Source organism: Amblyomma mixtum, chromosome 2 (genome assembly GCF_055824585.1).
Source record: "Amblyomma mixtum isolate Tamu chromosome 2, ASM5582458v1, whole genome shotgun sequence".
Taxonomy (NCBI): domain Eukaryota; kingdom Metazoa; phylum Arthropoda; class Arachnida; order Ixodida; family Ixodidae; genus Amblyomma; species Amblyomma mixtum.
This window is the reverse complement of record NC_143013.1, coordinates 127,812,333-127,882,559: the sequence shown is the minus strand read 5'-3', so window position 1 is coordinate 127,882,559 and position 70,227 is coordinate 127,812,333. Positions and strand designations below refer to the sequence as shown.

Sequence of the window (70,227 nt, the reverse complement as noted above, 5' to 3'; positions counted from 1 at the left end):
GTCGCGGCGGTCGAATTTCTATTTAGGCGAAATTCTAGAGGCCCGTGTACTGTGCGATGTCAGTGCACATTAGAACCCCAGGTGGTCGAAATTTTACTGAACCCTTCACTACTCTCATAGCCAGAGTAGCTTTGGGGTCTTAAACCCCATTAACCATAAACCAAACAGTAAAAGCTTCCATCGCAAAACTTGTCTATAATCAGAACAGGAGTAGATATTGGTTGAACACACATTTTTGAATGACAGATAGGAAATTGAGAAAACTGTTTTGTGACACGGATGGCAAGAAAGCACAATGAAAGTGGCGGACATAAATAGGTGACAGCTTTTGCATGGGCTTATACAAAGCCGAAAAAATACTTACATAATGAGACAACCAATTTGAAGCCGCCGCAGCAGCAGCACGCGCTCTACCTGAACTTCGCCGAGACATTTAAGCGAACCCAGCGTACATCCTAGCGAACCAGTCACAACGCTTGCATCAATCCATATGTGTACGGCAATGGTTTGAGAACATTTTGTGACCTATGAAGTGATTCGTGATCAGCCAGCAGCCGCCTGTAGTGCACATATTCATATCAGCAGCCGAGTGCGAAAAGTATTTAAAAAGCGAAAACTGGGCTTGATTAGCTGACGCTCCTGCAGCTGTCATAGCAGCAGTTTTTTTTTTTCAAATTTATGCCAATCGTGCACTTATCTAGCATCTAAACTAGTTTTAAAGTTTATGGCTTATGGGGTTTTAATATCCCTTTATTGTAGAACTCTCGAAAAATAAAACAAAATAAAAAAAATGTGAGAGGACGCCCGCACCCCACCAGAGGTTATTGTAGGCGAACCAATTGAAAATTAAAGAAAAGGGCCAACGCCCAAGAGAATATTTAAGAAACACCAATTATAAGAGAAAAAAAAACAAAACAGCCCAAATGATGGCCGCGAAAAAGTGATTTTTACGGCAAGACGCCCCTGAAGGAATAAGAATTAAGAAGGACCAAATGAAAATGAAACATCGATGGGTCCAGCGTGCCCAGATTCTTCAGACAGGCTCGTAGGAGGCCAGGAGAAGGAAAGGTGCCGGGATCTGTAGGAAGGAGAAGAGACAAGAAAACAAAGCGAGGAAAAAGAAAAACAAAACAGGACATGATGGGCTTCAGACAGCAGAAGGGGTACACAAAAAAGGGGAAATAGAAAAGTGAATCAAGATAAATGGCAAAAGGCAGGTAAAGAAGCAAGGAAAGAGAACGAGAGAAATTAAAAATAAACAAACAAGTAAAAATGTAAACATAACAGCTAGAAGAAAGAGAAGAAAAAGTAAAAAAATGGAAACAAACAAAAATCATGAAAAGAAACATGAAAAACGAGAAGGAAACAAAACCAAACAAAGACTACGTGTGCACGCAAGGCGACCAATTCGAAGATCCACATGCCATCCACATGCCCGTGAGACAGGGGCAGGGCCGCGGGCCACCAAAATTGGCCATACGGTGCCCCCTACCACATGAGATATTGGGAGGCGCAGAAATGGCAGGGAGGTCTACATGCCATCCTGGCGGAAATAAATACGAGAGACAGGTAGAAGAAGGGAAGAAACGCGAGCAGCAACGCGAATAAGCAAAGCACGAGGCCGAGGCGCACCTAACAAAGATGGGAAGTCATGCCGGGCAAGAAAGTGCGGATAGCCGGGAACCCGTGCTGTTATGTCCGCGGTGAGTGGGCAGGCACGCAGGTAGTAGACAACATCCCCCACATCTTCCCCGCATGGAGATGAAGGCGAAGGAAGGAGGGCAAAACGATGGAAGTACGAGGGAAAACGACCATGGCCAGTTAGGAGGGGGACAAGAGATCAGGGGGGGGGGGGGGGGGGGCGGTCGAGGGAAAAAGTGCGGGAGACGGTTAATAGAGGGGACAAAACCAGTCCGGAGGGTCTAGGTGTCTGACCAAAGCCTGAGTACGGTGGTATGCATGCGGGTGCGCACTGACAAGGGTGACAGCTCCGACGGCCGCAGGAGGCCGCGCGCCGACGCCAGTGAGGCGGCCCAGTCAGCGAGCTCGTTATCCCAGACACCACAATGGGCGGGGACATGATAAAGGAAGACAGGACGTTGAAGAGAAATGGCGGCAAGGGCTTGATGTCTCGGACGCGTAAGTCGTTTGTGGAAAGAGAGTGGAGAAGCTGAAGGAGAGAAACGCAATCAGAGTAGACGTGCAAAGGTAAAGGAGGGGGCGCACCGGGCATAACAACAAGCCTTGTGAAATGAAACAGCCCCTGCGCGTCTGCCTAAAATTTTCTGACGCAGCTGGGATCGAACCCGCGACTTTCAGGTCAGCAGCCGAGCGCCATAACCACTGACCGACCCCGGCGGCTTATTTAAGTTTAATTTCGGTTTTACTCATGCAAGCTGTCACAAAGTTCGGCGCATGTATGAAAAAAAAACAGTGGCGGCAAAAGTAAATCCACATTCTTCTTATTCTCCTAGGTCTCCAGTCGTTATCTCTCCTAACTCAACGTGTTTCCTTAACATCGAACAAGATCATGAAATCATCTTCCAGTGGGTACCCGGCCATAGCGGCATTGTTCGTAACGCCTTAGCTGACGATGATGCTCGACCGGCTCACGATACAACCATCACTGTCCGCATACAACTCACAAGAGCTGACGCAGCAAGGCACCTTCAACTGCTCGCCCGAAACGTGACTGTACAGTCGTGGTCTGCCCCTGGAGGTTGGACACCCCGCTCGCACCACTTCGACCTCCTGCTTCAACATCAGGTACCATTCGGCCTCCCCCGCGGTGATGCTACGCTGTTGTGCCGCCTGTGGCTGGGAGCGGCGTTCACAAACGCCTATTCCCATCTCATCGCAATGGCAGACTCTCCAGCGTGTGACCAGTGCGGTTGTGATGAAACGATCGGACACCTCCTCTGTGACTGCCCTCGTTTTGAGCGAGAGCGCGGTTTCCTGATTGCTACTCTGTACCGTTTGGACTCGCGTCCTCTAACAGAGTCCAACGTTCTGGGGCCTTGGACACAAGCTTCCTCACAAAGGAAAGCGGTGAAAACGCTCCTGAGATTCTTAAGGGAATCGAGGTTGTATTCCCGTCTATAATCTCTAAGTTTTCAGTGCGCGCCCTATGTCCCCGTGACATAGTGGTCGCTGGACACTTAAAAAACTCATTTCATTGCCGCTCTTTTTCCTTTTTTCCCCTTTGTTCCCCTCCCCAACAGTAGGGTAGCCAAATGGGCATGGCCTGGTTAACCTCTCTGCCTTTCCGTCCATTTCTATCTCTCTCTTACCATTGTCGATGGTTTGTTGCGGCCCCAAAATTTATTCAAAGAATTTCAAATTACAGCCAAAGCCATCGGAAAATCAAAAAATCGCTCCTAACTCCGTATAGTCAAACGAACTGATGAATCGAGCATAAGAATTTATTTAAGAGTTGGGGTTTGAAACGATTTTTTAGACCTAGTAACAAACTGAATCATTGCCAAAGTGTCAGAATTCCCGCGCGTTGTATCTCACCTATTAAGTATGCTACCACAAAATGTTTGCCTTTTTATATGTTTCCACTCAGATGTTTCAATTAGTGGGCGCCACCAAGAGGCACAACTTTAGTAGGCAGTGCGAGCGCTCCACCCCGCGGCACCGTCCGCTCATAGTCGTCTTCTACGTAGCACAAATGCGTGCTTTTACACTGATTCGAATGTAGTATAGTAAACATTCTCTGTTGTTTTTATTTGTGCTGTCTTGAAAATCGGAGCACAACTTCACCAAAAGGAATAATTTTCAAAGACCTGTGATAAGAATCCCACTCTGCAACAGAGGATTTTTAATATAGTTAACCTCGTTGTAAATAAAGTCGTGCACACTGCAAGGTCCAGAGCAGTGAACATTGTTATATTTATTTACGTTAGTGATATTAGACATTTCCTAAGGCCACAAAAATGCCTATATTTGTGTGTGACAACTACTACGTTTCCTTTCGTGATAAATCACTGTTCTTCAGTTCAGTGTAAGCACTTATTTAATTTGTGTCCAAAATAACTGCACGTGACAAATTGCAGTTAATGCAAGATCAAGTGCTTACATTGTATATAGGGCGGAAGGCAGAGGTGCATAACGAAAGCTTGTAATTAGACACCAAAACCAAAAGACAAAGATTCGAAATGAAGAAAATTTATTCAAAGTTGGATTTCATGAACATGTTGTGCACAGGGCGTAATTTAGGTGAGTGGATGATTTCGTGGAGTGGAGACGTGTGAAAGACAATGTTAGACGTGTTTAGGGTAAGGATACAATTTTCTTTGAAGTACATTGCCGCGGCCGGCAACACTCTTTTGCTTCACTTTTTATTTTTTATTTTTTAAATAAACCACTACCACCACCACAGAGCAAAACACCATAAAGGGCACAAAGGTTAGCTGCCTGTCGTGGCCAACTTAATTGCAGCCGATCTGAACACCTGTCAGGCTGTTTAACTATAATACTTTTCTTGCAAATATTCTTGGGGAACCGCAGACAGAGCTTGCAAAGTATTACACTCAACTTTATGGTCAGTGTACGAACGGCAGTGGCTGTAGCAAGCTTTCATAGCAGAAGAACATGTACTAAAGCGGTCTTCTCAGAATACTTCTATTCCACCGTTTCACCCACATTCTCAAACTCTGTTTGCTTTAAAAAAACATACGTTTAGAATTTAAGAGCGCACCTAGGGCGCAATTGGCTTCGCTTCGTCCTTCTGTCAGAATGAAGCATGGTTCCCATCCACGGGTATATGTGTGGATCTGTTGCTGTTGCTCACTTTTCTCCGTATCCCATTGGAAGAAAATGTGGCCCACTCTCTTTCACCATCTTTCTCTGTTCATGTCTTCTGACTTTATATATATATATATATATATATATATATATATATATATATATATATATATATATATATATATATATATATATATATATATCAGTGTTCTCGTTACCATTTCGGAACTGTAACGGGTAACGTACTTGCGTTAACATTTTCCGGTAACGTGAGTTGTCACGTTGCTAGTTACGTTTTATTTGAATTGTCCCCCTCCGCCTCTTTTTCAGAAAAAAAAACGACGAAAATGATGTTGCAAATAAACAAAACATACGGGTGCTCTCGACGACCCTTGTTGGGGCTCGCATGCATGCCAGAAAACACCTACCCTTCACGCACTCAACTAAAAAAAAAAAAGCACGAACACGCATTCACATACTTGTCTTCATCCCCAAACCACTCACACACACAACTCTTTAAAGATATGACGCTTGCCGAGCCAGCAATGGACAATTTGCAGAAATCTGTAAGTCAGTTTCTCCGTAAGTTTGTTTTCCAGCCAAAAGGTCTCGTTGCCACGCGACACTCTCGCATTCTTTGTGGAAGCAGTTCCATCTTCTGAGTAAACTCAGGAATGTCGCCAGTTTACTTCAAGATGGCCCCAAGAGAGCCGTCGATAGAGTACGATGGTACAGCACAGAAAAGGGGATTGCAGTCAACTGGCTGTAGCACCGAAGTAGAGGAATAAAGAAATGGGCCTTTGTTAATTCCTGTGCGGCGCGGTAGTAAGCTACCTCACAAAAAACTTTCTAAGAATTTTCTGCTGAACAACACAGTCGCTCCGACTTTCTCCCGTCATAGTCATACGCCCTTAGCCAGAACAAGGCACAACGCACTCCCCACAACACTGTGACGAAGGACGGCCTCCCTCCTTTTCCCGCCTAGACTCTGTTGCAAGCAGAGTGCGACCATGGGGAGTTTCCATTCGCTTGAAGAATATGAGCGTGTCGTGGGTTTGAGATCTTTTGGTTGGAAAACAAGCTTTGCAGAGAAGACGAGTTATAGATTACAGTTACAGCGAAGACGCACTGATTAAAATTTATGGCCATGGAGTAACGGCAAAGTAACGTGCGATACTTTTTTTCGGTAACTGCAATGGTAACGCGTTACCTTTTTTTTTGTAGGTAACGTAGGGCGGTAACGCGTTCTTTTTTTCTTAGCGTAACGAGTAACATATTTAGCTACTTTTTTTCGGTAACGCCTACAACACTGATATATATATATATATATATATATATATATATATGAAAGAAGCCAACAGCCACAGAAACCAAGGGGCACAGGGGATATTTAATTTTTTTTTTTTATATATATATATATATATATATATATATATATATATATATATATATATATATATATATATATATATATATATACATGGTCTGTTCTGAAAGTAGTAGGACTCATCTTTTTAAACAAAATTTATTCAAGAGAATAGTACAAACGATTACAATTTTTCAAGGTAGCACCCTTCCGCACCTACTCACTGCTGCTAATGAGTTTTACAATTTTCGTACGCCTCCAGGAACGCCTGGACCGGAATGCTGTTTAGCTCCCTCGTCACGGCCTGTTGAACCACCTCTACCGATCCGTGATGTTTCCCCTCGAGCGTCGATTTTATTCTCGGGAATAGAAAAAAGTCTGGCAGTGCCAAGTCAAGGCTGTAGGGGGGCTGAGAGAGCGTTGCCGCCTTGTGCGGGACAAAAAATCGGGGTCCTCATTCAGATGACGAAGAAGATCCTACCGGTGGGCCTTTTCCTCCTCTGACAACACTCCCGGCACCAACTTCGCGCACGCTTTCCTCATGGGTAAGTTTTCTGTCACGATCCCAAAAACTTGGGTTTGAGGAATGCTCAAGTCATCAGCAATCATTCTGATAGGTCACTGTTAAGTAAATGTTTCCCTCGCTACACATTTTCGTTGGTCTTGATGGTCGAAGGGCGTCTGAAGCGGTCGTCTTCCTCTACTCTTTCCTTACCTTCTCGGAAAAGCTTGTGCCTATCAAAAACACCTGATCTACCCATGGAAGCGTCACCGTAGGCCTCCTTAATCATGTTGTGAGTCTCTTTGCCTGTTTTACTAAGATTTACTCAAAATTTGATCGCGTATCGCTGATGCAGTAAACGCTCGACGATTCTGCGTGACGAGACGTTTCGACAGGGGTTCACAGTACAAGCGACCTCCTCTTTTTAACGGCCGAGAGCCGACTGCCGATTTTCCCCAGCATTCCCAGTATCCCCCTTTAACGATCCTGCACGCGCAGACCACCTGTCGTCCGCCCGTTCGCCCAGGAAAAAACCAGTCCTACTACTTTCAGAACAGACCATGTATATATATATATATATATATATATATATATATATATATATATATATATATATATATATATATATATATATATATATATATATATATATATATATTTGTGTGTGTGTGTGTGTCAAAGTGCTTTCTTGGCAACTGATATGTCAATATAAGATAAAACAAACAGAAATTGAAAAAGTAACAAGATCTAATTGACGTTTCGGCTTCAGGACCAGCCTTTTTCGAGTGCACTGCAGCATTCGAAACACGCAGTTTTTAAAGTATGCGCGAGATACAGGAATAACGTAAAGCACCAGTGCGAACTACGGAGGAGGGACGATGAAAATTACGAGAAACGAGAAAGATAGAAAGGAAGAGAGAGAGAAAAGAGGAAAAAGTGTAAGAGAGATTAGGAACTTGTTATTTTTGCTGATATCCTATTCTGTATTCTTTTCTGCTGCCACCACCCTTCTGTGTGTGGCATTTTGCAAAGACATATGCAATAGCGTTTTTTTTTACCCCTTTTTTTTGAACCCCTCGTTGGCATTCCTGCTCACCGTCATCCCTACTAGTTTCTCTTTAAATGTTGCCTGCACGTTATGGAGGCTCAAGGGCTTCGCGCGTGGTATTGAAATGCGGTAATAAGCGACACCTCGAAAGTAACTCCCCTGTATTTCAAAGAAAGCCATGATTTAGTAGCAAAGGATTTTCCTTCCCCTCATTTTTCATTTTCGGTGGTTCCCTCTTTCCGAACACCTCCATCCACGTTAGGCGATCGCATTTTGTCTTTTTCCTTTCTCCTCTTTTTTCATCCCCCCCCCCTTTGTTTGCATTGGTGCTTTACGCGATTCCTGCATCTGCGCGTGCTTTAAAAGTTGCGTGTTACTAACGCTGTAGTACACTCGAGAAAGGCTTGTCCTCCACCTGAAACTTCGTTATTTAAATCCGGTTATGTTTTTGAGTTTCTGGTGACTTTATGTTTCATGTGTGTGCGTGCGCGTGCGCGCCCCTATGCACTCAGTTGATAGCTCTAATGAGGTCAGGGGTTAGCAAAATGCGTTTTGATTACTTTTGCATTCTCTCCTTACTTCTACATTTAGGACCAATTTTGTTTTGTGCAATGAAGAGTGGATTGGAAGTGGTTTGCTAGACTTTCCAGTTGTGGGGGTTAGCAACCTTACACATGTGTGGTACCGTTAATTTTCCACTCTGCGGCAGTCACTCCCTTAACTGGTAGAGAGAAAGAATAACGTGAAGGTAGAGGAAGATACAACATTTTATTATGATACACTTCTTTGACGTTTGCGGCGCAGACCCAACCAGACGGTGCCTTCAAAGTGAAGACATCCATATTTTTTCCATGCCCCACATACGCGAAGTGGAGCTCATGTTTTGTTCCGTGACCTGGTCTCGCAACCGCCGCTAATTAATTTTGCTTCAATCAGCCGTCGGCCAGGAACACTCTCAAAACAGTATTCAGCCCCCTTGCTTTCCGTGTGTATTCGCGCGGTAAAAATATGGGCATGGCTCGCAAGCCCTCAATATTCTTAAAGTGGCGCAAGGATAAATATGACCGCAGCAGCTTAGTACACAGGACCAGCTGCCATCACGTTGAATGCTGAATGCTCTACAAAAGCGGCTCCGGAAATTTATACTTTGCATTTGCTTCAGGTTCCTGCCCACCCAAATTACAGATGTGTTGTCCATTGAACACTTGCGCCCTCACATTCTAAGGTGGTGCTTCGATCGTGACAGTGAATGGCATCGTAACGTCCCCACAGATGTCTTTTTATTTGCGCGAAGAGCACCAGACATGATGAGGTATTATTTTATTTTTTCACTTATTTATTGGGGGTTAAATACTTCCAATAGTATCTTTTCTTTCAAACCATGAAATATTTGGGCTATGCCAGTGCAGATGAGCTAGCGACGTAGCGTTCCTTGTACCGTGTTCCTCAGGCCTGTGCACTCGGAAGGCCTCACTCGCGCTGTTTTTAAACAAGGAGTGCAAAAACCGCGAGGCAGCCTATATTCGTCTAGTTTGTACGGGTTGTTTCGAATAGTCCGATAGCAGTTTTTCTTTTCAATGCCATCCAGTTACATCGGCTGTATCAGTGCAGGAAGGATGTGCGTAAATGTGGATAATGTTTGTTTCAGAAAGTGCGATAACTGACGATAAACTTGATTACACTTGTGTAATCACTTGCTGATAGTTGGTGATAGGGCGCAAGTTATAAAACTAAATTGAAAGCCGGCAACATCGAAGGCGACCTCAATTTAAAAGTGTCACATTCAGTAATGTAATTCGCGATATAATGCACGTTAAAACTACTTTCAGAAATCATAGGGTGCACTTTCTGAGGTTCAACAATGATTTAAGGGTTTTGCGGTGCAGCATATACAGATTCACTACACCTATTTTTGTCACTTAGAAGATGTTGATGTTGTTTCTGTGATGCGAATGCGTGCGGTGAACCCATTTCAAAAATATAGTAGATGAAAACATCCATATAAAGTCGCGCCCATTTTGAAACCCGAAAAGCAGCCAACAAGCTGGGAATCCTCCAAGCCCTTAGGCCAACTACGTAGTACGGATAAATTACAAGAATATTTGATGGAAAAAAATTAAAGCTGTCCTCTCAAAGACGAATTGGCATTCTCAAGTGACACCTACATGTTCCGATAAAACAGGCCATCGACTGACAACTTCGTTACGGCTGTCTCATCGCGGTAAGACGTCCTGTGTGTTCTGTACAAAGTGACTCTTGTTTATGCCCAACTAAGGGCCACCTTACACTATGGATTTAACAGAATGTGCTCACCGCATCGGAAACTCTTAAATTCGAAGGGAAGGTCTGCAGAAGGATTGGGAACTATTCGGATGCAAGAAAAAATTGTCGAGCGCCACAAATGGCCCAACGTCTTTGAGCACTCTCTGCCACTACTTCGTATTTCGAATCGTGCTGTACGCTGCGCTTGTAGCTGCAGATGCTTACTGCAAGCTACACAAGCTAAAGCGTCCTGCTGTTTACATGAAAGACTTGGGCTATGAGTGTGATCACGCATATTCACAGTTTCTTGAAAACACTTAAATAACTTGGTGCTATTGAAAAAATTTCTTTCAATTTTAGTTTATATTTAAAACCAATGTAAAATTTTTTTCCTAAGTGGTTAACTTTCTTTTCGCCTGGAAACTATACAAAATTTATATGCTCCTAATCAACGTACTTTTAGAAATGAAGAAAGCAATCCGTCGCAAAAACGCTCAAAACAGAACCTTAATATGCTCACAAGGTGTTGAAAAACAAATATGCAGGAGTTTTAATACCTCATAGCGAGAAGCACTAGAATGTTCTTTTTGTGTGCCAGGACACCCTAAAACAATTTTCTTTGCTGTGAGTGTTTGCCGTGCAAACGTGAAAGTGATATAGTTTATAGTGATATAGAACGCTGATATAGTGCAGCGTTCGTCCGTGTTTTTTTTGCGTATTCCTTCTCTGTGTGTGTGTGTGTGTGCTTCATCGCTGCAATATCAATCAAAAATGTTACCAACTTGCCCAAAAGCGTGTTTTACTCAAGTGATATAGGTACAATGTGCTCAATTTAGCAGCGTTGTTGGATCAGGCAATGTGTGATTTTACGTAAGGACCACCCAATTTTCATCACACTGGGATAATTGCAAGAGCAAAGTGCTGACATCGGTGTGCAAAAGAAACCTTATTTGACAGAGCTGTTGTTCAAAGCATTTTCTTGACATATTTATAAGAAAGTCATCCCGAGAACATTTTCACCTAACGCTTTGCGCCGTTTGCGGATGCACTTCCGAACAGAACAGCCACGACAGGGAAAATTTTTGTTGCGACAGCAGCCAGCTCGAATACATAACTACACTGACTGATTGCAAATTAGGGCTAGTACCTCGAAACACTTTCGTGTTGGGGAAATACTGCTGTGACTATTTCCAATATCCACATGTATGCTAAGTGCAGTAAATAAAAATTTCCCAAATTCCTTGTAGGTATTGAAAGGATTTTTGACATTTACCCTCTTTGTGCGGGACGGGTCGCATAAACTACGCGAAGAAAACGCTTTTGTCACTTCCTGCCTTTCAAAGAAAAATACTTAGAGCCTGGTTTCTTCCTCTGCCCATAGCAATATCGCACAACCAGAAAAAGTTATGTGTTTGATATAAAACTGACATGAACCTTACTTATTCAGCTCGTAGTTCTTCGCATGATCGCTCCGTGTGTGAGCCTTGCACATGATGCTTTCACATTGCGTGAGAAAGCGAAAGCCGAACGTAAAGCCATTCAGCCTGAGGACATCATCATCATCATCAAATGCGCCGGTAGGAGGAAGACGAGGGCAAGGCTGTAAGGTAATGTGATTATTGAGCTATTAAACAGAGACAATTTAAGGAGTTTTGTCCATTTTTTTTAGCGCAGTAACCCCATGTTCAAGACGAACATCCATTAAATAGCCCAGTTTGCCGCTGTACTATTGGCCCGTGATGGGGACGACGGGTGGAGACACCGGTGCAGGAAAAAGTGACTGAGCTCTTCATGCAATCTAAGTAAACTTTACTTTGCAAAGTTGGGCCAGAAAATTCGTAGAAAATAGCGCCAGTTGTAGACAGAAGTGTACGAGTAAGACGTTGGGCGAAAACTCTGGATTCAGGAATAGCGCCGCGCTTCGACACGCACTACTGACAAATATCTGAAGTTAACACTTCTTTTCAATCTTATCTCCTAAGTATACCTGGATGATTATTTTTCCGGGACAGGTGACATATTGTGTTTCGTTCTCCACGTTTTGGAGAAACGATGCTTCTCCACTGGTTTTATATTTCAAAGACCCCCCCCCCCGGGATCGTCGTATTGTCCTGGTGACTGATTTCTTTAGAGTGAGAGTGATTAAAATGGTTTATGACTGCCCACAACTAAGGGTTCCGGTCCTATGACACTGCCACCGTCGATATGACACTGCCCAAGCAAAAGAACCGCCGCATAAATGTATTTATAATTCAAGTAGAATTCAAGTTTCAGAGTACAAATGCTCAGGTGCTCATTTAAATAAGATATATGGTGGCAGAGAGAGGTTCATTATATTGAATCTAGAGCAGGAAGAGCTTTGGGCATTTTGCGTCGAAATGCAAAAAATGGCTCCGTTACATACCAATGAATGCTGTGTATTACCAATGTTAGGCCGATTCCGGAATGTGTGTGCACAGTGTGGGACCCTCTAAAGCTAGAAATTTAGTTGATCGTTTTTTTGTCGGTAACTCACAATATAACTGTTCGTGCGAAGAGCCCCGAAAAAAGGCTGCATTGGGAGCATTTCAAAAACAGAGCATTTGTAAACGTAAGTTGCGATTGAGGTTCTTTCAGCGGTGTGTCATTAAGGCGCTTGTATTCAAAAGAAAAATATTTGCCCTCATCTCACGCTATCTTTGACCATATAGACCGCAGGATCAAGGTACGAGAGATCGCCTGCAACACTGATGTACTTTGATTGTCCTTTTTTTTCGAATAACAATCCGCGAACGAAACAAACTGCCATAAAACACTGCACTTGTTACGTATAATGTTTTTTTTATATTATGATGGCCCCTATTCAGTATTCTAGTGCAGTGTGCTTTTCGTTTCATTTTTTTATATTTTGTTTGGTTTAGCATTTCTTCTTGGTGAGACGTTGACTAGTTTAATGCTGACATTGCTTCTGTGATCCTCTACAACATCCTCCACTACTGCAATGCGCATTTGTGAACGCATTAATAAATTTATACGTTCGCACAAACAAAATCCTAGAGTACGACTTGCTCACGGAACAATCTTATGAAAGCGTGAATGGCGTTTTAACGCCGCGTAAAACGCGTGAAAGAGAACGCAAAACTGACCTGCCTCGGAATTCGATAGGATCAGGAGAATCGAATTTGGTCAACAAAGTACACAAGTTCTTTATTATGATGATTTTTAGGGAGCTAGTGACCCTTTAGCCTAAAGCGTCATGGTGCAAGGTGTTATTCGCCCAAACACGATTCGGTCAAAAACCCATTACTGAAGTATTTCGCCCTAAATCAGCTGCGCACCAATCCTAAGTGTATGCTTGGTTGCAATGCATCACCACAGAGTATGCTGGGGCACTGGGTATCGAACCCAGCGCTTAAAGCATGGGAGGTGGATGGCCAATCTATTCTACCGCAGGGGTCTTTAAGTACCTTCTGGTGGAATATAAATGAAGGACTTCTGACGCAACCTTGTCGATTATTCTGGATGCATAACCCTCGCGAATCTCGCATCCGCACTTTTGCTTGTAGCTTTTTTTTTTATGTTGCAGACGTCAGAGTCAAAACATCGTGTTTACACAAAACACAGTACATTGCTAGATTGTTTCAGGTTCCTGTCGCGAGGGATTTTGAGGCTTTTTTAAAAATTTATTTATTCAACGTTGAGCCTGGCCCATATACCTACGGCGATACTAGATGCGATTTTTGAAACCTCCCGGTTGGTAGGTGTCCAAGAACTTTTCGTGGCCCTTAGAGAATGCAGTTTATAGAGCGCCAGCGCTTCTAGCGTACCCGCGTGCGGCGATTTCGACGATATATCGTGCGAAGAAAATGAGCCTCAGCCAAACTCAGCAACGTAATAGATGTGCATGACAATGAAGCAAGCAAAGCTCAATTTTGGGGAAGGCCGCGCAGGGTAAGGACGGCAACGCATGGTATGGGGAATCTGGCACTGCCAAATGTGGTTAGGACATCCGAAATTTGCTCTCAGAATGGCCTACGCCCTATTTGAATGCTGGTAAATCTGGTTGTGCTCGAGTGGAGGACAGGCTTAACCTAGTCTTAAAATGGAATTAACCTACCTCCAAAAATGAGATTGGCCTTCGCCGAATTTTCGGTGGCACACACCCCCGGAAATTTGAAAGTTGAGTTGATGGACGTGCGGAAATTACCTGGGACACCCGGAATGAATACTTGGTTCAGCGCTGAAAATCAGACAGTTGGGTTCGCCAACGTTCGGAACCGATTTGGGACGCCCCTTGATCGGGCTTGGTCCAAGCCGAAAATTTCGGTGGCAGTGCCCAGATATTTTGTGCTTAGCAATGCTAAACAGCAAGCCATTTTTTTTCTCTTTATCACTCTCTCACTTTGACGTGGCGTTTGTTAGTAAGAGAAAATTAAAGGTGCACATCTGCTTTAGAATAGTTTTTTTACGGGTATGATAGCACTTGCATATATAAGACTACTACAGCCATCACCGCCGAACTGTAACGTGCTTTAGCTGCAGAGTTGCTTAGAAGTTGTGTTGCAGTTTGCAGCGATATTTCGCAGCACTTAAGTATGTAAATCTGCCAAAGCCAATTTTTGCACTGAAGACAGTTATACTTGTTGCGAAGCATTGTGTAGCCTTCATTTTAGCAAAACCTCTCGCGGCGCTTTTGATTACAGTCTTCACAATACCTCGTTTCTGTAGCTTCAAATGTTCCAAGGTGAATGGAGGCGACTGCTTTCGTCATCGTGGTTAATATATCCAGCAGGCGAGTTGTGGAAGGAAAAACATTGTGAGGTTGAATATATTCTGTGATGAAAAATGAACGTTTTATGGCAGCCAAATATGTGTTAAAAATCGTTTTTAGGCATTCATAAAAATCTGCTTGTTTTGCCTCAAAAACCATTTAAAAGCCAGCCACCAAATCTGAAAACTTGATCCATGTCAGCATGCTGAAAGACCTAAAGCTAGATCCACATCAACTCGATGCAGTCATCTTGAGTTTTGTTGTACAGTACCTATTCGTAGCTCACCATGGTGAATTTCAGGTAGAAAGATATCAGAAGTACTTGGATTTTGGCGTGTTGGTTCATAACTTTTCAGGAGGACACAGGGGCGATATAAAAGACACGGACATAGAAGTAGACAGGGACGAGCACTACGTCCCTGTGTACTTTTATGTCCGTGTATTTTATTGCTCCCCTGTGTCCTCCTGAAAAGAAAGATATCAGCTCTTGATACCTAGAGACATTTGTTAGGAAACATTTTGAACGTCATGGCCTTAGTAGGTCTCGATGTGTTTTTTTTTTGTTTTTATACGCTGCTGGCAGACAGCGCCTGTGTAGTTTTCTCACGCCGTTGTTTTTATCGCTGTTGCCCTCTCTTACCGGAATGCACGAACAAGCAGGACAGGATAGGAGAAAGAAAGGATAACGGCAGGATAACCTTCACAAGTAACGGCTTATAAAGTAGAAGCAATGAAGACTTTGTGAAGTGGCATCTCCAGCGTAGAGGTGAGCCAAATTTTCATGGCGACCTTCGACACTCGACGTCGACGGCGTAGATGGGTTATCGGCCGGCTTCATTTAGCTTGAAGTTGATGTCGATCGTTCAGGCGCCATCCTGGCTGGTGGCACAAAAGTAAAGCATAAGCCAACGGGTGCATGAAGCTTTTTTTTTGCGAACAACTCTCGGTGCCTATACATGACATCATAAGCATTGATTCAACCAGTGGGATGTACCAGGCGGAACACACACAGGGCAGCCAATTTCTTTTTTTATTGGCGGTCTTGATTAGATGAATTTTATTTTTCACCACAGCCACATTTTCGCAGCGCTCATGCGAGACCAGCGAACGGCGAAGTAGCAGGCTACACGCGCGTCGCCTTTTGTCCCATCAGTGTTGGTGTTGCTAGTCGGTAGGCGTGCCTAGTGGTCTCTCCGGCTCCGTTGTTTATGTTTGACCCTGTTTGCCACCATAGTAATTGTGCTGCAGTCGGGACGAGAATGAGACTTTCTAAAATTGAGAAACTGCCATAAAGATTACTTAAGGTAGTCTAGGATCCAGTAAAAAAATCAGCAACCTAACCTTAGTGAGCAAAAGTTGACATTTCGATATTATTTAACCAGCCTGGTAGTAAACCCGCTTGAGCGGTTTGGTCGTCAGCAATAACACTCGCAAAGGTATGCCGAAATACCTCTGCGCAATAAAAAGTTCATTTAAAAAAAATAAATATATTAAATGAAGCAGCCTATTGCTTGCAATAATACAAAAATGAAATTCAATCTTCATTTCGAACAACATGAACTGGTGGGCGTACAACATTCATTTCGAACCCTTTATGTAACCAGACAACCAGGACATGAGAAAATGAGAATATGAGATTATTTTGTGAATTTTTATAAATTTTACCGAGTGCTCGTTGGTATTGTTGATAATAATTTGGTTGGAATGAAAATTGCTAAAGCGCTGAAATAAATTTGGTCAGACCTGCTTGCAAAAAGAAGACTAGCTACATGAAAGTCACAGCAATATTGGCGTGGAACTGTTATTAGTTTATAGAACACTCTTATTCAGTGAATATAGTCAGCTTTTACAAGTATAGGTTTCCTTGCTGCACCGGATACGGCATTTCTAACGCGAGTCTGTCAACCCATAGGATTTGGGAAATCCTCTCTTTCATTAGTATGCCTTTATTCATTTCCATGAAGCCCTTTTCTGGGTTTGGTAATAATAAACACTCTTTCTTTACTGTTTTCATGCCAGAGAAAAGTATTTCTGATGGCTAACACTACTAGCCAAACGCGACGAATAAGTACATCCCGGAGTACCACAGCGGAAAGTTTCTGACCACTATACATAATTGTACGTATTACTGACTTAGGACACTTTTCGTTAAACGCCTATGCAAGACATGCTGGGAAAGATCCCGAGAAACGCCCGGTACCTATCGGATTTCGATGGGTACTGACTTTCAGCCGGTCTCATGCTCGTGTTTTCAGGGCGAAATGTTTGGAAAATGAATTGCGCTACACCTTGCGTACGAAAAAGACAATATCGCACGGCGCGATTTGATGAAGCTGACATTACACAAAGACAATTTCTCATCATCATCTGCTGTCTTCTCCACCATAAAGATACTGTTGTATGACTATGCAGAAGACAAATCATCACCAGCTGTCTCCATCATCATAATGAAAACTCTGAATCAGTACGCACATCAAAATTCATATCTAATGGCTCACCAGAACAATCAGGGGCACACAGTAAGTGTAAGAAGCCTGTTTAAAACTAGTGCCTTGCTTGAGTTGTATTTATATTATTCTTAAAAGGCGAAAACGCAGTAAACATTTTCTTATAATCTAAACCATGAAACTTAATTGTCTGCTGAGTTTTATGGCATGTAAATTACTGCGATAGCTGGACGCGTGATGTTTGAAGTACAACACATAAAAAGTGCTCGGTATTTATCTCAACCATAGAATCTCTTGCATTCAGTACATCGGCCATGTAGCATAAAGTCAAGGTGCAAATTATGCAGTAGTCTACACACAAAAATTGACATGTGGTGCTCATTTGCAGCACTTCTTCAGCATTGCGTGTATAGGCTTTCATATAAGAGTTTTATAGATAATTGGTGAACATTATATACCAGGGAAAGGTTTTGACGAAGAATAAACAAAATTGAAAGGAATATTTCAAGTGGGACTCATAAACATAAGACAAGCCAACAGAGTTAACGAAAAGATGCTCCATACACAATGTGCGGAGAATTTTTTTGTCAGTGTATTTTATTACCAGGGTCTTTACAAACATTAAAAGAAACTGCTAATCACCGTCACCTCACGGAGGCATAAACATCCATCACTCCAAGGGCTAATGCGAGATAGGTAAAAAAACCGTGCTCCTTACCAATATATTTCAACATAGTTACAGTTATCCAAAGATAAGGTTGAAAGTTAAGTGGAAAAGCTGATCTTCCCGGAATTATCTAGCATTAAATAATATCGAAAGTGCCTGGGCATTGTCCTGAATTTTTTGTCTTTTGTGCAATAGATTATGTGCACTGGCATTTAATGCGGATTTACGGCACTTCTTTCGTGCATGTGTCTATTCGTATTTCTGTCGTGCGGCGGTCCTTAGCAGTGTAATTGTAAAATGCATTTGTTTTCAGCCTTCTACTTTGTGGTCTGCAAAACAAGCGCTTATGCAGTTCCGCGTGTGCAGTTTTTTGTGAACACGCGATATAAACGAAGATACTAAATAAGTGTATATCTGGAAGTGAAGCAATGGGCTCTCACTTATAACGCGGCACATCGTTTACAAGGCAACGTTATCTCTTCGCGCGCCTTCTACAAATCCGCATGGAACTGCTTCTGATGCTAGTATTCGCCTTCGTCATCCGGGCACAGGTCTCGTGAGTGTGGAGGGACTATAACGCCACATATGTCCACGAAATGATCGATGCAGTCCTGTGGCACAGCGTCTTTTACTTCTTTCTTGGTCCAAAGTATGCATTCTGTCTCGCATGAAAAAAGAAGCAAAAGTACAAAAGAAATATTATTATTTACGAGACCCAATGTTATTGATATTCTCAACGAAAGGTGTGTTGTTTTTATACCGTGTTGGGTACTTAAACCAAAACTTGGTAACCCTTGGTTTACCCCTTCATATTTACCCGCCGGCTTCTGTGTCAGCTTATGTTGTGGCTAACTTTCTTTTACGGGATCTTCTGCTTCTATCATTAGCGCGATAATGCAAAAGTTAAAAAAGTATTTTGAGGATTTATATACTGATATTAAATACATTTTACCTACTCGTCTGCTGCTTAGCGCTCAATCCAGCAACCCCATTATATTGTCACGACCAGAGGAGCCGTGAAGGTAGACGTCGGGAAGAACCCAAGACCGGGAGCCTTCTTTTAATTATGAAGCCAGCTTCCACGACACAGAACAGAACAGCGCGCCACGAGAGCCCACCGCCGCTTCGTCGTCGTCTTCGACTCAGCGCGGAGGCCGCGCGGCGCGTTAGGCGCGTGGCATTATTCCCCCCCGCGAAAGCAAACATCGTCTCGATGTGGAATGGGGTATGTACAGTGAGGGGAGGAGGAACAAAAAAAGACTGGGGGTGAGGTGAACTATACAGTGGGCGCTAGATGACATGTAGGGAGAGTCAAGTTCACACGTGGGGTAAGGGGAAAAGGTACGAAACAGCGTGAACACAGCGCTCAGTCACGCGAAAAGTACGGCTTTAAGCGCACTACATGCACGATTTCAGGCCGTTGACGCTGAGGGCCGGCGACCACAGTTCCATGGGGGACAACTTCGTAGGTGACGCTGTTCAGGCGGCGCAGGACTCTGTACGGGCCAAAATACCTATTTAAAAGCTTTTCGCACAAGCCCTTGCGGCGCACTGGCGGTGCAGATGTTCCGTGAACGTTGCGGAAAAAATGATGACATCGTCAAGATAAACAAGACAGGTCTGCCACTTCAAACCGGTGAGAACGGTGTCCATCATTCTTTGGAACGTGGCAGGAGCACAGCAGAGCCCGAATGGGAGGACGCGAAATTCATACAGCCCGTCCGGTGTAATGAAAGCGGTTTTCTCACGGTCCCTCTCATCAACTTCTATCTGCCAATAACCACTTCTGAGGTCGACCGAAGAGAAGTACTTGGCTTGACGAAGTCGGTCGAGGGAGTCGTCGATACGCGGGAGCGGGTACACGTCTTTCTTGGTTCTTGGTTTCTTGGTACACACTGTTCAGCTTCCTGTAGTCGACGCAGAACCGTAGTGTCCCGTCTTTCTTTTTCACGAGGACGACAGTAGACGACCACGGACTGCTTGACGGTTGGATGACGCCGTCTGTGAGCATCTCTTCGACCTGTGTTTGAATAGCATCTCGCTCACGAGGGGACACACGATAGGGCTGCTGATGGATGGGTCGGGCTCCTTCATGCGTGATAATGCGGTGTTTAACTATCGACGTTTGGTGCACTTTGGACGACGACGTGAAACATGCACCGAACTCCCGCAAGAGGTCCTGGAGTTGCCTCTTTTCAGTGGGAGGAAGGCCAGGATTTATGTCTACGCTGGTGACCGCTTCGGCGTCAGCTCCAGGTGTGTCCTCCGCACAAGCAAAGCATTCGGCCACTTCCTGAACATGGTCGACGTAAGCGATGGCTGTGCCACGGAACAGATGTCGATGTTCATTGCAGAAGTTGGTGACAAGGACCTCTGTACAACCGTCATGAAAGGATCCAAGGCCCCGTGCCACCACAACCCCCTTAGCGAGTACGAGGGAGACATTAGGCTCGACAACCCGGAGTCCCCTATGTGGCTCGTCGCAGGTAACTCTCGTGAGAATGCTGGCACGTGGTGGCACCGCAACGTTATCGTCGGCGACTCGCAGGGCGGACCGAGAACCCTGGTGCGCAGGTTCTTCTGTGGCCATTGCGGTAGAAAACGTCACCAAGCGGTTCGGGAGGTCTATGATCGCACCGTGCTCGCGAAGAAAGTCGATGCCAAGGATGACATCGCCAGAACATTCGCGGAGAACGAGAAAAGTGGCAACGAATGTGCAGCCTCGAACCGTAACCCGGGCCGCACACATGCCGAGTGGTGCGACAAGGTGTCCGCCTGCCGTGCGTATGTCGGGACCGTCCCAGGGTGTCGTCACTTTTTTCAGGGCCGTCGCAAGCCGTCCGCTAAGGATAGAGTAATCTGCGCCCGTATCAACCAACGCGCTGACCTCCTTTGTGTCGACGAGAACAGGGATATGCAAGGAGACCCTGCCTTCAGCACGGCCCGTCGATGGCTGTTGTGGAGGATTCAGTCGGTACGGCGGCGGAACCTGGTCGGCGACTGGGGTAGCGCTGTAGGAGCGATTCAAGCGGCGCGTCGGGGGAAACTCTTCGGCGATGCGGCGGCGTTCGGCGTCGGGGCGATTGGGTCGGTGCGGCGGCGGAAGCGAGTCGGCGATTGGGGTTGCGGCATCGCGGCGATACGAAAGGCGCGTCGGGGAAAACTGTGCAGCGATGCGGCGTGCGACGTCGGGGCGATTCAGTTGCTGCGGCGGTGGAAGCTTCGCGTCGGAACGGCGTTCGGCGGCCTCGCCTCCAAAGGCCGCCGGAGCTAGTTTTCCCGACGAGGGCTCGAGGAACCACGTTGTCCTGAGGCGAAACGGGACCCAGGGGGCGAAGACCGGCGTGGAGAGGGCGAAGACCGGCGTGGAGAGGGCGATCGCGACTCGCGGCGCGGAGGAGATGGTGAACTACGCTGGCGGGTGACATACTCGGCGATGTCTTGAGGGCGCTCTCCAGGGCGTGGACGGGGGCTGTCAACAGAAAAACCGCGCAGTCCCATTTCGCGATAGGGGCACCGCCGGTAGAGATGGCCGGCCTCACCACAGTGGTAGCAGAGCGGGCGTTGATCCGGAGTGCGCCAGAGGTCAGTCTTCCGCGGTGCCTGGCGCCGATCCGCCCAGTAAGGAGTCGGCTGGGCAGAGTGCACCGCGACCAATGGTGCGGTGTAAGGCGAAGGCCCAGGAGAAGGGGCCGCGCGGCGCACGACGTCCGCGTACGTGACTGGCTGGACAGGAGTCGGGTACGGCGCGGGATCGTATGGGGTCGGTTGCGGCGCCGGCACAGCTGCAGCGTCTTGTGCCCTGAGTGCCTGTCGGATTTCCTCGCGGATGACGCTGGTGACGGAATCGACGCGAGGGGCAAAGGTGGCTTGAAGGTGCTGCAGCTCCTCGCGGACCACGGAACGAATGAGTTCGCGAAGGGAGTCCGCATTCGTCCTGGGTTCATGGTCGAACCGGTCCAACGTTGATAGAGTCGACGTTTGGCGCAGTTGCCGGTCGTGCTGATGGGATATTTGCTGCAGCAATTTCTCCATGTGCACGGCGTCGGCCAGGAATTCCGCGACGGTGTTGGGCGGGTTCCGCACGAGGCCGGAAAAGAGCTGGTCTTTTACGCCGCGCATCAGGTGCCGAAGCTTTTTTCTTCAGGCATGGCCGGATCGGCGCGATGGCAAAGACGCTTCACATCCTCGACGTACATGGCAACACCCTCACTGGGAAGCTGAATTCGAGAGGACAGTGCACGCTCTGCGCTCTCCCGGCGGTCGCTGTTGGCGTATGTACTCAGGAGCTGACGTCGAAAGTCCGGCCACGTAGAGAAAATAGTCTCATGGTTTTCGAACCACGTTCGTGCAGAGTCTTCAAGGCTGAAGTAAACGTTACGCAGCTTTGTAGCGTCGTCCCAGCAGTTAAAGGTCGCGACCCGTTCGTAGTGAGCCAACCAGTCTTCGGCATCTTCAAACAGGTCGCCGTGAAAGGGCTTAGGCGTGCGTGGAGTCTGAAGGGTGAGATAGGTGGGGCTGGCTGCAGGGACAGTCGTAGGCAGGGCGGGCAGTGGCGTCGCCATGAGTGGAGTGGTAGTTGAAGGCGCCCTCACAATAGGAAGGGCCTCGGGGGACAGGCCGCGGATCCTCCGGCTGGCACGATGGACAGGGGTGGTCACAAGAGGCGGACGCGTCGAGTCGTCCTCAGGAGTAGGGAGCATCGGCCGCACCTCCACCAGTGTCACGACCAGAGGAGCCGTGAAGGTAGACGTCGGGAAGAACCCAAGACCGGGAGCCTTCTTTTAATTATGAAGCCAGCTTCCACGACACAGAACAGAACAGCGCGCCACGAGAGCCCACCGCCGCTTCGTCGTCGTCTTCGACTCAGCGCGGAGGCCGCGCGGCGCGTTAGGCGCGTGGCAATATGACCGGTAAGCGCTGCCGAGTCCCTGCCAGCTTCCGCGAGTGTGTCCGGGGGGCGAAAGGAAAAAAAAACACTTCTGCTGTCACAGATGGAATTTATTGCTGCTACAGCAGTTACGCTGGCAAGCAAGTAAATACGCTAAGGATTGGAAGTCAGTCGACCGACAAGTAGGGCTACAAGCGAGTGTTCACACACGTTTGACCAGGACAGCGTCCGAGACCGGACGAGTCGAGCAAGCTGGATGCGTTCCCACCTGACTCGGTGTCGCTGGCGGAGAGCAGTGCCGCACCGAAACGTCCGGGCATAATTTAAAAATTTTTGAATTTCTTCTCTACTACGAGAGCTACATGGAGAAATCTAAAAGGTTACCCCGAATTCGCGATTTCTAGTCTCGCGCACCCTCCCTAACTGATGAAAAACGTCACGCATTTGCTTAGGCTTCACTGCAGAATGACCTGCACACTCTAGGCTTTTAAATTAGAGCAAATAATAGCCATGTTTTCTCTGCACCTCACTACTGAAATGTGCAGAGATAGAGACACTGTAATTCTGGAAGCATTCTGGAAAGAATCACATGTTAGAACGGCTCTTAATTTCGCCCGGAAAACGACTGACATTATCTAGTTGTATTTAATCCCTAAAGAATAGCTTGCACGACAATGTTCTGAAGAAAGGTAAACATCTTATAGAATGTAACATGGTACCCATGTGGGCTAGTTGGTGTACATCAGACATAACTTCACCAGCGAAAGAACAAGTTCGTTGCTTGTTCGACTCGGGTCGTTTACAAGATACCCCTGTCATGTGGAAGAGTGTACACGGGCCAAGCTGGCAGATGTGTTAATGACCGGGCACGCGAACATAATAATTCTCTGAAAAATTCGTCAGATCAAAATACTCTCCCAGGTCACTGCAGGAGTTGTAAAAAATGTGTTCCAGGTTTTAACAACATTTCTGTTACCGGAAAAGAGAAAAACAGGAAAGAGAGGGAAATCCTTGAGGCCTTTCATATTAGGCTGCAAGGCAGAGTGACACATGCATCAGTGCACCGTCCTTGCATCTCACTAGCAAGGAAGTTAATTTCCTAAGCAGAAGTGTGCGCGTGCAAGATTGATAGACAAATTACCTGTATTTTGTTGTTTTCCAGTGTTAGAGCGTGTATCCACTCCTCGGTGATCTGCCACTTATGTATTTGTTTGTTTTGTTTAGTGTGTCTGATACGCATGCGTCTTCTGGTGACCTAGGTTGGCCGTTTCTCGATTAAACTTCAGTTGTTAGTCCAGCGTTGTCCTTTGTTCTTCTTCTCCTCGTGTCTCGTTTTTTCGCTGGTGAAGTTATGTCTGATCTTATAGAATACTTTAGAAACAGGTAGTAAATAATTTTTCCGTCCGATTTCTTGCGTAACAGCAGCTTTGGTCATATTTTTTCCAACACCTTTGAGGCACAGTACACACTGCAGAATAATCAACATGTTCCAGGAGCCAGCAATTAATTTTGTATGTGAAGAGTTCACATTCTCAAATACATGCACACAGCGCTAGCAATCTTCTAGTGTGAACAAATTACTGCCGCATGAAAGTTAAATTCCAATCAATGCAATCTGCTTGACATGGACATGTTAGAAACGAGGGATCACAAGGGCAAAGCGCAAACCACCTATATTTTTATTTTGTAGCGTTTTAGATAACGCAAGGTAAATAGATGGTACGGAACAGGTTTTAATTGCTTCCAGACCCTAGTTCTGAAACATAAGGGCGCTGTACATTGCTTTCGTTATCTTTTCGGAGCTTTACCCTGATTACCTGCTTCGGGTCAGTAGCAAACAACCGCTTTGAAGCCTGAGCCAGTTGTGCGATCTGGTCAATCAACCTTACAAGGGTGGCAAGGCGTCATGCGGGTGACTGCAGTCATAATGTACAACGTCCAGTGGCCCTTAGCCGCACTATGGGTGTAATTTCTGCTCCTGATTCTGTCGACAACAACGTAAAGACAAGACATTGGTTCTAGTACTTTCCCAGTTAGGTGATGGTGGCTGAAAGGTCGCCATAAGCACAGTAAAACAAAGGCAGCGTAGGCGACATGGTGATGAAGGCTTTGTAGTGGGCTTTGGAGTGCTCTTCAAATCGTTATGAAATTCCATGAGACGTTTTAGTTGTTCCTGAAGGCAAAGGTCGTCCTGGGGTGGGCAAGCTGCCGTCCATTATAATAAAACGCTGTGGATTCTAAGCCTTGCCATAAATAAAGACGGAAAAGATGTAGCATTCTTCTGGACAATCTACTATACCTTTACAACACGACGCGGAAGTCAAGTTCAGCTGCTTCCGGTACAAGAAGCAAGGTCACTGGCAGATCCATGTTCGCAGAAATCAAGGAGCGCTGCCTGAAAACGAACCTGCAGATGATGTAAGAAGGGTACAAAACTGATGTTTGCCACTCAAAGACAGACGGTAAGGGAAAGTGTCATTTTCAACAACAGAGCGAACGAGCAACGTGAGATAGATTTTAGGAGATAAAATTCCAGCGTCCACGATCGACGTCGATAGTCCACCTTAGGGCCACAAATACATCCGGTCTCTGGCCATGCTAAGAGCTCAAGGTCGACTTAACGACCACAATGTAATTGTACGGTGGGATTTTGGTTGCTATTCCATTGTACAGACGGTATTTCCTTTCTGACTCACAGCGAAACGTGTAATGTAGTACCATCACCATCCTAAACCAAGCATTTGGGATCCTGTCAAATGTTTAATTTGCCATTGGATATATTTCCTTCAAAAGTTCCAATATGTTGTCCTTGGAAACGTGGCCGGCGCGCACGATTCGTGAGCTCCCATGAAAACATTGAGCCTCGGAAGGAAGACGTCACTCGCGGTATGGAAACCCGTGCTACAAACAATATATGCCACGCAAAAACTGAACATGGCGACAATAATGGCGCAAACTGCGTCTTCGAATGGACGTTGCGCGTATTCACTCAGTGAACTTCACCACAGACGAACTGGGCTCAAAGCAACGGAATGAAAGTAGCCACATTTCGTGGCTGCCTTAAAGCCGTTCGCATGAACACAACTTTGAAATAAGTTGAAGTGGACACTGTTTTCTAAAATTGAAATCACTTCCACTGGCCCAATTCTCCATCATGGAAAGAAATTGGGCAATTAGTCGAACAAAATACAACCTGTAACAACGCGCTACCGATGGCATATGAAGGACTTCTCGTGGCATCAGGGTATGCGATAAATGTTTGAAACCGATGTCAAACAGTTCGCAAAGTCATGTGTGCTTTGCCATAAAGCGGTTCAGAGGAACCTAGCAAGCTTTGTTCAAATCAGCAGCACGCCACTCCAAAAGCATGATGCAAGGCCCAAACCTAAAGAAATGTCCAAGCGCGCCTCAGTCGCTGCCTCATGCTCCAGCTTGGAAGACAACTACTACTAGTGTTAGCTACAAAATGGTGCGCTTGCCAGAAAGTTTAGCACGGGGTGTCTGCCTATAGATGTGTATTTACGTGCTCTTAACGAAAGAGGTTTATATTCCGGACTTACATTCTTACTTGATGTATAGGCATGTTGGTCTACGGTATTCAGTAATGATCTGTGCCCACTTATAGTGCATGCTGTAATCGTAAGCTGGAATTTTCGTTTTGCAAAAAAAAACGACAACTTTGAAGTATATTTGTAAAAGTTATGGTTGTATGCATTTTTTTTGTTGTGGTTAGTAGTTCTCAGGAGATGTTAGCGCTTTCAATATTTCAACTTAATGTTTGCAGAAAGCAAGTCAACAAGCCATTGAAATCTAGAAGGAAAGTCGCGCATTACATTCACTGCAACGTACCTTACAACATTGCTTGTGTGCAAATGTGGTGTGGTGGCATGGTGCAATGTTGCTAATATCTGTCCCATAAACTCGTTCTGAAGTGAACGGCAACTTGTGTTGCGTTGGGGCATTTGGGGACCCGGGACAGCCGCCGGTCTCCAAAGACACATAACAGCATCAAGAGCCAAGCCCTAAAGTGCGTTTGTCAGCATCGCGCCCTACATTGCATCATGGGCCTTCGTCGGGCTGCTGTGTCGACAACCGGTACTGGAAGCACCAAAGCTGAGGCTGCAAACCCGTCCACCACGCGACGTCACAACACAGCGCTGCAGCAAAGACGGTGTTCTACCCCCGAGTGGATACGTGTGACAGTGAAATCTGAAACGCTTTTAGAGACCTTGGGACTCTGTCTTTTCGCATGTATGCGTTCCTCATAATTTTGCTTTTGTTCCATTACTCCTTTAGGCGCGTCTCAGTGCTCAAAGCAACGGTTCTTCTCTTTTTCTGGTCGATTCCAAACTCGATGCGTTATGACTGGAGCTAGTTCCCCTACTTTCTCATACATCCCGCGACCAAGGGTCAATGTTAAAAGGCGGACATGAGCCCTTCGCAAGTAATGAGTGCAACAAACCATGAGGATTAATGAGGACAACGTTTTTATACTACTCCTATGAAGAATGTGACTAGTATATTAATGCGGCGGCATTAGAGTGGGCGCAACGCAACAACCCCAGTAGTGTCCGAGAGGAAATATGATGATTCATCGAGACAGGTTACGGGCCGATGTCACATCGTCACAACGGGCCCACTGCGGCAATTGATTATTGATTAGTGTAGAGAAGTCACACGACCTTGTGCCGTCATCATAACCTGCCCAAAGGGGCGTGAAAAGCCAGTAGCTTATATTGGGCTCCAAATAAAAAACAAGAAATGATGTGTTATGCGCAAATTTCGGCAACGTCAACGCATATTGGATACCTGATAGTGCAGCTGTATGTCTGAACTTGCTATTTACGGAGCGAAAACTGCAAATAAACTGACGCGAATACACGCAACAGTTGCGAAAGAAGCTACTTCAAATGTGAAATCTAAAGTGTTGAATTCCAGTCTTGTGTTGTCTAGGCCACCACATAGTTTTTGTTTCTGAATATTTTCGCAGTCTCGGAATGTCTGGCTGACTTACGATGTTCATGATATTCCACGTCCGAGACCAAGCAGTTCTTGTAGTCTGTATAGTATATGATTGCTTCCTTTTTTTCTGGGTCTGAAAAATGGAGTTGGTCATTAACACTTCGAAACAGTACGCTGGAGGTCGTTAATACACATTCTTCCGAGGACGTAATCCTCGTGAATTCTGAGACGCTCGCTAAAAAGTACAATGCATTGAAAGCAATTGCATTTTGACGCCAAAGTGCTCATTGGAACTGAAAGCATATTTATCATACTTGTTTCGTAACATTGAAAACATTTTCATTACTATGCCCAGGACAAAATTTCAACATCTTTCGCGCACTTTTAAAGAAGCAGGCAGCGCAAAGAAATTGGTTCTTGTTAGGAGAAAATCTTCGTCTTGTACAAGAGTAAATTTAGATATCCTGTCTTGTTGATGGCTAGCATAGGCATAAACACACATGATAGATTTTGAAAATTTGAGTCTTACTTATGTTGTGTTAGGTACCTACAAATAGCTGTTAATTTTATCGAAAGTTTTAATGGGGTTTCAGTCCATCAGTACAAATTAAGTTAAGAGTTTTATAATGTTCTTTGAGGATTTCGGCAATGCTGACAACACACAACCACAGAGCCCACCGAAAGCTGCTGATGACATCTGCGATTCGTGCAACACTATTGTTCTTGGAAAAGATTGGCTCAAAAATGGAAACAATAGTAATTATACGATTATCACGCTTAACCTGTACACAAACTAGCGCTGTGCTTTGAGAATTATAGCATGACTTTTCATAGAGAACCACTCTTCCATCTGTGCGATAATAAAAATGATAAATTTGATCTCAGCTCACTCAACAAAATTATATACCTGCCCTAAAGGTTACAGCCTCGAGAATTCATTCGAGCGCAGTTATGCGGCGACATCGTCTGTAAAACAAGAGAACGAGGCTCTAGGGAAGCGCGTATAGGGGCTATTAGAGCAAGGCGCTTTATCTAAAGGAGCAGAATGCTGCAAAATAAAATGTACCAACAAGCTGAAATTGCCACTATATCAGGAATAGAACAAACGCGACTGCCCCGAGCTGGCCAGCCAAGTGAACCACAAGGAGCTGCCTCGCAGTGTGAAAAAAAGACCTGTGGGTTACATGAGCTGTCAAAGATAACGTTTAACTTGGTGCGGACGGCGTATAAACAATGTGCAATGCCTCCTCTATTAATAATGCGCGTCAGATCATCCGCCTTCCGAAGTAAGGAGCGTGCACTCTTTATCCACAAGGAAGCCCGCTGCTGGAAGGCCTCAGTGGTTTCGTCTTTAGGCTCTTTTTTTTTTGTTGTTGAATCTATGTGGGCACAAAACCGCGTTTCTCACTCTCATCTTCACACCCTTCCTCCATTCGGCTGCAGGTGGCACGACGCCCTCCTTCCACCCGCTGCAGATAGCGAGACATTCTTGCGAGCTTACTTTAGCTTGCTACTATCGATACAGCTGGTTCAAAGGCTCATCCGAGCTTATCTGAAGTTACCAGAGTAACTCTGAAGCTTCAACGTCATAATCGTGAGGTTCTTCGCTAGTGACCCATTTGTACTCGGCGACAGCTTTTCCGGCAGTGAATATGCAGCACGACTGTACCTCTGGCAGCCGGCCGCGGTGCTTTCTCCGCGGTAACTTACTAGTCTTGCTTGAGGAGCGCGTGCCGTCTCTAGAAGCTTCTCGTAACTTGACATGACCAGCAAATTTGCCGCAATTAAGACAGCTGTTTTCTCCTTGTCTTCCAAGGTTGAAAGTTGGCAGTCGTGTTAGAAGTGTGCATTAAAAATGGATACTGGCAATATACCATGGTTCAAGGGAGAGTCATAACGGCCAGCCGGTACAATATTCCGCTGCGCACGAAGATGGAACGCGGTTTGGCTCCGTAGTTTCCTCTTCACTGCTAAAATAAATTTTAACAGAGTACAGTGCTACTCACTTAAATTAATATAAGCTCACCGGTAACAATCCGGGTAATTGCACCGCCGATCTGTACACGCGTCTTCGGCACGGGGATGAGAAAAATGCTCAACATCTTGACTAACCGCTGCACCATACGCGCACACATACCCAGCACTCTGCCGAGAGATTATCACGGCGCATGTTATCAAACCTCACAACTAGTTTTAAAGAGAAAACCCAGACCGATGCCAAATCTAATAGCATGACAAACAATATACCCATACGGTAAATGAACTATCGTGACCAAACCTCGCAGGATGAGAAAAAGCGCTTTGAAAGTGCTCTCCTCTCCGGCTAACAAAACGTTCCCGCCCATACGTCCCTGTATCTCCGCCACCTTACGCGCCCCGTAAGTAGATCGGAGGCTACCATTTACCGAGGACTCGTACCCCTTGTCGAGACAACTCGGCAGGGCAGAGTGTACGTACTAATTGCTCTGTTTCTGTCCGCCCAAAAAACTTCACTTCAAAGGATGTAAAGATAGGCAGGTTGGTTGAAATGCACAGCTGGAAAAAGTGCGAACTAGAGCAGACGGAGCAGAGAAAAATTAGGTGAAAGCGCTTTAATTCTTTCTTCCTCCATGTAATCGCTTTTGTGCTCTTTCAGAATTAAGCTTCATTTTCCACCTACAAACCTCCACCTACTTCCGCATACACCCCCCCCTTCCCCCTCCCTCTCACTGTCTCCACCTGCAGGAAGCTACACTTACTCACCCCAGGCTTACCATCACACGGATAGGAAAACTGGAAACAAGTCTACTTTATCTGTACCAGCAAGTGTCACTTAACGTACAGTTATTCGTGATTATGTTGTTCTGACCTACTCTATAAAACCAATGACTTTTTCATGATCCTTATTTCTGAAACGCTGTATTAAAGCATGAGATAGACTTGTTTTCTACGTAGTATTTTCGTGCCGCTTTTGCATAGAAATTAGTAACGTCACTTGAGATTTTTTGTTTTATTTCCATTTTATCTATGCAAGTTCCGAGTCACTTTTCGTAGCTGCTGCTTATTTGCATTTGTGGAAGAGGGGCTACTAATTAGAGACGTCTCTTGGCTCTGCAGCCAATTATTGCCGTGAGGAATATTGTGTCGTATAACGGCTGTAAGGACTGTAATCGAAATTACTCTGCTTCCGAAAACAAGAGTGCCAGAGGATATCACACACAAAAAAATGCAGCCAATGGGTTACCTACAGGGGTGAAATTAAATAACTGACATGCTCCACGAGCTTTAATATTGCGAGCATCGGTACATACCTCCAGGTGTGGTAAACTCAACTCTTCCGGGTGTGTCCCACACCTCTGCAGAGAACGGTATTTCTTCCCTGAAGAAATTGCAGATTTTTTAAAAAATACAGTTACTAATAAAAACATATAAAATAAACACTAGACGCGCTTGAAAAATACACCATAGATAAATTATCTTTTCAGCAGAATGTGTGATGTGCCGAAACACGAAAACATGCTCTAATAATAGGGATCTGCTGTTCAGTCACGCAACTACTGCACTCATCACAAGTTCATGTATCTTTGAGTTGAGAAGATTTAAGGCATGAGGACACTTTGAAAACAAAACTTTTGGGAAACAAAAACTACTTTAAAATACATTTCAACAAAATGGCGATTCGTTTCTAAACTGCAACAAAATATGTTCCTCGTCGAAAGATACAGCAAAGTCGTGAACAAGCTCAACTTTTAGCGAAAGCGAAACTAAAACATCAACAAAATAACTAATTCATTGAACATTAGTTTCTTCGTTTTAATTTTTCTCTTGAAAAGTTATTTTTCTCACAATTTGTGACTATGTATTATTAAGTGACTAAAGCGTAAAATTGTCAGGCAATACTTTTGGAACATAACGGAATGTTATGTTAGCTTGCCAACACTGAAGCTGGTTCGGTATTATCCCTTGCGTAATTTCAACGATGGCGACAGCCGAACACTAGATATCCTGAAGCACAAGTGGCTGAACCTGGTCTGTAAACACTAATATAAATAAATACAGAAGGTGAATTATATCCGCGAGGTACGGAAAAACGAGACTCCGATGCTTCTTGACGAGGCCCTTATCTCGGATTCACAGGTACACAGCCGGCACGATATCACTCAAAGTATATTGGACACAATGAAAATTACACAGCTAATTACTCAGGTATGCACACAAGAACGTGTATATATGATCTGAATAGATTCCTGCCGGTCTTCTAATGCAGCGAAAAAGCGCGAAGTTAGCTACTTAAGTGAGCTACCACAAGAGCAAAAGTGCCGCCGTGGTGGCTCAGAGGTTATGGTGCTCGGCTGCTGACCCGAAAGACGCGGGTTCGATCCCGGCCGCGGCGGTTGAATTTCTTTGGAGGAGAACTTCTAGAGGCCCGTGTACTCTGCGATGTCAGTGCACGTTAAAGAACCCCAGGTGGTCGAAATTTCCGCAGCCCTCCACTACGGCGTCCCTCATAGACTTAGTCGCTTTGGGACGTTAAACCCCATAAACCAAACAAGAGCAAAAGTAAGCAAAGACAAGACAGCGAATGAGTGGAGCTAAAAATCTGGCTGGCTGCAACGCTTCAGAAAATTGTTTTGCGACATTTGTAGTTATTCGCAGTATTCTTTCTCGTTTTCGTTAAAGTGTAATGTTTTGCAATTCTATCTACGTGAACATTCCTAAGGTTATTCCTTTGCATCACATATTATTAAAACTAAGCACAATATTCCTTGTATATCGAGCTCTTTTCTAAAGGAGAAGCGCACATAAAATCACTGAGTCTGTTTTGTGACTATCGCATTGTTTTGAATACATCCTGATATGAAAACATTTTTTGGCTATTCCGCTAGCGTAAAAAGACAGTTTAAGACATCATAATTGTTTTGGTCAATTACACAGCTGATGTCTTTTATTAAGTGAATAAAAAATTGATTTACCTTGCTATTAAATAATCTGATGTGTGCAGATATGGTGTCAGAGAATATTTTTTAAAATATTACATATTTGTTTTCATCTTCTTTAACAGTTAGGGTTGGATAAAACACTGCCACTTTTCATACAGACCACAAATTCGCTGTATGTATCTCCTATAAATTTTTTTTTTCCACAAAGTGCTTATTTTTCATTGCCTACACTATTGAGAATACAGAGTTTTTGCAAGTTCCATTAAATGAGCCTAATATTTAATGGTCCAGTACCTTCGGGACTTGATTTTTTCCTAGCCGTTTTTTTTAATCATAACCACGCAGAATTAGCAGCTATTGGATATTATGTTCGCTTTAAAACGTAGAAGAATTCCGAACAATTATCTCTTACAGAACCTGCATTAAGAAATGAGAAGCGTTGAGAATTACTTTTTTTGATGGCAGTGCATAATGGCTCTCTCAACGCCTATAATCTAAGGAAATGTAGTGGTTGAATTAGACGGAAAAGATCTAGAGCGGCGCTCGCCGTCGTCTTTGACTTCAGGTGTTAAACTAGTCCGACTACCCGCGCTCACAATTTGACGCTGAAGAAGCTCCAGAGCTAATCTGAGGTTGCGACCTCAACGCGCTGCTTCTAACGCGAACTGGTTACGTGAGAAACACTTCTCTAGGCTACCATCCTTGTTCCCTATACGTCTGCCGTTTTTTTTTTGCCCATAAATCGCATGCCGCTCAGAGATCTAATTTCTCAAAAAATTGTCTGGTGATTTACATTGCGAAGCAGCAAATAGAGCGCGAAAGAACAAGTTCTTAAAGATAGACACTACCGCCATGTAACCTAAGAGCGCGATAGAGGTGTCCACTAACCAAGGGAGCCAGTTATGCGCTTCGTGAATTTTTTCATTCTGACCCCGCACCTACACCAGTGTCACGACCAGAGGAGCCGTGTAGGTAGGCGCCGGGTAGAACCCAAGACTGGAAGCCTTCATTTAATTATAGAGCCAGGTTCCAGGACACAGAAGAGAACAGCGCGCCTCGAGAGCTCCCCGCCGCTTCGTCGTCGTCTTCGACCCAGCCCGGAGGCCGCGCGGTGCGTTAGGCACGTGGCAATATCAATGTATCCAATGTACGCAGTCCGCCTGTGCTCCAGTGCTGTCTTTTTTCCAGCAATTCTTTCAACGCAAACGAACATTGCTCTAGTGCCGTGTTTCTGCCACCAAATGTTATGCGCCAGTGCATGCAGCGCACATCTCTCTGTCAATACAGCCACATAATCAAAGCGCGAACATTAGTTTGACGAAGAAGACGATGTGCTATGCACAGTGCGAAAGTGTGCTGCAGCTAAGCATCTAAACACGAAGCATGACCAGCTGCGGCGATAGCATAGTGCTCTCGCTCAGTGCGCAGCAAAGCTGATCTCTAGCGCCGCCGTGGCTTCCAGGCTTCCACTCACAGTCACGGCAATAGATACCATTTGTTGCAAAAGTTTACAGCCCACCGCACCGTTTATTTCAATTTCGTGGTGGGCTGTAAACTTTTGTAACAGACGGTACATTTATTGATGGTTTGTCCAAGGTCACCCTCAAGTTCAAACTTCACACAAACCGATGAGCCGGTTTCACCTCGCAAAGTAGTGCTTTCGCGCTATTACATTCATAATGTACAGTGCATGCACTAAAGGCTCCGTCCCTTAAGTACAAGATTTGGAACCCTAGGAAGTAACCAGACTAGTAACTCTTCTACAGTGCGTCCATTATATCTTAATGAAAGCAGTTGATAACACTTATATATACGCCTCGAATTTCGAATAGCGACTCTAACCAGTGTTGCTAATACCAATTTCGCACATTCCACGCGTTGTTGTCTGGCATAAAAGAAATGGCCATCTCTGTCCTCGTAATATTGCATTAAGATTAAAGATATGAAACCAAACTTGTACGTAAGAACTTGTTTTTCAGCTAGCTACTGCCCGCAGACTGTTAGCGTGTGTCAGTGTGTTTGCAGCAATTATGTTCAAATTGTAAGAGCAGCAGAGCTACGGTTTAATGACTTCGCCCTTCATGAAGGCAGTAAACTTCTTTTCACGATTCCTCATAAGTTACAAAAAGTTCGGTTTTCTAAGTTTTCCTCTTAATGAGCGCAAATCATCTCATAAATGCTGTAACTAAAAGTAGATTCCTTCAGCTCATTTCAAGACACTAATCTGAGATCTGTCACCTTCAATGCTTAAGTGTATGTTTACAAGCGCATACAAAAACTACTGCAGGAATGCCATTACCTCCCGCGAGTAACTAATGTTGCACTTGAACCAAATTTATAGCATGAGAGCAGGAGCTTAGTGTGTGAATTTAAGCAAATTTATTACGTCTATATGCCTATGAGAAAGATACGATATTAGATATAGACCAGAACTTAAGCATGGGCGAAAAGTTAGGACTGATATGAAGAGCACCGCGCAGCCAGCAGACAACAGAAAAATAGTGTTTGATGTGATGCGTTAAACACACGAGTAGAGCAGCGTGAAATAGCAAGTAGCGTGCGCCGATGATACTGCAACAGAAACGAGGCTGTGAATACAACTCAGTCGCGAGACTTATGCAAACAACTTATAACCGGTCGTCGGAGTGACCTAAGGGCAGCAAACGAAAGAGCGAGCCTGATAGAGGCAAAGCATTCTAGGCTGCATAAAGATTCTAAAACTGTTCCTGGCGATCGTTGTCAAAATTAGGCTCGCCCCGCTTGATGATAACAGTCATGCAACCAGCAGCAGTGCTTAAACTACCAGCCATACGGCTCATATTTATATCACCAGTAGCGCTTACCCAGTTGATGGAAATGTCCAGAGATATGTGACTTTACGCGCGTCAGGGTCGAAGTCTGTCCTCCTTGCAGATAGGCACTCGAATATTGTGTCGTTGTCTGAATCAGATATGGCAACGCCGTTCTCAAAGCTGGCTAGTACCTAAGTGTAAAAGTTTCATTGGGGTCATCCATTAGTGGCATATACATTTCAGTGATCATGACAGTTTAAAAATGGCTAAACTTCTCGCGGTCTTACTCGACTCGGATATCGAATACATAATACCAGTATGCCAACTAAACAAGAAATCCATCGTGGTTAGACTGTGCTCCTGGCTACGGTTGTATTTTCTGTGGAGGAAATTACCGTCTTCAAGCTTTAGTAAAAAAAAAATTGTCGACGATTACGTTACTTCCTAATGCGAAATTTGAGCGCAGCAGATCAGCTGTTTTAGTTTTTCGATAGATTGAGGCAAATAATTCGGGCAAGACATGTGTTTACAATTACAGGCAACTTATTATTGTTCACACATATTTCTTCCTCACGAAACTCTCCGCCCACAGTTCTTGATTGTCATGAAAGAAGATTTGTGGTAGGAGAAATAGATAAATGTATGCTGGACTTGCTGCACAAAAGCCTGGTGATCAATGTAAAGGCCTATGCAAGTATTTCGCGAGGTTTCACAGCCGTGGGAGGCGTTACAATCGAGAGAAACGGGATGTTCTCCCACATGCCTGGTGAAAAACACCTAGCTCATCATGAAGTTTGCTGTACAGATAAACCATTTGCCTACACCTCTGATGAAACAGCGGATTAATGTGGTCGTGGCAGAAAAATGCTGACAGCGATGCGGTGGCTACACGGCTCAGCAATGCCAAGGAAACGCGCTTCAAGCGCGACTGCAAGTACCGACATGACACCAAGATCAATGTTTAATGCGAACGCAAGAACTGCTGATTGATGCGCTCTGGCTTGGTGTCGCTTCGTGGGTGAGTGTCTTGGCGGAAGGTGTTCTCTTATTCCACAAGTGTGCGTAGTTCTACTCAATAAACTGAAAGCGTTAAACATCGGCACAACAGCAGGCCATATCAGCGCTCCGCAAATACGGTGCACAGGAAGGGTGACGAGAAATTACCGCACATGCCAGACTGTGTTTCTGGTCGTACAGCAGTGCTAGCGCTACATGACACGTAATTTCCGACATAAAAACAAAGAAACGTTTATCTCCTTACTCTTTATCTCAATCGAGGAGGCCATGAGAGGAAAGAATGACCCAGCGCGTCGAACTGCTGTGAATTTATTTGAGGTAATTACGAATGTGCCACACATTTTCAGAGGGTCTCTTGGTGACGAGCATGCCCGAAATGCCGCAAGTATCGGCAATAGAAACGCAGAGTTAGGAATAAAGCGTGGAATTAGGATCGCAAGAGGCATCTCCTCTTCCATGAAAAAAGAAGCCGAGGCGCTAGTGACGGAATTCAGTCGAGAATGCCGGCCTCCCTAAACATACCCCAGTACTGCCTTCCTGAAGGGAGTCGCGTATAAACCGAAAGCCTTCACTTCTTCGAAATCATCGGCACTGATCCAAATCCAAACCTACTTTTGACAACAGTTCCACGCTGTTCCAGCCTGTACAACTAGAAGGCACTGTGGCATTACGAGGACAGTTTTAGTTTGCCTTCAGAAGTCTCCTTGTGACACAGGTGCAAGCGCCGTACTTGAAGCGTCCAACGCAAGGGCCTCTCCGCCAAAGCACACAGCGAGTATCCTAGCCAAGAGCGGTACGCCTAGCGACTGCGCTATTCCACTGTCAGGACCTCATCGGCTTCACCAGTTGTAAAATGATAATCACACATTTTTGATTCCCTTCAGTTATTCGCGCGGGAAGAAAGTAACTAATAAGGATGTCTAACCACTTGAAAGTATCAGAGATAAATCGGTCTCGCTCTTCAAATGCAAGTACCTGTGTTTGACTTAAACACCGTACTGCACACTGTCGACGAGAGAGACAATCACAAGACCTAATGTTTCTGATCGTATGGAATTTGTGAACCTTAATATAGAGAAGTTTGGGCTTGCACTGTACCAGTTCAATCTAGCAAATTTTGGGAACTGTTTTCGCACTCCTGAAGCGGCAGTCTCCTCTCGGTAACGTAGAGGACGGCGTAGTTTTCTGCCCGAATTCAGTGAAGACCCTAAGAGGCTTCAGGAAAAAGCAATACTGGAAAACTCCCTGAACTCTCCCTAAAAACAAAACTGCAGAGCTTCGTTTTCGATAGACAGTGGTCTCACGGACACATCTTGTACTAATACGGTGTTCACACCACCCTGTATAAAATGGCTTCTACCGAAGAATTTCCTTCGACTAATATATCAGGCCATGGACACTTGTTGGGCGTTCCTCAAGAACAATTCTTCTGCGCCATTTCGTTGATTGCTGCTGATCAAGGCAAACGTGGGCATTCAATGTGAAACAGCGCAAATTGAAGCGTTCGATAAACTTCCGCACAGTCTTTAAGCACTCCCATTTCTATACAATGTCAAAAAACGCGCAAAATTGAGATTGGTGCCAAAGCGCCGCAGCATGAGCGCAGCCGTCGTAAAAAATTGTTAAAGTTCAAATCTCTGATTTTTCGCTGCACGGAAAAACCTAGACTCCGCTGCTATTAACGAGACAGCGTTAAGGAGCCCCTGTAGCAGAACATCTAACTTCGAAGCCGGCGTCTTTTACCGTGAGCGAACAATTGATGAAAAGTTCCCAAAGAAGCAACCTAGGATGCAGGGGGGCCTCCTAGGTCACCTGAGCTTGCGGCGTCATCACAACCTGCCCAATGGGTTGTGAGAATACTGTCCACCGTGGCAGGTGATTGTTTAATTATTGATGGGTCGCTCCAGGTAGCACAGGTAATCAGCCACATATTATAGATGGATAGTTGCGCTCTGGCCCTTTGTAGCACAGGCCTTAGCCAATACGCTTCCAATATTGTGCCAGTTACCAGTGTTGATTGCGCTGGGTCACACATGGTTACCCTCCTGACATCGCACGGCAGTTACGCATCGTTAACCACTGCGTCACAAGTACTATGCAGACCACCAGGGATCTATGAATGTCCAGAATGACCAATTTGGCATATAAGCGAATTAACCCTTTCGGATACGGCGTCATACGCTTAAGGCGGGGCTTAAGTATCGCCAGTGGGTTTTTTTGCGTGCCACCCTGCTGAAGCTCGTGCCATCTTTCGCTGCCTTTGAACTAAGTTCCCAAGGAAAAATAGCAGTTCCTGAACTAAGGATGTCTCGGAGTCTAAATAAGTTTGTTTTCTGGAATATGTTTTCAAAACTCTGAATCATGTAGTCGTTAAGAGCCATGCATTAATTACGAGGTCACTAACAAAGATACAGCAAGTGTTATCCTCTCTAGTTTGCTTAAAACCACCTCACTATAGTGTTGCTACTGAAGAATAGCGGTTCAACACGGAGTAACCACCGCAACCCGCCGGTTTTCTGTGTCTGTCGCCTTTGGGGCCGCGGGCGCTCACACACTTTTTCCGCATCTTTGGATTTAATGGTGCATCGCGCTCTCGAACATAAGGGTGATGCTGCCACGGAAATCGCAGTATACTGCTGCGATTCTCAGGTGCGCAACAACGGACCTGGGCTCAGTCTTCGTTAGCACTAGAGTTCGCGGGGAAGTTCAATAAATACTTTGCGAAGAATTTTTCCGGGTGAGCTTTTCTTGAAACAATAAGAAGTGAATGTGCTACGATAAACAAGCCACGAAGTCAAAGAAGGCATAAGTGCATTGCGTACCAGTACATCAAACATCAAAGCATATGAAATGCTTATAAATTCATAATAATGGTCTCGCAATAGAAGATCTTTTGGGCGGGTTACAGCGGGGAATCATAGTGACGCACATATTATTTTTAGTGGTGCAATGTAGGCTATCGCGTGTCCAACACCTCGTTTAGTTCACGAAATTCGGCGAACATAAAACTTATCAACGACCAGAAAGAACTATTATCTTCACTGTTACTCCCCGATTAGTGGGAGAGTTTCTGTCACATTTACATATCTCTAGACTGCATGCACAACGCTCGTACGCTTTTAAGGTTCAATGCTATAAAATGGTTTTTTTTTTTCGCAACACTACCACATCCAATCTACATCTGACTTGGGTTCATCAAACCGCTGCCTATTTTTTCTGCTTTATTAACCATTTTTAGCACAAGACTCTGTGGGTTTCCTGAACTCACCTGCCCAACTTCTTTCGCTGGGACTGCACCACCTCATTCAGATGTAGCCTGCAGCCCTAGATTCACGTCGAGTTGGCGGACATGGTTGCAGGGTAAATATAAGACAGCCGCCGCGGTGGCTCAGTGGCTATGGTGCTCGGCTGCTGACCCAAAAGACGCGGGTTCGATCCCGGCCGCGGCGGCTAGAATTTCTTTGGAGGAGAAATTCTTGAGGCCCGTGTACTGTGCGATGTCAGTGCACGTTAAAGAACCCCAGGTGGTCGAAATTTCCGGAGCCCTTCACTACGGCGTCTCTCATAGCCTTAGTCGCTTTGGGACGTTAAACCCCACAAAACCAAACCAAATATAAGACAAGCGTCGGAGTGCTGCTGAAGATTTACAGCTTCAGCAGTCCAGGCTCAAAAGAATTACCCTAAACATGAATGCGTGCCTTCTATCAGCTCCATTACTATAAAAGAAAAACTAATCGCTACCAGTACATTATGACATCCCATTAGCCAATGCACTAGGACGGTTTAGAGGTCAATTACCGTTACGTTCAAACGCTGTTTTGGTCCGGTTGAAAAACTCCTCTGATCTCTGAATATAGGTACTTTCATTACCTTTAGAATATCGGTGGCTTCATAATGCAAGCTTTGCGGTCCTCCAGGGCGTCCCAACTTAGCCTGGATCAAGGTAGCTATAAAGCCGATGACGAGGGCGTATACCAAGCAGGCTTTCATTCTTGGGTCTCCGTGTTATGCCTAGAGCGCAAGCTCTTGCACTTGCTATGAATGTGCTCTCACTGCTACACAAAAGTTAATTTTGTCAGGATTCTTTCCTGTTAGAACCCGAAATAATGCAGCGTGTATTGAGTTTCATCTTCCTGAGCAGCAGGTGTACCTCAGTTATTATTTTCTCTCAGCTTTGGCAGTCGGGACATTTTAATCTAAGCTGAGCAATAACAGCCGTCCGTAGCTTTATTCTTTATCAGTATTCATAAATTTTAAGGGCATTCATTTTAGACATAAATTTTAGAGACATTTTAGAGACATCACGACATGAAGGCTGTTCTTTGGGAAAAATGCGTTCAAGTCATAATTCTGAACTGCGATAAATTTTACTAGTGCATGCAAGCAATGTACATCACAATGTCGTTTGAAAAGAAAAAAATTCAAAAGATAAAATTTTTATTTGCTACTCGTTTCTGATGTTTGCTCATGGCTGTCTATTTCCTGCTTTGTCCCTCTAAAGTAATTTTGATTCTCATGTTTTAGTACGAAATGGTATCCCTGTTGCAGGCATGGTCTCCCATAAATTTGAAATGTTCTTGAAACCACTTGTCCTCAATAAAATCTTAACTTCGAACTCAGAATCACGCAGAGCAAAGTGAAATGTTTGAAAGAAAGAGAGGAAAGAGCTAAAATTTTTAAAACAAGCTGTTTCATATCAACAGCTGACCCTACAAACCTGATGCGAAGATGGTCTTCCTTTTCATACTGTTACGCTTTTAGCAGAATTTAATATGCCGTCCACTTTCTTGGTTGCGGACGGCTCTCTTTTTGTGGGACATTTCTTCTTGCATAAAATCCTCAAAACGTTCCCATTTAACACAGAAACGTGCCCAGAAGCGCCATTTAAGAATGGACACTCACGAGTAGCGTAACAAAATCAACTAGTTCGCTTTCAGTGTTTTCCACATGAAAAGTAACAAATTTGTTGCAAGACAAAATGCTATATCTCAAGCGTATCAACAAAGAGCTTTAATAGGGGCAAGCGTGTACACTGGTCTATCCTAGATAATTTTTGTGTCCCAAGTCCATAACTGAGCGAATACTTTCTCGTGACACCAGTGGAATGAAATCACAAGCGAAGAGGATGCCATTGATAATCGACTGCTTTTTTTCTTGCGAGGAATAACCAAAACAAAAAAACGTTTTAGCAGCAAGAGTGAGACATACTGTTCGCTTGTGTCAGGTAAGGTAGCTCTCGGCAGTCGCCAGCTTTGCACATAAACTTCACCCAGAAGAGTGCAAATATAACAAATGGTCATTATGACGAAGCAGTCAAAATACTTGCATCATTCCGTTTGTGTAATGGCAGTCGCTGGCGAAACATCATTTTCCTACAAACCCGCTGGCTATGAACGATATGCAATCCGTAATGCGCGTAGCGCGCATTTATATCAGAAGCTAAGTGCTAAAGGTATTTCGAAAGTAAAAATAAGGCATAATTAGCCTGCGGCTCCGGGAGCTGTGATATAGGGATCAGTGGCAACTTTTCTCTCCAGTGATAGAATCATCTAGCGGTAAACGAGTGTGAAATTTTTATTTCGCTTCTACACACATCAACACTAACTTTAACCGTACTGCTAAAAAATGAATGCTCGAATTCAGGATCGCGCACCGCAAACTCGTTAAAACAATGGCATCTGGCACAACATCAGAACAATATGATCACAAACCTTATATCTTTCAAAAAAACTATTCTGTAGCTTACCACTTTTCTCCTTTACGTTTCTGTCCCGTGATCCCCTTCCTCCACTGTATGATAGCAAACCGAATTTTGTACCCCATTAATCTTCCCGCTATTCCTTCTTTACTGCTACCCTCCTTCGTGTATTAGTTTAAAAGCCAAACATATTGTGGAAAGGAGTAGATTATTAGCTTCAAAATTTTTTATCACAATTGTGCAGGCGCCACCTGAAGAAAATGGTCTTGATGACATCGCATAAAGAATCGTAAACATGTATATTGTACACATCATAGCTTGGTTTAAATAAATTAATGAACAAACTACATTTTCAATGTCCCCTTTCTCAGCCACGGTTCTCTACCCGGTCTATGTAAACCTAATTTGGACACCTTCCGATGCACTGAGGTAAAAGCCCAACTTTCTCAGTCATCAAGCATAATTGTGAGGTTATTGTCAAATCTGTACGATGCCGTAATGACTGTATTAGTAGCAATAGTCTAAGACTTCGGTGTTGTGCAAATACTTCTTTCTAAAGTTCGGCTGAGCTGGCACCAAATAGCGAAGTCTGTCATAGAAAACCAATGAGGTGTGTTTGTGAGAATAAATAGCAGAAACTATTAGGCCACGTAAGGGACAATGTACGAGTATATTGATTGTTATAGTGCATTTTCATTATATAAAAAATATTACGTTCGTAAACAACTTTCCGTTGAAAAAATGCAAGCGCCCAGAAACTTTGTATATGAAGCAGAGAAGGAGCAGCTTCGACACCGAATTCGTGTTCTGGAATCGCTGTCAGAATCCCTCCTTGTGCAGAGTGCACAGATTTCAGGGTAACTATTTCGATGAGGCTTTGTTTCTGTCCACTTGGCGTTAAATTCCGCCACCACCTTACCTACAACTCCACATTGAACTTTTAAGAACGCGCGAAAGGCACAAAATTAGGTTGTGTTTTTTTTCCTGTTCGAAGGTGCAGAACGGCGTTGATGTTTTCATTGTGAGGGTCATGCATTCCATGGAAGAGTATGTCACTATGTTCGGAACTGTATGAAAGAACGCAGGGAAATTATCCCATGTTTTTGCATCTTGTCAACCCGACGCTTCTGTTACATCTGCGGTGGATTGTTATTGCGGCACTGAGACTTTTTCTGGAGATTCTTATTTCATGTCATCAGGTTGCGGCAAGTCTCCGAGTAGAAAGCATCTGTTGTCATTCCATTTTTAAGCACCCCTTTTAGTCGTTTAGGCCATCGCGAATGTGCTTCCTTTTATGCGCAGCATACTACTTTAGCTACCACTTCAGCCCTTCACCGTGGTTATGCGCCTCCAAATCACGTGATACATGACCTCACACCACGCGACACGATGACGTCACGGCAGTGGAGAAACTGGGGGCCCACCTCGCGCCGTCGCTGTGCTTGTGCGCCTCCAAATCACGTGATACATGACGTCACACCACGTGACACGATGACGTCACGACAGTGGAGAAACGGGGGCCCACCTCGCGCCGTCGCTGTGGTTGTGCGCCTCCAAACCACGTGATACATGACGTCACACCACGTGACACGATGACGTCACGACAGTGAAGAAACGGGGGCCCACATCGCGCCGTCGCTGTGGTTGTGCGCCTCCAAATTACGCGACACGATAATGCTTCGCATTCTCCAGGCTTAACCAAGTTAAGCCTCAGCCATTTTTTTATCGCTGGCATGCTAAGAGTGCATTTGAACACACATATGCCTTATGTGCTATTGATGAACAATTAACATTCAAAGTAATACAGACTGTCGCCATACGCACTGAAAATAACTATAAAAGCATATAAAATGACCAAACAAACATTTGTCTTCTACACCACTGGTAGCGAAATAATCATGCGAAGTGATTCCGTCATTTTGGCATTAGTGCTACAAAGTGACACAGATGACGTCCAGAATGGTCGTAATTGATTAGGAAGAGTATTATATGTTGTTGAGAAGAAAAGTAACGCTAACAAAATTTTTGACGACTAGACGCCCATACACTAGAAAAAGCAAGGAGATATAATTTTTTTTCATAGCATGCACCTTATCGTTGGGATTCTTTGTCGCCATAGAGGCCCTGGTATTTTTCGACGCTCTTATCAGAGCGTGTCAACACTTGGGTGGCTTCTTAATTCTGCGTGTAAGTGTAAACCACGGACTACATTGCGCACTCAGGACAACGGACAAGGAAGACCAAACAACACAAGCGCTTGTGTTGTTTGGTCTTCCTTGTCGATTGTTCTGAGTGCACTTTTTTTCCATACTGCTACACCAACTAGCACGAATGTTTCTTCTGCGGTATGAACCTGTATTGGGAAGGTGGGTCCTATTAAAGGTCTGTAATAAATGGCAGCTGTAAAAGAGATCTTTACCCGTTTCACATTGTTTCGCCGTAGAACATGTTCGCACGCTTGCAGTGGAGATATATATCGCACAGGCGCTCATTCACTTGTGGACATGTGCCGTTCGGCTAGTCTGAATAGATCGGGAGGTGGTGAAAGAAAAATACACGGAAAAGGCATGCAGGAGAGAGGTGTAATAAACTGGATTTTTATATTACACTTTAAAAAAAATTGAATAGGAAATTTTTCCTGCACAGTAATTGGGGCGTAGTAGCGCTAGGTGTGCCAATTTTAAATTGAAATGCGAGCCGCTGTCCGCAAGGTTTATGGGCCTGGCTCTTGAAAATACTTTGCGTTGGAAAAACATACCGCTAATATTTGCGCCTGATATACGTCAGTGGTCGAATTGCGCAGTTGTGGAAGAAATATAAGGGCCGCTATCATTCAAGTTCTTCAAAGTATTCGCACGTCCTTTGGAAAAAGTATTTACTAAAACATCACTTCTATCCGGCTACCGTATATACTATAAGTGGTACAAAACATGTTGAATTCACAGAATTTGTTATCAAAGAGGAACAAAGAGCGCGATTAAGAATGATTTGATTGATCGTGTCGGTAATTTGCATCATGCTCTGTATAGGTCGGCTGGATAGAGTTGCTCAGCTTTGAAATGCTTGATGTACGATCTGCACCATATAAGAACTCGCGCCTCGATTTTACACAGCGTTTTCTGCCATTCGAGTGCCTCTTGGTGTTCGCTTCTTCCTGACCGTCTGCGCAGAAAGCAGCAAAACTATCCCAGCGCCGTTGTTTACCTACAGCGTTCTGCACCTGTTTTCATCATGCACGCCTAAAAAAGGAAGCGTTAGCCTCCATCAGCGCAGTGTTTATTAGGCTGTTCGCTGAAACATCTAGTATAATGTTGCCGTTGCTGAGAAGTAGGCCGGTTGGCTGCTGCGTCATCTTTAGTCCATGGGTTTTAAATAGAATGACATGTACCGTTCTTGCCAAACCAGGCTCATCGATTTAATTCTCAGTGTGAAGATTGTCTGCCACTCATCCAGTTCTCATTCTTGGAAAGGTAAATAACCCCTTTTATTTTCATTTAAACAGAATATGATCTGATCTGTAGGGAAGCTGTATGGTTGTCTTGTGCATCACTTTTAATAGTGAGAAAACTTTGGAATATTGTGAGACACTTTGAAGACTGTACTGATTTGGATAGCTTAATTTTCGAAGGTGGAGGAAACGCTTTTTTTTAGTGCTTGTCCTGCGTTCGCACCGAGTGGTTACGACTGCCAAAGAAAACCAATTAGGGATGGCTTTCTCAGTAATAGTAAAAACCATATACATGGCGAGACTCTTCGGACATCATCGGATATAATTAGCGTCATGGTAGAATCTGTTTATATGCGAAACATAGCGTTCATATAGAAATTCTCTTTTACGGATTGCGTTTGTCCAAAATTTCCCGGTATGAGGTAGTATATGCGAAGAGCTCGAGAATATAAGGACAAGAAAATTATTTTAATGGATCCGTGACAACTTCAGTCGAGATCATTGCCGCGGTTTTTTCATTCCGGCTGAACGAGTTTTTATTCCAGCATATATCTTCTTTTGCCCTGAAAGGTTCCTGCACTAAGTGCGTCAGTGGCCCGCTGAAAAATTTTGCTGGTAAAGAAGGCTGTTCTACTAAACCGTGCGTGCCATGAATCCGAGTTTTCCATGAAGGAAGTCACGGGCCTTAGGTCGTATTTTCTTCGAAAGGAGAGTTTACATGCTACTGAAAGCCACTTCCAATGCTAGGGCACTTACTGCGGCGCCCCGAACTTCTCGCCCTTAAAAAAAAAAAAATCTGCCAATGCAAATGTGGCAGGTAGTGAAATGGGCGCCACAAACTTCATGAAAATGTTCTCAGAAACTTGTAATAGTACTGCACAAAGCAGCTCAACTCAAGAAATCTTGGGTAATTGACACCGAAATCCATAAAATGATAATCATCTTTATCAGCCAAACTACGTCTCCTGCTACTTCTCCGCCCATATCCCTACAGTTAACACTGTCCTCGCCCAGCTGCGGGCGCGTTATCCCCGCTAAGGTGCTAACCTCGCCGCCTAGCTTTCTCCGCTCCTCCTTCATTCGCTTACCGCTTCGTGTATTCCACTCTGTTACTCGTTCATGAAGTGGGTTTTCTTCATTTCGCATTACATGCTCTATATATACTGATACACATTCAACTGAACTGACACATTATTAGCTTTACTTTGTTTCCTGTGGAACTCGCTTCCCTTCCTGTACCTCAACATTGAAGCTTTCATTAGTCTTCCCATAGCTAGCCGCGTTCTCCTCACTTTAAGGAATCTTGTTAGCCTGCATTTTTAACCTCACAAGTGAGTCGTGGCAAAATACAGAAGTTATATGCTATCGCCTTGAGCTATAATGATAAGCTCTTAATGATGACCTGCGAGTAGCTGCAAAATGCATTCCACATCGTTCAATGTATTGTAGTTATTTACATTCCTTAGCCTAGAGCAGCCTTGAGTACCTGCTCTAAGTATACGTATTCCCTGACGACGCGCAATGAAACGCAGTCTGCAGTGAAAAAACAATATAGCAGCTAACCACCGTTTTTTCATTAGCAGGAAATGAGGCCCCAAAAATCAACAACTCCTACTCGCGCACACCAGTATGCTAAAGATGGGATGAATGTACCGCTGCGCATAAAGAGTGCTGTTAGATACATTGGGTTCACTAAAACTGAGATACAAAGTTGGTCTCAAAACGTTGGAAATCTCTAAAAAGTTTGCCTGAGGTGTGATCTGCCCACCTTGTGCCCTGCCTATTAAGAATACTGGCAAGAATATATGTTTTATTTTAAATTATCGAACAGCTTCCACCCAACCCAGGTACCACAAAGCGGATAGTAAAATCAGCGGGCATACCATAAGCCTGATAATGAACAATTGTAGTCCTGTTTGGAGCTATCTAGTTTTCAATACACATTCGCTTCTTCAAGTTTCGCGTAATTGTGACATTTGGTGATGGCTCGAAGTAAATCAGAAGCCATGTCTAGTAGGCTCACAACCTTATGTCCGACGATATTGCCAAGTATCATTGTAGTGTTTGTTCGTTCACACTCAAGGCTGCAGGAAAGGGCTGTTATTATTTTTGTTCGTGACGGGAGAAGCGACCAGTCTAATCTCGATTGATCGCAGCCATGAAAGGCTGCATCTAGGTTTTTCCAGATTAATGTAGATGATCTTGTCCTGCTATCTGGAAGTTTCCTTGCCGGCTTTAAATTGAGCGATGCCGCGAGCGGCGGTCATTCGTAGTTCGACGACTGATGAGCACGTTTGTTGCTTACGCCGCCGCCGAGTGATTCAGTTCTTTTGCGGGCGCAAGTCAGCCCAAATAAAGAGCTTCGTTTCCAAGTCTTGTTGCTGTATTCCTGACCACTGGACTGCCGTCGCTACAACGTGACATCTGTTGGAGGTGCTGGGTAGCCTCCCATGTTCCGGACACCCCCTACAAGTCGTGACGCCAGCCCTCTGAGTCATATACCGCAGGACCTGAGTCCAATCCACCGCGCAAGCCGACGCCTGCAAGGGGACGCACCTGAGTTCGGGATTTTTTCGGACCCTACCCGAAAGCGAAAGCCAGCAGCAACGTCAACCATGAGCTTGCCCCAGACGATGACTCCAATCATTCTTCAGCAGCCCCGGGTGCCACCGACCTTCGACGCTTCGCCTGGCGCCGACCGCGAAGAATGGCTGGAACAGTTCGACCGTGCGGCTACCTTCAACAACTGGGACGATGGCACAAAACTTAGGTACGTCTTCTTCGCCTTGGAGGGACCAGCCAGGATTTGGTTTGAGAATGAGGAAGCTAGCCTCACGAACTGGGAAACCTTCAAGGAGCAGCTTCTAAAGACCTTCACGAACGGCGTTCGAAAGGAGAGAGCCCAGCAGCTGCTACAGTCTCGCATACAACACCCAAACGAGACCGTTTCAGTGTACACTGAGGAAATGAAGCGTCTCTTCCGGCGTGCCGATGCAAACATGAAGGAAGAAGGAAAAGTAAAGCTGCTCATGCGAGGAGTTAAAGAGCAACTCTTTGCCGGCCTCGTCCGCAACCCACCGAAAAGTGTCGCGGAATTTGTAGAAGAGGCATCCACGATGGAAAAAACTATTGATGCCCGAGCCCGCCAGTATGACCGCCAGCAGCGCGTTTTCTCAGCAAACTGCTTGGACACCGCTGACAACAATGACCTGCGGGAGGTTATACGTCAAGTTGTGCGAGAGGAGCTCCGACGAATGCTGCCAATGGCAACGCAGCCGCAACTTTCATCGCTCACTGACGTCATCCGGGATGAGGTTCAACAGTCTTTGGGTGTGACGCCGACGACCACGCCGCCTCTGCAGCCCACAGCCATGACTTACGCCGCAGCTGTGCGCCGTCCTGCACCTCGACTACGGGGCCCAAGCGCCTATCGCCCACAGCCAGCTGCGTTGGACCGCCGCCCTCTCGCCCCAACCCGCCCGTCCTACGAGCGACGCGCACAGCCGAGGAAATGCGACGAGTGGAGAACTCCCGAACAGCGACGCCCACTATGCTTTCACTGTGGCGAAGGCGGTCACGTCCTCCGGCACTGCCCACTGACATGATAACCTTGATTGACAGCTCTTCCAATGTTATTCCAGCTAACGAATGTGCGTCTGTACTTAACGAAGTTTTCCTGCGCAACTTTTCTTCAACTACCAATATTACGCCCCAATCTACGCACAACAATGTTTATCCAGCAATGTTTCCCATAACCATTGAAGCAGAAGGCATCGAATCAATAATTTCATCTCTAAAACCATCTTCCGCTCCTGGGCACGATTTAATCAACGCGAAATTTTTGAAAAACACGAGCTGTTATTCTTCCATTTTTCTAACAAAGATATTCCAGCAGTCGCTCGAAAAAGTTCTTTGCCGGCTGAATGGAAGGTAGGGAAGGTGATCCCACTCCATAAATCAGGTGACAAGCATTGTCCTTTTAATTACCAGCCTACCTCGCTCACTTGCATCCCATGTAAAATTCTAGAACATGTCCTTGCCTCAAATCTAGCTAGCTTTCTCGAATCTAATTCATTTTTCTCACCATCGCAACATGGCTTCCGCAAGACTTATTCATGTGAAACACAACTAGTATCATTCACGCATCAGCTAAACGTCATCCTTGACCGCTGTTCACTTGCCGACTGTATATTTTTAGATTTCTCGAAAGCATTTGATAAAGTATGCCATAACCTTCTAATGTTTAAGTTACATCAACTTAACATTGATCCCAAACTGCTTGCTTGGATCGAATGCTTTCTTTTTAACCGTTCGCAATTTGTTTCTGCTAATGACTCAACCTCGCAGCCAAGTAAAGTACAGTCCGGCGTACCTCAAGGGTCGGTACTTGGTCCTCTACTTTTTTTAATTTACATTAATGATCTACCCTCTTGTGTTTCCTCTAACATTCATTTATTCGCAGATGATTGCGTCATCTACAGGGAAATAATATGCGACGATGACATATCTTCTCTTCAATCAGACCTTAACGCTATCTGTATTTGGTGCCAATCATGGTCAATGGAATTAAACATCAAAAAATGTAAATTTCTGCGTGTATCAAGAACATCCGGCCAGCTACCTTCCTATCACCTTAATAATGTCCTTCTATATCCTGTTTCTTCTTACAAATATCTTGGTATCCATATCACTAGCAACCTCACTTGGTCCATTCACACATCTTACGTAATTAATAATGCTAATCGCATGCTGGGATATCTAAAACGTAATTTCTCTAAGGCACCTTCTTCCCTAAAACTACTTGTATATAAGACACTGGTCCGCTCAAAGCTAGAGTACGCTGCAGCAGTGTGGGATCCCTTTCAACAAAACCTAATTCACTGATTAGAAATGGTCCAGAATAATTCTGCTCGTTTTATTGTATGTAATTATAACCGAACTGCCAGCATCTCTGCAATGAAATTAAATCTCAGCCTGCCATCTTTAGCATCTCGCCGTAAAGCCCTTAGACTATCACTTTTTCACAAGATATTTTATCATCCTTCACTTTGCCACGAACTGATCTCCCCTCCCCAATACATTTCATCAAGGCTAGATCACAATAACAAAGTCGGAATTCCATTTTGCAAAACCAATGCTATGTTTCAGTCATTTCTTCCGCGCACAGCTGCTGAGTGGAATCACCTTCCTGCATCTACCGCTACCATTACTGACAACCAACGCTTCAAAACAGCATTAGAAAACTTTGTATAAGTAGGAGCATCATCTTCTTTTTGTTTTTAAATTCTATATTCTTGTTGTTTTTTGTACGAGCGTTTTGTTTGTTTGTTTTTCACAGTATTGCTGCGCTGTATTTTGTGTATTATATACTATTAACCAGCACACCAAGAACCCAACAGCTAATAATGTATAACTAGGAGCAATCATTTTAGTATTACTAATTAGTTTGCTGCACTGTACATTTTTTTTCTTAAATTTTTGTAACCACTCCCCTCTTTAATGCCTCTGGCCCTGAGGGTACACGAAATAAATAACTAAATAAATACAGAAGACTGGGCATCCGAGGGTCCTCTTACGACGCTCCACGACCACGACCCGGCCAGCGACCAGCCGAAATCGAGGAGTTTTTGCGTCGGGAAGGATGCTCATCGCCAAGCCGCCTATCACGTTCCCCGTCGCCATCTTCACTGCGCTTTGTGTCTCCTAGCCGAGGTTACGCGATGCGTGGACGCTCCTCCAGCTCCCGAAGGTTAAACTAAATAAAACAGCCTCTGGAGGAGAGGTTGCTTCTAAGCGCAATGAGAAAAATCCTCCATCGACGAGTACTCTAGACCATGCCTCAACTATGAGGACAACACCGACGACGACAACACCGACGACGACGACGACGATGACGCGGCCAGAGTTGAAGCTTTTACCGCTGCCCAGTGAAGTAACGCCGGAGTACGCCCACCGCAGCCTCACTACACGACGAAGCCGAGATCGGACACCGAAGACAACGTACAATACGAGAACGCGAAAAAGTGATCTTGATGTTACGGTCGACGGTCACGCGGTTACTGCCTTGGTCGACACGGGAGCTGACTACTCAGTCATGAGCGGGCCACTCGCTGTCCGAATCAGGAAAGTAACAACTTGGGATGGCCCGCTGATCCGCACCGCAGGTGGTAACCTTATTAAGCCGTCAGGACACTGCACCGCGAGAGTTACAGTAAATGGGCGAACCTATGCTACAACCTTCCTGGTCCTACAGAAATGCTCGCGTGACGTGATTTTGGGAATGGACTTCCTGAATGAACATCGAGCGATCATCGACCTTAGATCCAAGTCGATCAAGCTTTCCACGGACAAAGCCATATCTGCCGCGACGACAGCTACTCATCACATTGCTTTAACATCCTCGACGAAGCACTGAGCGTGCCGCCTCGATCAAGTGTCGTCGCCTGCATAGGTACTGGAGACATCGAAACTGCCGAAGGCGTCGTCGAGGGGAACACCCAGTTACTCCTTGATCGAGGATTGGGCGTCGCAAGGGGAATCGCCCAAATCCGAAATGGCCAAGCCCAGGTGCTACTAACCAACTTCACCGAAGAATACCGGCATCTAAACAAAGGTACGACGATTGCCGTTCTCGACGAGCTGGCAGACATCGGAGACATATTTGCCCTACCTGATCAACCCGTAGAACCAACTGACCAAGGCGATCAACTCACGTTTGATATCAACCCAGCATTACCCCGGAGCAGGCAAGACCAAATACGCAGCCTTCTTCAAAAGTACAGCGACTGCTTCTCATCAGCATCGAATGTGCTACGAACCCGGCTTGCCAAGCACCGCATTTTCACAGACGAACACGCCCGACCACTGCGGCAGAGCCCCTACTGCGTATCGCCGCTAGAACGCCAAGCTATCCGCAAGCAAGTTGAGGAAATGCTTCGTGACGACGTCATCGAACCATCGAGGAGCCCCTGGGCAGCACCAGTCGTCCTAGTGAAAAAGAAAGACGGAACCCTTCGCTTTTGCGTCGATTACCGCCGCCTGAACAGCATTACGAAGAAGGATCTCTACCCCCTCCCCCGCATCGACGACACATTGGATCGGCTATACAACGCTAAGTACTTCTCATCGATGCACCTGAAGAGCGGCTATTGGCAAATTGAAGTCGGGAAAGAGATCGCGAGACGACTGCGTTCATCACACCAGACGGACTCTTCGAGTTTAAGGTGATGCCATTCGGCCTTTGCTCTGCCCCAGAAACGTTCCAACGAGTAATGGATACGGTGCTCGCAGGCTTGAAGTGGCAAATTTGCCTAGTCTACTTAGATGACGTTGTTGTCTTCTGCTCAAGCTTTGAAGACCACCTCAGAAGGCTTCGGACAGTGCTGCAAACAATCGTCTTCAGGCCTAACACTGAAACCAGAGAAGTGCCACTTCGCCTACGAAGAGCTGCTGTTCCTTGGTTACGTCGTAAGCAAGGATGGAGTTCGCCCATACCCTCAGAAGACGGCTGCGATCGCAGAGTTTCCACAGCCTAATGACAAGAAAGCTATACGGAGATTCCTTGGATTGTACGCTTATTACCGGCGATTCGTCAAGAACTTTTCGCACATCGCTGAACCTTTGACCCAACTTACCAAGGCTGACGTGCCCTTTAAATAGCAAAGGCCGCAAGAGGAAGCTTTCAAAGAGCTGAAGCGCCGCTTACAGTCCTCTCCTCTGCTCGGGCACTTTGATGAAAACGCCGAAACCGAAATCCGTACCGATGCAAGCAGTGTGGGCTTAGGAGCAGTCCTCGTTCAGAAAAATGGAAGACAGGAGAAAGTTATCGCGTACGCTAGCCGTTCACTGTCGAGAGCCGAAGCCAACTATTCGACCACCGAGAAAGAATGTCTCGCCATTATTTGGGCCACGTCGAAATTTCGCCCCTACCTGTACGGACGACCATTCAAGGTTGTGAGCGATCACCATGCTCTGTGCTGGCTAGCCAATTTGAAAGATCCCTCCGGCCGCCTTGCTCGTTGGAGCCTGCGCCTTCAAGAATTCGACATAACTGTAGTCTACAAATCTGGCCGCAAGCATTCCGACGCAGACTGCTTGCCACGAGCCCCTGTCGACGTAGCACCCGAAGAGGAAGACGACGACGCTTTCTTAGGTCCGGTAAGCGCCAGCAGTTTCGCGCAGCAGCAGGACTCGGATCCTGACTTGCAAAGCCTAGTTGATTATCTGAAAGGCAAGACCACATCGCCTCCCCGAGGATTCAAGCGGCAACTGTCGTCCTTCGTCCTTCACAATAAGGTCCTCCTGAAGAAGAACTTCGCGCCGAATAGGACAGTGCATCTTCTTGTCGTGACCAAAAATCTCAGGCAAGAAATTATGCAGGCATGTTATGATGAGCCGACTGCAGGGCATCTCGGGATTGCTCGCACGTTGCACCGCATCCAGGAGAAGTACTATTGGCCGCGGCTAGCTACCGCCGTTTCCCATTACATGAAAAAGTGCCGTGAGTGTCAGCGACGCAAAACGCCTCCGACTAGACCAACCGGACTCCTGAACCCCATACCACCTCCAACTAAGCCTTTTCAGCAAATAGGGATGGACCTCCTCGGCCCCTTTCCGACCTCTTCATCAGGAAACAAGTGGATCATCGTGGCCATCGACTACATGGCCCGCTACGCCGAAGCAAGAAGTCGCAAAATTTTTTGTCGAACAAATTCTCCTTCGACACGGCGACCTGGAAGTGCTCATCACAGACAGAGGAACGGCGTTTACAGCGGAGTTGACGCAAGCCTTTTTAAACTACAGCCAGACAAGCCATCGGAGGACGACTGCCTATCATCCGCAAACCAACGGACTCACAGAGCGTCTGAACAAGACCATCGCAGACATGCTCTTCATGTACATCGACGCCGAACACAAGACGTGGGACTCCATTCTGCCCTACATGATCTTCGCCTATAATACTGCCGTCCAGGAGATAACCAGGTTTACCCCATTCCAGCTGGTATACGGCAGGAAGCCCACGACAACACTCTACTCAATGCTCCCGCACGTTTCCGATGAAGACAACCTCGACGTCACCGCCTACCTTCATCGCGCGGCTTCGCATTCAAGACCAGCAGCACACCGACGCCCGACGCTATAATCTGCGCCGACGAGACACGCATTAGAAGCCAGGTGATCGGGTTTGGATATGGACGCCAGTTCGCCGCCGTGGATTGAGCGAAAAGTTGCTGCGACGCTACTTTGGCCCGTACAGGGTTCTCCGTCGCATCGGTGACCTCGACTATGAAGTCATCCCCGACGGCATGGCAGCATCTCAGCGACGCCGCCCACGCCGGGAAGTCGTACATGTCGTACGCCTGAAGCCATATTATGAACGCTAAAGGACTCGAAGTGTTCATTCTCCGTGTTTATTTTTTTTTAAAGCATCGAAACGATGCTTCTTTCGAAGGGGGGTAATGCCACGTATCATTGTAGTGTGTGTTCGTTCACGCTTACGGCTGCAGGAAAGGGCTGTTATTATTTTTGTTCGTGACGCGAGAAGCGACCAGTCTAATCTCGATTGATCGCAGCCATGAAAGGCTGCATCTAGGTTTTTCCAGATTACTGTAGATGATCTTGTCCTGCTATCTGCAAGTTTCCTTGCCGGCTTTAAATTGAGCGATGCCGCGAGCGGCGGACATTCGTAGTTCGACGACTGACGAGCACGTTTGTTGCTTACGCCGCCGCCGAGTGATTCAGTTCTTTTGCGGGTGCAAGTCAGCTCAAATAAAGAGCTTCGTTTCCAAGACTTGTTGCTGTATTCCTGACCGCTGGACTGCCGTCACTACAACGTGATAATATCATCAGCTGAGGTTTCCTGTACCACAGCGCCATGTTTATCCCATTCCTAAGTTGCCAAAATCCCCCAGCCAACGAATAATACGCTACGCTTGAGAGGTTTTCGAAGTAGCAAACTTTTCCTTCAAAAGATGCGTGACAACCCTTTGCAGGAGGTAGAAAACATATTAACATCGAGAATGGTCATCATAGGAGCGGTCACGGCGCCAATATGATATCGGGGCCGAAAATCACGTTAAATTTCGCTTTTTCAAGAATTTTAGTTGTACCTTCTTACCTGCGTGCTTGCTCTTTTATTGTGAATACTAAAAAAGTAGGTTCAAAATTTGAAGTACAGCATACAGCAGAATGCACTTCAATAAAGGATGCTGCTGGGCGATACTGTGCTGAATTTTTAACACAATTAGCGTAATAAAAAAAAACATGGCGAAGAAAGAGCCAAGAAAAGTCGAAGTCAAAAGCAAGTATAGGACTTCTCGCAGTTCTCTGTGCCTCTCTATGCGATTGTTTGCTTATGGCCGCTGTGAGAACGTTTTCCGCTCACCCTCACTCAACTCCGGCAGGCTATGCCACAAACACAAAGGCACAAACGCACACGTGTGTGTCCGTGAACTGAATTTCAGTTGCAGTTACGTTCGGCGTTCCTGAGGGATAGCGGAGGGATTTTTAATTGGTGCGGGGTAGATTGCAATTTTTAGCTGGCAAGGCTTTTCTTCTCTACAGGTAAACAATGTTTCATGTCGGTGACATACGTCGCTTTTCCACTAGACTGCAGTCGCTTGCTTGTGCATTGAGGGCAATAAAAACGGGACAGCTAATTAAGGCGAGCATGATATTTTATTACTATCCCTGGAATGCTGTTTACTACTGCAGACGCCGCCGTGCTAGAGGTTTAAATAAAAAAAAACAAATTTTCCAGCGTCCACCAGATAGACGCGCCGCCCTCATCACGTGCATATTTGCCGCTGTGGCCATCCTTCGCAACAGTCGCTAGAAAGTTTTCTTTTCAAGCGGCCGTGGTCAATATACACTCACGAACAGTAATAACTCGTCATTCGTTTCTTATTTATCGCAAAGTTGAAAAAGGCGTACAGTCCTTGCAATTCGTTTCAAGCTCAGAGTTTCGCAGCAAAAAATTAAGGAACGAAAGAGGAACACTGAGGAACTATCATCGCCGTTCCATGCAGCACAATAAATGAACTAACCTGAACCGATTCGTTACTTCAGATCGACAAAAATTATTGAATGCAGGAATTCAAGGCTCGATGTCATACTCTTTGAGCCTTGAATATCGCAGAAGGGTCCTTGAAGCGCAACTATGATATTGATTGCATCGACCACACTATGAGACTTCATTTTATTCATCTCCTATGGCTGAATACTCAGCGTCATTGTACTCCCGTGATTGCTGCTCACTTTCGCCTAAGCATTGCCTAAGATAAACGACGGCTGGTCTGTAGTGCAGATACCGTGATATGAAAAATATTGTTGAGAAATTTTATCTCGCTGTGTTTAAAAGTAATCGTCATTGACTTGAAAAACCTTCACCTCGACCGACGTAGTAGGGCACCCTCAATTCGAAAGAGCGATATTTTTTTCGCAGGAACCTCGTCGCGCTTTGTTTGACTTAACTTTCATCAAGAAATATTTGGTCATGGAGAAATTCTTTCGGTTAATGCGTGACATATTACCAAGGAGTTCCAGTACAGGACTGTAGAGGAACTTTTCAATCTTCAAAGTGGCAATTCCGTAACAGTGAACTCTCATTTGTTAAATTTGTGAGCTGTGGCACTTCCTTAAAGCAGCAAAACAACTGACATCAACTTCCCGCGACATTCCGCTTTTATTACCTGACATATAGGTTTTGTTACTGAAGAGATAGGTGGCTCTTGTTTTTTCGTCATGCATGGCCAATGTCCTAGCCGTACACCATTATTTATCGCTAACAAAAATCTGCTCAATGCCAGTGCAACCGACTGTTGCGATCTTCTTCTCAAGTTTAAGAACTCCGCAGCTTGTGGTATCGACGGTATAAAAGCGCAGCCCGTCAAAACAGTTACCGCATGCATTAGTAAACCTGTTTCATACATCTGAGATCTGATATTATCAAATGATATCTTTCCAGGCGAATTAAAAATCGCGAAATTATTCGTGGCATTTAAATGGGGTGACAGGAATGACATTAACAACTACAGGCCAATTTCTATCTTGCCCGTTTTTTCAAAAGTAGTCGAACAGGTGATTAATAAACGTATACTAAGTTTCTGCAATATGAATAACATTATGATCGTTAAACAGTACGGATTTCGAAAAGAACAATGTACGGAAACAGCACTACTATGCATTAAAAAATAATAAAAAACTTTGAGAATAAACTGTTCACAATAGGAATATTTCTTGACTTTAAAAAGGCGTTCGACTCTATCAAACACGACATCCTATAGCTAATGCTGTCAGTATGAAATAAGCGGAATTGCTCTTAACCTAGCGAAAAGCTATTTAAGTAATTTGCTACAGTGCACAGAAATACTTAAATCGAGATCCGCGCCAGGAGAAATCAAATATTGTTCCCACAGGGGTCTATTCTCGGCCCGCTCCTTTTTCTTTTGTACATAATTGACATTATTGTTGTATCGTAAGTAATGATAATTAGAATGAAACAGTACACGTAGCATACGGTCGAGCCGATCTGTATTCTACTACTTCGTCGTCTTCCCCACTCTCGTGCGCGCGAGTGCGTGCAGCGCACTTGCCACACTTCATCTTTATCACATTTCCGCCGCACTTAAAAAAAGCGCTTGTCCTTGTCTTCCTTCTCTGTTCTTGTTCCTAGTCGCAGCGCTGGTGAAATTTAAAAAAAAACAATGTCTAACGGATGTCATAGTCTTTGAACCATGCGGGCCGCTTCTTTTTGCGAGTACTTCGGCGAGGCGGCGCAGGAAGTGAAGCCGCAGTTGCCGCTGTTGATGTACTACACGAGGGTTGAGGAGCGGCTGCCGATTCCGGAGCGGGCGAAACCAGGTGCGATGAAGGGCCCGGGCAGCCAACTTGAGCGGCTGGCATCAATGGAGAGATGGATTGAAGGCGCGTCCGAAGAAGAACCCTGGACCACGGTTCCGGACTGTGGAGTGGGCGGCGGCATTCTATTGCCGTCGATAGGCGGCGAAATATCAGCGAAAAGGGCCGCTGGAGCTGGGGAGGACAGTTGCTGCTGAACTACTTCTGGGCGAACCGCAGAAAACTTGGACGAGTGCCACACTCGCCCATCATCCAGCAGATAGGATGCAGGTCCACGCTGCTCCACAACCTTCCGAGGCTCCGAAAACCGAGCTGACAGTTTGCCTCGCACAGTTGGTTTGCGAACACGCACGTACTGACCAATCTGAAAATCACGACACTTGGCGCCACACCGCTGGTCCGCATAAAGCTTGTACTGCGCTTGCTTCTCCTCAAGCCTCTGCCGCAAAAGTTTAAGCGCTTTTGTCGGATCCATTGAGAAAGACTGATCCGGCAGTCCTACGACGTTGAGTCTTGTGCGGGGCAACCGGCCATGAAGTAGGACAGCTGGTGCAATTCCAGTCGTGGCATGGGGCGTACAGCGGTAGACACCGAGGTAGTCCACAATAGCTGTACGTAGGTCGCGTCGCTCGCACAGCGCCAGCTGAATATAGGACTTAAGCACTCGATTGAATCGTTCCACGAGTCCATTAGCTTGGGGATGGTACACTGAAGAGTAGCAATGGCGTATCCCCCGTTCGCGGAGGAAGTTTGCATGGCCATCGATGAGAATTGAGGTCTGTGATCAGAAACAATCTCTTGAGGGTAACCCTCACGAGCAAAGAGGCCAAGCAGGAATTCTTGAACGGTTTGAGTTGTGATGGCATCCGCGAAGAAAATCTCTGGCCACTTGCTATAATAATCCATTAGAGTAATCGCGAAGCGGCAGCCACTGGGAGCTTGGTCGAAAGGCCCCACGATATCAATGGCAACCTAATCCTAAGGTTTTTCTGGGAAGGCGACAGGGTGCAGAGGAGCAACTCCGAGTTCCTTGGAGAAAATATGTTCGAAGTGTGGACGTAGCTCAGGAGGTAACAGAGGCGTATCAGGTGTCATGGAAAGACATTCCAACGATGCACCTTTGATCTTCATTTGTAGGGCTGCAATGGAATCCAGACCCAGCAGCGTTGTGCCTCCCGAGACAACGTACAACAGTATGCAGGCGGTACGGTCGTGAAACTTGGCTGTGGCAACAAAACAGCCTTGGACTATAATCCGAGACTTAGAATAGTCCAATAGTTGAACTGCAGTTAGTTTAAGCGGGAAAATTGCAGCGAAGAATCGGTGGTATAGGTCTTCAGAAATAATTGACACAGATGAGCCGGTGTCAATCAGGAAGCGGATGGACTTGCCTTCAATCAGGACCGAGGCGAAAATTCCGTTTTTTTTTTACTTTCAACATTGAGAATAGATGCACTGCTGGAGCCATCCGGCATCGACGATGTGTCAGCAGTATCTGCAACTTGCTGAACTTGAACAGGACGGTCGGACGACTTGCAAAGAGAGTCTAAGTGGCCCATCTTGCCGCACCGACGACACTTGCGGTTGCGGGCTCGGCATGCAGGGTTGTTGGCCAGGTGGGCCGTAGAACCGCAACGGTAGCACATGCGCTCTGGTATTGCAGCAGCAGGTTGTGACGGTTGACTTTGGCACTTGCAGCAATGGGCCTGAGGTGGTGTTTGTCTCGATCTGCGCTCGCATCCCACACGCTGTACTGGAGCGACCTCCTCAGCCAATTCCCTGGCTTCACGGGAAGCTTGCTCGCACTGTCGAGCAAGGAGCACAGCGCGCGACAGAGTCAAGGAGGAGCCTTCCATGAGTAGGCGCTCACGCAGATGGCAACTCGAGGTCTTCTCCACCAGCTGGTCCCTGATCATATCGTCCGCCATGGTCCCAAAGCCACAGTCGCCGACAAGGCTGCGAAGGACAGCGACGTACTCATCGGTTGTCTCTCATGGAGCCTGAACTCGACGCCGAAAGCGATGACGTGCGGCGATTACATTCACGGACGATTTGTAATGCGCCGACAGGATAGATATCGCCGCATCAAATTCGTCCAGGCGCGGCGCCTCGTCACCGGAGTGCGATGCAGCTGCTGTAGGCGCTGGAGTGGACGACGGCGGCGCCAAGGTATAAAAAATGCGCTGACCTTCCAGTCCGATGCAATTCAGCAGGATGGCCTTCCGCCTGTCCGCGCCCTGAGTAGAGGCACCAGAGCCCAGCATGTAATTCCGGAACGCCAGCTCCCATTGCTCCCATGGTAGGGCAGGACGACCAGGAGTCGGCAGGAAGGGCGGTGGTGGCTGAAGCCCAGAAAAGCTCATGACCGATGGTGAGCAGGCCACGTGAAGGTCCCGAATCAAAACAGCATCCTCGTCGCCAAAATATGTTGTATCGTAAGTAATGATAATTAGAACGAAACAGTACACGTAGCATACGGTCGAGCCGATCTGTATTCTCCTACTTCGTCGTCTTCCCCACTCCCGTGCGCGCGAGTGCGTGCAGCGCACTTGCCACACTTCATCTTTATCACAATTATTAGCATGCCCCTAACAGCAGACATCATACTATATGCTGATGACACTAACGTATTTTTTTCTGGTGCAAACTTATCTAATGTTCAGCGCGAAGCTAATATCTGGCTAAAAAACCTTTTCAAATGGCTAAAAATAAATAAATTAGAACTTAACATAAAAAAACAAAGCACATTTTTTTTCGCCCTCGTGGTAAGCATATTGATGAAAACATAGCGCTAAAATATAACGGTGAGACCATCAAGCGGTCAATTTCTCGTAAATTTCTTTGAGTTTTGTTTGAAGAAAACTTAAACTGGTCAAATCATATCGACAGCATAAAAACCAGTATCGCGAGATCTATCGGTATTATTAATAAGTTAATAAATAATCTACCCAAACAACTAATGATCGAAAACCTGGTAAACAGAAAAACTGCATTTGCCATATTCCGCTCAGTCAAGCTTAATGAAACTGAATTTTTGCGACAGTATCTGCTGAAGCAACACAACTACAACACAAGTGCGCAGCTTGCAACATAGGTAAAATACGCACAAATTATGGCATCCAAAAGCAATCCTTTCTTATACCAGATTTGTTAAATCGTCACCCAGTCATCATGACAATTGTAAATCAATCATCGTCCATAGGGGTTTTCAAGGAGAAGTGGAATGCCTACTTAATGATATAGTAGAAAGGACTTGATTTGGTACATTTCTTGCTTTTTGAGTGCCAGTTTCTCAATTTTGCATCACGTTTTGTATTGCTCCTTGTTTTTCGTTACTTTATCTATTCTTCAGTGCCTGCAACCGTTTTCATGTTAACATTTTCCTTTTTTTTTTCTTCACCGTATGCTGAGGTGTTGTGTGTATCGAGAGGCTGACACTCGTCAGGCATCCGTTCCTTTTTGTCAGCCTCTTAGACAGACCTGTGCACTTTTATCTCGTCTGCCTGAAATAAACTTTCAAATTTAAACTTTCGACTTTGAAATTTCCTTGGTGTTTTTGCTCTTTGTGTGTTCATTTTATCTATTTCTTTCTAGTTGAAGTGAAATCAAGATAACAAACTGCTGTATTCATGTCCTTTGCGTGTGTACTTTATTTATTCCTTTCTAGTTTAAGTCAGTTCAAGAGGAGAAACTGCTGCATTCTACACTGCTGCATTTAAATCCCTTGATAGGTTGATGGCACCACGTTTCTGGCTAGAGCAAGAGCATTGTTTTCACCAACAGGGAACTCATCTCTTAGTAGTAGTAGTAGAAGACGTTTATTCGGCCAAAATTTACAGGCCGAGCATGTCGACCGCCTGGGCGACCAGAAGTCGCTGTTCTTCCTCCCCTTCAGCGCCAAGCCAGTCGAGCCAGGTGGTGATGGATAAAGAAGGTGGGGGGTAGGAACCCGACTGCTGAGCAGCCGGGCAATAGAAGAGGCAATGGGCAAGGTCCGCATAGATACAGGGGCAGTTGGGACAGGAAGGGTCCGATCGATAGCGATAGAGAAAGAGGCGAGACGGGGTGATGATTGCATTCATTTGAACGTGCCGAAGAAGGCGAGCCTCCGGCACTGTGAGTGATGGATGAGGGGGAGGGTAAAGGCGTTTGTCGAGGCGGAGCTCGAGGTAGACCTCTTTTATGGTGCGGCGAAGGGTGAGTCTCCCACCGTCCTCCGAGGGCTTGGGCCAGGGGATCAACGGTGCCCGGAAAAGTGTGTCACGGGCGAGCTGATGAGCCAGCTCATTGCCGTCAATCCCTGAATGCCCAGGGACCCAGCGGAGGAAAACGATGGAAGGCTGCAATGCGGAGACCGCTCGTTCGACCTCCTGTTGAAGAGAAGGGGTTAGGGTGCGTTTCTGTATGTGGTGTATAGCGGCTTGTGAGTCTGAATAGACTGTGTACTCTTGAAGATAGGGAAGGAGGGCAAATGACTGGAGTGCATGCGCAATGGCGAGGACCTCGAGGGACAATGCATCTGGAGGGCGTAGAAACGGCCCGCTGGTGTGAGTTTCAGGAGCGGGGAGGTGGGGGTGGTACAGGGCGTAGCCGCAAGAACCTCGAGGAGCCACGAAGGAGGCATCCGTGTAAGCTACACCCTGGGTATCAAAGAGAGGGGAATGGTGCTGTGCGGCCGCATGACGACGGCCGGCGTGGAGAACGGGGGACATGTTGGACGGAAGGGGGAGGATGCGAAGATTGGGAGCCGGGGTGGGAATAGGAGAGGTAATCGGGGCGCAGGGAAGGGGCGAGATACCCGCTTGAGTCAGTAACCACTGACCCTGACGGGTAAGGGAAAGCCGGGCAATCTGCGAGTCATGATGGAGAGAGAGCAGAGAACGGAGAGGATGAAAGAGGCCTGTTGCAAAGATCTTTGCAGTAGAGGTAGTGATAGGGAGGTTGAGAGCTGCCTTGTAGAGGCCCACAAGGGCAGTCTCAAGAGCGTTAAGTTGAGTCTGATTGAAGGAAACGTAGGGTGCAAAGTATAAGACCTTGTTGACGGCCAGCGCGTGGGCAACTCGGCACGCATGAGCCTCGTGGAGACCTGAGCGCCGAGTGACCACGCGCCGCAGGAGGTGAGTTACGGAGTGGCAGGTGGTGACAGCACGGTGGAGGGCTTGCACGTTCTTGGCTGCATGCAAAGGAAAGCCAAGAACTTTGCACTGCTTGACGACAGGAATGGGAGAGCCAGAAAGGTAGAGAGAGACGAATTGGTTGTGTGAGCGCTGGTATGAGGAATGGTTGAGGAGAAGGAGCTCGGATTTTTCAGGAGCAGGAGAGAGGCCAGCAGTGGTGAGAAAGGAGTCGATGAGATCTAGGCCACGTTGCAGGGTGTCCTGTACGTGACCGGGAGAGCCAGACGAACACCAGAGAGTGATGTCATCGGCGTAAAATATATGATGCAGGTCGGGAATTTCAGCTAGCTGGGAGGCGAGAGGGGCCATAGCAAGATTGAAAAGGGTAGGAGAGAGAACAGCACCTTGAGGAGTGCCTCGGGTGAGGTTATGGGGGTCGGACAGATAGGTGTCGACTCGAAAGCGAGCGACACGTTTAGAGAGGAATGAGCGGATATAACAGTACATGCGGGAGCCACAGTCTAGGGAGGCGAGTTGGGAAAGGATGTGGTCATGGCAAACACCGTCGAAGGCCTTGCGAACATCGACGGTCACAAGTGCGTGAATTTGAGTGGGGGTAGGTGACAGAAACGTGTGCTGGAGAACCAGAAACATGTCCTGTGCACAGACGTGGCGTCGGAAGCCAATGAGAGAATGAGGAAAGAACTCCCTCGTCTCGAGAAAATTAGAGAGGCGAGTCAGGGCCATTCGCTCAAGGGTCTTACCAACACATGATGTCAGGGAGATTGGGCGGAGGTTAGAGAGAGAGGGAGGCTTGCCCGGCTTTGGAATCATAGAAATGAGGGAGGAGGTCCAGGAGCTGGGCAGGTAGCCGCTGTCCCATGCATCATTGTAGGTTTTAAGGAGGAATTCTTTGGCGCAGTCAGGAAGGTTGCGAAGTGTGGTGTATGTAATGGCATCCTCACCGGGAGCCGAGCGTGTAGCATTAGCAGCCAGAGCCGATTCGAGCTCCCGGAGAGTGAAGGATTGGTCCAGATCGGGGTTAGGTCCACCGCAGTACACCGGGTAGGAGGGTGCCAGAGGGGGCGGGAGATAGAGAGAGGCGAGCTGATCGAAAACATCGGAGGGAGTTCCTTGAGTGAGGGCTTTAGCTAGAGTGGGAGCAAGGGCAGGTTTAGTGCCAAGGAGGGATTTGAAGAGAGACCATGTGGATCGCGAGTGCAATGCAGAGTCAAGACGGTCACAAAGAGCACTCCAACGAGAGTGCTCGAGTGAGGCGCAGTGGGCGACGATCTCGGCCCGCAGAGCAGTGATCCGGGAAGAAAGTTGGGCATTGTGGGGTTGGCAGCGGAAGGAGCGTTGAAGACGTTTACGGCGACGCCATAAACGGAGTAGGTGAGGATCTGGGTCTGGGACTGGGTGACAAGAGCGAACACGACGGCTACTGGACGTGAGCGCTGCAGTGATGCGCGACGTCCAGTCGTCGTAGGATTGAAAGGAGTCAGAGGCGAGATTAGCGCGGAAGGCATTCCAGTCAGTATGAGTGACCGGATGACATCGAGGGATGTGGGAAAGAGAGGTGGAAATGTGGACAAGATAGTGGTCACTGAGAAGAGTTTCGGCTGTCACTTGCCAGTGAAATGAAAGTGAACCCCGAGAGAAAGTGAGATCGGGTGTCGTGGGGCGCTGTGAGGCAGTGCCCGCTCGAGTAGGGGAGCCAGGAGTATTGAGAAGGGTGAGGTGGCGTTCCTGGGCCAGACAGTGGAGGAGGCGGCCGGGTTTGAGGGTTTGAGGGTAGCCCCAGAGTGTGTGAGGGGCATTAAAGTCGCCACCAAAGAGGAGATGGGAGTTAGAAGGAAGAGAGTGAAGGAACTTGCCCAGGGCGGAAAATAAAGAGGAGGTAACAGGGGGGTTGTAGAAAGACAAAAGGGCGAGTGAGACCCGGGAAGAAGGGTGGTAATAGACCACACCAACTAAATATTTAAGAAGGACGGAGGGGATATCAAGTGGCTCCACGAGCACGTCGCTACGTACATAAATAGACGCAAGTGGTGTGGCCGTAGCGGCATGGTAGGCGCGGTAGCCTGGGACAGTGCGGGCCGTCCGCGTCTCCTGGAGAAGGAGAAAATGGGGCAGGGAGGGGCGGGCGAGTAGATACTGGTGGAGGGGGGTCTTATTATGGCACAGATTTCGGCAGTTCCACTGCACGATCTCGAGGTCCTCGCCAAAAGCCATTATGATAGTGTAGAGGTAGAACTTCGTGAGGGTACGCGTTCCTTCTTTTTGGCCGGGGGCAGTGACTCATGCAGGGATTGGAGCGTAGAAGTGAAGGATTCTAATTGTTTGGATTGTGCTTGGAGGGTGGTAAGAATCTGCAGAACCGATGTCTCTAGCTGAACCAAGCGAGTGTGGTGTGCCTGTGTGGTGGTTTCGAGAAGATCAGCCAAAGGGGCGACCTGGGCGGTGGAGGAGGGAGTGGTGAGTGTGGCAAGGTGCTCATTTAGCTTGGTAAGCTGGGAGGTAAGAGAGGAGGTGGTTGTCTGGAGGGTTTGGGTCAAGGCGTGTATCTGTTGTTGTAGGTCGTGGGAAATGCGCTGTTGCTCTCGCTGCTGGCGTTCCAGCATAGCGAGCCGGAGGTCAAAGGAGCGGCTCTCGTCAGTCAGGGATGGAGAGGGTGGTGCAGTGGAAGAGACGCTGGAAAGGGACGCTGGAACCGAGGAGCCTTTAACTTTGGCGGCGTAGGAGCCTGGTGGTGACGTGACCGGAGCTGACGGAGGTTCATGATTAGAGGAGGAGGAGGGGGTGGGTTGCGTGGCCCGGCGCAAAGCTAGGCGTCGTAGGTACGCAGCTTTGGCACACTCGCGTTGTTTACCGAGGAGAAAGGGGCAAGTGGGGTCGAGGGAGGGGTGGGTGTTTACCTGGCAATGAACGCACCAGGGCTGGGCACATACATGAGCGGAAGGGTCGGCGGGTAGAGGAGCAGCACAGCGACGGCACTTTGCCGGAACGCTGTGCTGTGGACACTGGTGGGCGCGGTGTCCAAGAGCGAGACAACGGGTGCAGGTGGGAGGCTTAGGCTTATGGGGACGGCACCGGAAGGCAACGCGTTTGAAATACACAAAGTGGGGGATTACGGTTCCAGCGAAAGTTATGAGCACCGACTGAGTGGTGCCCATCATACGAGCAGCAAGAATATCGGTTTTGAATGATTCGATATCATGCATGAGGTCATCAGGGGTGAAGTGGCCACCGACGTTATGGATGACGCCGAGGCATGAGATGGGAGGATTAGGGGCATATGTCTTAATGGTGATAGGCTTACCGTGAAGCTGAAGATGCGTGATAGAAAGCAGGAGGTGGGCGGTGAGAGGGGAATGAGTTTTTAAAAAGACGAGGCTTTGGGCTGGCTTGGCCTGAAGGGTAATCTCCGCACTGCTCTCGGAGGACAGTTGTGCAGCGGAGACGATTGCGGCGAGGACGTCGTAGAGCGGTATTTTGGGGTTGAGGGTGCCAGGGGGAAGCTGGATGCCAACTGTGATGAGCTCGGTGCGGGGCCGGGTGGCGGAGGCAGGCTTACGGCAGGCACCGATGGTGGTCCAGCCGACCTCAGGGGACGGAATGAGATGGCCGTCGACCGGGGACGCCGTAAGGTCCATGTCTGCTGTGTCGTCAGCCTGAGCCGCAATCTGCGACGCAGGTACCAAGGTGCTGGACTTGCTGTCAGCGGGAAGTGTGGTCCGAGTAGGTGCGGCGGCACTGGCGGCGGCGACGAACGCAGTCGACTGCGATGCGTCTGTGGGCCCGAAGCTCTTGGCTTCCCTTAATGCGGGGAGTTGGCCAGCAGTGGACGCCGCGGCGGTGACGAACGCTGCCGGCTGCGTTGCGGCTGTTGATTCGGAGCTGCCAGCGTCGGTGAACGCGACGGGAATGGGCGCGGTGGTGTGGCCGGTGTTGAACGCAGCCGGTTGAGACATGGCTGTAAGCGTGGTTGGAGTAGGCCCCGCGGCGGCCGCGTCGGAAGAAGTTGACACCGGCGAGGTATGGGTGGGTCTCGGCTTCAGGGGCTTGCTGAGACGCTGCATGCCAGAGGTGCAGGCGCGGCGCGTTAGGGTTAGTGAGGCGCCGCGCCGCAGCAGATTTTTGAAGGCGCTTGGAGCGCCAGCTCGACAGCGGGCCGTGATGCGAATGGTGTCCTCGTGGTGCGGATGTTTTCCTGACGCGATGGAGTGTAAATCCAGGGGCGGGCAAGGCCCTGGACCAGGCCAGGGGCAGGAGAAAAACGGAGCACGATAGTCAGCCAGCTAACCAGGGCGGCGCCACCATCTCTTACATTATAATTAATTTGAGTAATAATGATATCCCCGCCAGCTAAATCACTTACTCATCAGTAAAAGCAGTGACTTTGACTCCGCGAAGATTAAAAATCACAGCCAATATTTGAGGCCATTTTCCATTCAAGCTGCTTCCACAGGTCAGCTTTAACGTGTGTCACCTTCGAAAAATTTCTCAACTCATTGCAGTGCTCGTCCCAGAGCTTTGTTGAGTAGAAGGACGATGCATGTACATCTGTGCAACAGTCATTGCTTAATGGATTTATATAATTAGTGAGAGCCGGATCGACGAGCTTCCTCCTCTCATACAATGTAAAGATATGTATTGCAAAAGCAGAGTACAGCTCAACTGGCACGCCCGTTGAACCAAAAAGTGGAACGAAAAAAAAAGAAAGGAAAAGAATGAGAAACTCCGTTAGGCAGAAACCAATTTCACATAACACAATAATTCAGAATAATATCCACAATTCTTCTTTTATTCATGAGTAAAGCAAAGCGGTACAGCAGCTTGAAGAATTATAGTCGCAATTGACAATGAACTAGCAGGAAACAAAAAATATCTGACAGTTTATGAGGTTGAAAAAGTTAAACAAACCGTTTCTTTTTTCAAATTTATTCAGAGAACAAAACACCTTGAGAATTGTTCGTTTGTAGCCCAAAACTGTTGTGCCCTTGCCCTCCAGTCAGACGGAGTGCTTCCATCACACTGAACAGCTACAGCGTGTGTTCTGCGTCCAGACACCCCTCAGCCGACAAGCGAAAGCTAAGAGTTTTAACACTCACAGAGCATCCTGGCGTAAACAACTCACACAGCACATAATGATTTGTGTTTGTAGCTCCGTTATGTGAGCATGCGTATTTCACTGCGTCAGTGTTCACTTCGATGAAATAGTCAGCCTGTGGTAATATGTACATTACCACGTATCAATGTAGTGTCCGTTTGCTCGCGCTCAAAGCCGCAGGAAAGGGGTGTTATAATTTTTTTTCTTGACGCGAGAAGCGACCGGACTTATCTCGATTAATCACAACCATGAAGAGCTGCATCTACGTGTTTCCAGATAACTCTAGATGATCTCGACCTGTTATCTCGAAGTTTCTTTGCCGGCTTTAAACGGACCGTTCGTCCGCGGCCCGCGCACTACGTGTTCATGCGTCAGCACTTTGAGAGGCGCGCTGTCGGCCGCCATCCATCCATGCATCTAGCGCGCCTCTCAAAGTGCTGACGTATGCACACGTACTGCGCGGGCCGCGGACGAACGGTCCGTCGTGTGAATCGGCCTTAAATGCCGATTCACACGACGGACCGTTCGTCCGCGGCCCGCGCAGTACGTGTGCATACGTCAGCACTTTGAGAGGCGCGCTAGATGCATGGATGGATGGCGGCCCACAGCGCACCCCTCAATGTGCTGACGCATGCACACGTAGTGCGCGGGCCGCGGGCGAACGGTCCGTCGTGTGAATCGACCTTTAAGGCCGATTCACACGACGGACCGTTCGTCCGCGGCCCGCGCACTACGTGTGCATACGTCAGCACTTTGAGAGGCGCGCTGGATGCATGGATGGATGGCGGCCGACAGCGCGCCCCTCAAAGTGCTGACGTATGCACACGTAGTGCGCGGGCCGCGGACGAACGGTCCGTCGTGTGAATCGGCCTTTAAGGCCGATTCACACGACGGACCGTTCGTCCGCGGCCCGCGCAGTACGTGTGCATACGTCAGCACTTTGAGAGGCGCGCTAGATGCATGGATGGATGGCGGCCGACAGCGCGCCCCTCAATGTGCTGACGCATGCACACGTAGTGCGCGGGCCGAGGGCGAACGGTCCGTCGTGTGAATCGGCCTTTAAGGCCGATTCACACGACGGACCGTTCGTCCGCGGCCCGCGCACTACGTGTGCATACGTCAGCACTTTGAGAGGCGCGCTGGATGCATGGATGGATGGCGGCCGACAGCGCGCCCCTCAAAGTGCTGACGTATGCACACGTAGCGCGCGGGCCGCGGGCGAACGGTCCGTCGTGTGAATCGGCCTTTCAGGCCGATTCACACGACGGACCGTTCGCCCGCGCACTACGTGTTGATACGTCAGCACTTTGAGAGGCGCTCTGCCGGCCGCGGCCTCTCACGGCCGGCAGCGCGCCTCTAAATGTGCTGACGCATGAACACGTAGTGCGCGGGCCGCGGGCGAACGGTCCGTCGTGTGAATCGGCCTTTACTAGATACTCGGCGGACCATGCGGTCCACCTGGTTTCTAATCTTGTCCAGCTGCTGCAGGGTTGTATCGAACTTGCGGCTGCGATGGATAAAGAGTCCAAACACTGTTACCTCATAGTGTTCACCCTTAGGGCCACTAGCAAGGGCCCGGTTAATTTTGGTGATGCACTTCTGGTTGAGCTGAAGGTACAGG

At 46.6% G+C, this 70,227-nt stretch overlaps 1 protein-coding gene across 2 annotated transcripts; it reads right to left on the bottom strand.

Moving 5' to 3' along the window:
• Positions 1-17,626: 17,626 nt before the first annotated feature.
• LOC149360839 (uncharacterized) lies at positions 17,627-40,443 on the bottom strand. 2 transcript variants are annotated; one of them, XM_089569404.1, is made up of 5 exons: positions 40,243-40,443; positions 35,407-35,546; positions 30,935-31,002; positions 27,697-27,777; positions 17,627-18,449 (listed from the first exon to the last, which is right to left on the bottom strand). In XM_089569404.1, exons 1-5 carry the CDS (start codon positions 40,360-40,362, stop codon positions 18,313-18,315), a joined length of 546 nt encoding a protein of 181 aa, XP_089425530.1. In that variant the 5' UTR covers positions 40,363-40,443; the 3' UTR covers positions 17,627-18,312. The 2 variants fall into 2 exon arrangements, with proteins under 2 accessions (XP_089425530.1, XP_089425531.1); XM_089569405.1 differs by lacking the exon at positions 17,627-18,449 and adding an exon at positions 25,042-25,089.
• Between the last annotated feature and the right edge of the window lie 29,784 nt (positions 40,444-70,227).

Coding starts and splice junctions, on each gene's coding strand:
- LOC149360839 (XM_089569404.1), bottom strand. CDS start 40,362: ATGAAAGCCTGCTTGGTATACGCCCTCGTCATCGGCTTTATAGCTACC. Junction 31,003..35,406: donor TGGACATTTCCATCAACTGG/GTAAGCGCTACT, acceptor CAATTTCTTCAG/GGAAGAAATACCGTTCTCTG. Junction 18,450..27,696: donor CGTGGAATATCATGAACATC/GTAAGTCAGCCA, acceptor CATGCGAGACAG/AATGCATACTTTGGACCAAG.